Source organism: Anastrepha ludens, chromosome X (assembly GCF_028408465.1).
Source record: "Anastrepha ludens isolate Willacy chromosome X, idAnaLude1.1, whole genome shotgun sequence".
Taxonomy (NCBI): domain Eukaryota; kingdom Metazoa; phylum Arthropoda; class Insecta; order Diptera; family Tephritidae; genus Anastrepha; species Anastrepha ludens.
This window is the reverse complement of record NC_071503.1, coordinates 67,510,941-67,583,029: the sequence shown is the minus strand read 5'-3', so window position 1 is coordinate 67,583,029 and position 72,089 is coordinate 67,510,941.

Here is a 72,089-nt window from a genome sequence, read left to right as displayed (position 1 = left end):
AGAACCGAAGGTTGACAGGTATCCGGAGCACTCTGTTCGTGACTAGGCCCTTTTAAATCTGGGTCCCCAGCCAGTCTGAACCTCGGCCAGGGTCGTATTACACCTTGTTCCAACCCATAGCAGAACTTGGTCATCGTTCAAAAAGTCTGCCTAAACCATAGGAATGGAATGCATTCGCGCAATACTGGAATGTATTTGGTCTTGCCATAAATTCTGTGTTAAATTTTACAATGCATACGGCGAGAACAAATTCGGAGAAAAAAGTTCCGTTATTCTTGCATTTGTTCGTATGCATTGTCTATTCATAAATCATACTCAGTTCCGTGGCAAATTTCGCTTGTTAACAATGGAGTGGGGATCTGAGGATAATTGCATTGCATGAGTGTGGTGAAAGTGCAAGTGAGATTTACGAATTGCTTAAAAACTTAAAGTTTCGAGAATGTGTGCTTACCAAACAATCAATCGTTATTCCCAAACGTCTGAAGCGGCAGACAGAAAAGACATGGTCGTCCTCGCGTGGTTCAAGACTAATGATTGAAATGATCTCCACATGAAACCCTTCCGTCGCTCAACTGGTCATTTTTTGACAACGCGCTTGAAGAAAATTAGACTTAACAGATGCAAGCAGCTTCTTCGGTGGCATGCGGTCAACGGCCACGAAAATATTATTTTCATAGGTTTTCAATGTTATAGAAGTTTTAATAAGCGAAACGACAAAAATCTATGATAAAACTTCTAAGGACGCCAAAAATGTTGTTTCAAGAGCTCAGCGCGGTGCATATTGTTTGTATACGCGTTTCATCTTTTCATTTCTACGAAAAAAGGGTTAAGACCGGGACAACAGTGTACGAGGAGGATGTCCTCACAGAAATTTGGAGAGTCTCAAACAATCTTTAGTTCGAACAGCGAAGTCAGTATCTATGGAAAGCGTCTTGTGTAAAATCAAATGGTTACCATTTCGAAAGAAAATTTTAAATTTTTTATTTTTAATACTTAAATGATTAAATAAAACTAACTTCATTAAAAAAAGTATTATAATTTCATATCTATAACGGACTTAACTTGTAACAGAACTTACAGTAGGATTAAGTAATTAAGCGACCACGCTACCATTCACTGATTAGCGATTCGACTAAGCCACCTTGGTGTTGAGTGGTTGAGTGGCGACTGAAAAGGTATGATCCATGGAGTTGTGAGCGATATTGTGGTGGGAAACTTGTGTTGAGCTTAGAATTGTCGAGTAAGATTGCATTTGGCTTAGGTTGATGGGATTTTGTTGTTTGTATAAGCGTCTTGCTTCAGCATACCTACATTTGTTCTGAGTCTTAATTTTTAATACCTCTTTCTCTTGTAAGTATTTTGGACAGTCTCTGGCAGAGGCGGGGCGAGGCCCAAAACAGTTAGCACACATTGTGCGTTGACATGGCAGTGTGGAATGGGATGGAAAGTTACAAATTTCACACGTGGTATTATTATTGCATCTTTTTATGGTGTGCCCTAGTAGTTGGCATCAGCGGCATCTCATGGGAGTAGGAAAGTATTCCTCAACTCTCACTGAGTACCACGCTATGTCAATAGTGCGGGTAACTTTGTACAAGTTCAACGATAGGACTATTCTGCCTGCAGGAACTTTTACATTATTAATATTTTTAGTAAATTTGAATAAACGCACAACTCCTTGTGAATTTAAAGTCTCCAGAATTTCTTTTTCATCCGTATTTACCAAATTCTTGTCGAAAATTGTACCTTTACAAGTGTTAAGGGCTTCGTGAAGAGTAATAGAGACGGGGCATAGACCGGTAAGAATGCTAAATCGATTCCCGAAGGAATCGTGGGGCTTTTACACATATAAGGCACTCAGTGATATTCTTTTAAATATTTTACAAACCAGGTAATTTGTATAACAATAAGAATGTGAACAAATGGAATTATTAAAAAAGCACGTGGAACTAGCTCAAATGCTTGCGGAGTTTACTAGTTATCACTTGAAACGCACAACCGTACGGCAAGAGAGTTAGTCGGTGACTGTCAATTAAATTAATTTTAAGACAAATAATTATAAACATTTCAATGGCGTAATTTCTCTGGCAGTCCCGCCGGCATCAGCTGTTCAAAATCCCATAATGTGTGAATGCTGCCAAGTTTTGAAACAGGCTCATGGGCGCGCTCTCTCCCTCTCGCAAAATGAAAGAGTTTCGCATCTTATCATCTATGGTACCTGTCTACGCGGAGGAGTGTCTTATAAAATATATGTTTTACAAAAGCTCAAAAACTATCATAAAACTTGAAATAAATCGTACTAAGTCCACTGACCATAGTTTCCCATTTTAAAAAAAGATTTTAGCTTAAAAGGAAAATATACGTTTGATAAAGATGTGTTTGATGCGACAAATTAAATCCTGCCCTTTGCATTCTGAAAAACTCACCATGATTTCTATCTTAAATAACTATGAGAAATTATACGTAGCGCCTTCAGCAAACAACAATTTTTGAGACCTTTTTACAAATCGTCACATCCCATTAATTCAAATTTAATATTATACATTTGCACTAGAACTTTCGAGTTTCTCTCAGACTTGCAAATGTAAAGCACTGCCCAAAGTACTGAAAGGAGAAATTGGGTACGCCTACGAATTATGATTTATGATGGCAAATATATTTTTGTGGCCTCACCTTTACATTAGTATAAGTCGAATCCTCATATCCGTAGCCTTAGCGCTGACTGGCTCCTGTTTTGTAATCCTTAGGCCTCAATGGACTCAACTTTATGGTATTAATGGTGCGGCTAACTAACAAAGCTTACTCAGCTTTGATTCCATTAAAGCACTGGAGTACCACATGTCAAAATTATGCTGCGTATTTGAAAATTTAAACGTTATTTCATGCTACAGAACATAATAAATACCTCCATATATGTACATATAAGTACATATATACCCAAAGCAACTTTACGCTTTCGAGAGCGGATCACCTTTCTTACAACTTTTTTCTGCTGCCTTTTTTTCTCCATAATTGTGATATTATCGGCCTCATCTAATATTAACGCTGCAATAGTTATTAATATACAATTTACCAAAATATACATATGTATGATAAAAATTGTGTAAATGAGACGTCTAATTTCATCATATACAATGTTGTACTTTACGATACTACATAATACATTATCATAATACAATATTATATTATATTTTACGGTAACATTAAAAACAATAGAATATCGACACATAAAAATTCTAATACAAGATATTATTTTATCTTAGCTATAATAATGTTTTTTATTAAGATATATGTGAATTTTAACGTCATTTTTTAGACTTCTTGATACGATTTTCTATGAAATTTAATCATTTTTTATACAGCCATTATATTGTATATAAGAGCGTTCTTAAATTTTTCGATAAGCAACTGAAAGTGTGTTTACTTATGGGCCTGTACAATGCTTAGAACTGAATCCACTTGCGCCTGCACCTCTGCTTATACATGTTCTAAATTCAATAGTGACCATTTGTATAGTTATTAGAAAGAGCAAATCATCCAAAAATATACAAACTGTGTAATTAGTTAACAGTTAGCAACATTTCTCGTTCCCTACGCACCGCTGCCGAAGAAGAAATCGGATTCCGGCGAGCCCGAAAAAACAATTGGTACGACGAGGAATGTCATGCTGCCGCCAAAAGAAAGGATGCCGCCTATAGAGCCAAGCTGCGATCGGGCGCAAAGCGAGCCATGTGGGATCGCTACCGAGAGCTAAAAAAGGAAGAGAGACGTATTATCCGACAGAAGAAACGAGAGACCGGAAAACGTGAGTGCGAGGAACTTGAGATGCTGGCCAACAGGAACAACGCCCAAAAATTCTATCAGAAAGTTCGGCGACTTACAGAAGGTTTTAAGACTGGGGCGTTTTCCTGTAAGAACAAAGACGGCGAACTGGTGACTGATACCCAGAGCAATCTTAAATTATGGAGGGAACACTTCTCGAACCTGTTAAACAGTGACAGCTGCGCATGTCACAGAGAATGTGAAGATCCCGATACCCCAATCGACGACGACGGAATTGACGTTCCGCTACCCGAATATGACGAGGTGAGAATAGCGATAACGCGGCTAAAGAACAACAAAGCCGCAGGCGCCGACGGACTGTCGGCTGAGCTATTCAAACATAGCGGCGAGGAGCTGGTAAGGTGAATGAATAAGCTTCTATGCAAAATATGGTCGGATGAAAACATGCCAGCCGATTGGAATTTAAGTGTGTTCTACCCAATCCATAAGAAGGGTGATCCTGCAATCTTCTAGCGAGCGTATTGTGTAAAAGGCTGAAGCCCACCGTCAACCAACTGATTGGACCTTATCAGTGTGGCTTTAGTCCTGGAAAGTCTACCATCGACCAAATATTTACAATACGCCAAATCTTGGAAAAGACCCACGAAAGGGGAATCTACACACACCATCTTTTCGTCGATTTGAAAGCTACATTCGACAGTACGAAAAGGAGTTATCTGTATGCCGCGATGTCTGAATTTGGTATCCCCACAAAAATAATACGGCTTTGCAAGATGACGTTGCTCAACACCAGCAGCGATGTCAAAATTAAGAAGGATCTCTCCGAGCCGTTTGTTACCAAACGAGGTCTCATACGAGGTGACTCGCTGTCGTGTGACTTCTTTAACCTGATGTTGGAGAGGATCGTACGAGCCGCAGAACTTAATCGCTCAGGTACAATATTTTATAAGAGGTTACAATTGCTGGCGTATGCCGATGATATTGACATCATTGTTAGTTCTGCCTTCTCCAAACTGGATAAAGAGGCAAAGCGAATGTAAAATTGTACTTTAACGATATGCGGCTTTTGTCCCTGTTGTTATCAACACTACTGTATGTGAATATAACTCACAGAATCTTGAGTTATATTAAAAGTTTGGTACTTTCGGCGTCATCTGAAGGCTGCATATAGTACATATGTACACTACAGTTGAATATTAATAACAATATGAAGAAAAGGCAAAGAGAAGCAATAGTTCATTTGGTTGCGTAATTTGCTGCTATATAACAGACAGTTGGAGGAAATCCGTAAATGACTCTACTGAAGACCAAACCGTCTATGGACACACCCTTTTTTCTGTGTCATGAATGCATAATTAATAATTTCTAACAACATTTTTTTTTTTAATTTTGTCTTCTTTTTTATTTTTTTTGAAGTTGATCCACCCTTATCATATCGTAACCCACTTAGAACAAATTGGAAATGGTTCAAATGCAATAGGGAACACGATACGAATGATTTCGATACATCAAATCACTCTCACAGAAAACATTGAGAATAGGATCACAACATTGGAGGAGGTATTTAGTTGGGTCTACAAAACATCGTGTCCAATTAAATATAGCGAAAAATCCTATACTCCTTGGTGGAGCAATGAGCTCTCAAAATTAAGGGAAGAAGCTACTCAACAGGTAATTAGCAGTTGTACAGAGAAAGTCGGAGACAATACAAGAAGGCAATCAGGGCCGCGAAGAAAGAGAGGTGGAGATATTTCTGTTCTTCTATCGAATCTACCAGAGATTCTGCGAGGCTTAGCCGTACTTTGTCCAAAGATCATTCAATACTTCTTGAATGAATTCGTTCATAGAGAAATGCTTCATATAAACACGCACAAAACGAACGCGCGTGCATGAAAACATCAAACACATGCATACAAACTTACACAAATCAAGGTTAGGTATTCACATACAAATATACATTTTGTTCGTGGCTGCTGCACTTGCCAGAGGAAAATACTACGATTCGCAAAAATTCTAAAAAAATGTGGCAAAACTTATGAATCATGAAGGGCCAACAAAATTGTTTCATAATTTACGTATATAACGTCTTAAGTTTTTACTATGAAGTAGTAAGTTATTATTTGATATATGTATGAGTTTTAATATTTAAGATGAAAAGTACGTATTAAGTTTTTGAAATAAAAATTGTAGTTTAACGATATGCGGCTTTTGTCCCTGTTGTTATCAACACTACTGTATGTGAATATAACTCACAGAATCTTGAGTTATATTAAAAGTTTGGTACTTTCGGCGTCATCTGAAGGCTGCATATAGTACATATGTACACTACAGTTGAATATTAATAACAATATGAAGAAAAGGCAAAGAGAAGCAATAGTTCATTTGATTGCGTAATTTGCTGCTATATAACAGACAGTTGGAGGAAATCCGTAAATGACTCTACTGAAGACCAAACCGTCTATGGACACACCCTTTTTTCTGTGTCATGAATGCATAATTAATAATTTCTAACAACATTTTTTTTTTTAATTTTGTCTTCTTTTTTATTTTTTTTGAAGTTGATCCACCCTTATCATATCGTAACCCACTTAGAACAAATTGGAAATGGTTCAAATGCAGTAGGGAACACGATACGAATGATTTCGATACATCAAATCACTCTCACAGAAAACATTGAGAATAGGGTCACAACATTGGAGGAGGTATATATATAGTACACGGTTGCCCAGTAGCCTTATATCACCCGTATACACCTACATATGATAAAAATGAGCGCAAAATACATAAATAAGCTAAAAAGCTTTTATTACCTAAAAATAGTTAAGTATGCTTGCAATATATTTCAAATTCAAATTCAATTCCCTTCACTGTATATCAACAGATAAGAGATGTTGTCTCATCAATCTTCGCATTGAACAAAAAAGTAAGGGAGAAAAGGAAGAAATCAGCAACGAATAGTGAAGCCATATCAGGTGTCTAAAAGTCCACTCAAACGCCGTTAATAGAAAAGACTAAAGCCAATGGGCAAAGATCGAAAAGCCCCCGCTGCCAATAGAAAAGCGTGCAAGTATGCTAGCGTCACATTTGGAGCGAATAAATCCATATCCAATGATAATAAAGGGTGGGTAGAAATACGTCGCGCAACACCAACTAAGCGCCGCACAACACGTACGCAATCATTGGTAGTGGCAGAAAGCAGAAGCAGTACTTTCTCGGAGATTTTTCCGTACGCAGCTCGGCGATATGGTTACAACAATTAGAAAAACTCAAAAAGGGGAAATGTTATTCCAACTGAAAACGAGGGGCGATAGTGACGACGTGCAATAGCAGGGCTTGGCAGAGAAAGTTCTGAGCAATAAAGCTGAAGTTAGACTCCTGACGCATGAGCTAATAATAAAGTGTAGGGATCGCTATGAAGTATCTACAAGGAAAGGTATAGTACAACTATAGTAGATCCATTTAATCTACCAAACGGCGACGTAGCGGCAGTGAACACCTTGCGTAAAGCGTATAGGAATCCTACGAAAGAGCACTATCAAAAGCTTAAACTTAAATCATTGCGAGGTGCCCCAAAATATACTGAAGCAGACGGTGTTAGACATGATGGTTAACGTAGAAATAATCTCAGAGTCTTACATTATTCCTTCGCGCAATTATTGCAGATATGACCCAAAAAATAGCAATATGGGCATGCGGTACCCACCCGTTTAAGAAAGCAGATCTAGTAGATACGAGAAAGCGCTTGGTTTGGGCCCTCATCAAAAGTTGCCATATTGCAGCTGTTATGCGCCCCCCAGCTGGACGATTCAAGAGTTCAAAAAGTCTCTAAACCATATTGTAGAGGCTGCCAATGGCCGTCACCCTGCCATCATAGACGGCGACTTTAACGCGTGGGTAGTAGAATGGGGCTGCTTTATTAGTGCTTTCGCACCGCATAATTTGGTCGTAGGCAACGATGGAAGAACAGTCAACTTTCATACGGATAATAAAGAGTTCATCGTTTATATTACACCTAGAAATAGCTACTTGGCAAGATAATTGAAATGTAAAGTCAGCGCGTACTATACCCACAGTGATCATGAAGCGCTAGTTAGATACATTCCATTATAAAAACGAGACAAAAATTATATCAAGTCAGTCCATAAGTTCGTGCGTATTTTACCCATAATTTCACTTTTGTACGATTTTTGCAAACAAAAAATTATTCGCGGAATATAACGGAATTATTTATATTTTCTTTGATATATTGTGCATTCAACAAGTTATTTTAATCGCGGATAGGAGAAAGTGTTGTTAAAAAATAAAATGGAATCTTCGAACGCGTATTAAAGGCATATTTTGTATTTTTTTTATAAAAGTGGTAAAAATGCAACAACTGATGCTGCAGAAATAAACACTCTTCACGGAGAGAATATCGTGAGTGTAATGATTGCGCAAAAGTGGTTTTCAAAATTCCGAAGTGGTAACTGCGACGTAGAGGATGCCCCGCACGCTGGTTGTCCTGACGTCCTGCTCGAACTCGTGGAAGCTGAGCCAAATTTGACAGTCGATGTGATAGCTCAGAGGTTAAGTTGGGAAAGGTTTCAAAGCTGGGAAAATGGGTTCCGGATAGACTTTGTGTCGCCAATCTTCAGCATAGAGTGAATGTGTGTTCTCTGCTGCTGCAACGCCTTGAAAAGGAAAGTAAAAATGGGTCCTTTACAATAATCCTGTTCGCAAACGCCAAAGGTTAGATAAATATGAAACACCAGAACCGACCCCTAGAGATGGCCCCAAGAAGATTCTCTGGGATATAGCCGGCATTGTTTATTATGAATTTCTGGAACCAAACCAGACGATAACTGCTGATTATTATTTCCATCAGCTATCAAACCCGAATGAGGCACTTAACAAAAATCGACCGTCTTTAGTGAATAGACGGAAAGTTTTGTTTCACCACAACAACGCAAGACCTCATACGCAAGGCAAACATTAGGTAGGCTGAACGAGCTCGGATGGGAGCTAATGCAGCATCCACCATACTCTCCGGATATTGCACCTTGTGATTATCACCTTTTCCGTGGACTTCAATCCCATATGAATAACAAGAACTACTCCTCAAAAGAAGCTACAAAAAGGGATATCGAAGCGTATTTTGACTCCAAGGACAAACCTTTTTTTGAGCAGGGAATTATAAATTTGCCTAAAAGTTGGGAAGACATTGTAAATAATAAAGGGAAACATATTATTGATTAATAAATACTTTAAACATCTTTTTTATTAATTTTAAAACCACCTTTAAAAAACGCACGCACTTATGGACTGACCTGATATTTCCTCTTAGGCTGGCAAGTTTTAAGAATCTTAGAAAGCAGCTAAAAAAGGAGATCCGGCGAAGTAAAACAGACTCATTTAATCAGCTCTGCGACAGGGCAGATAAAAATATATGGGGCAACGCATACAGATTAGTGATATCAAAAATTACCAAAGCACCGCAAGTAAAATGCTCAAACTTGCTAAATAAAATAGTTCAGACACTATTTCCTCCCCGCAAAACAGACAACATGTCATACATGCATCTAGAAATGACATCGAGGATATAATAGCTGAAGAAGTTTTGCAAGCAGCAAACTCGACTCGGATTGTATTTTGAACATAGCGTTAAAAACAGCCATCGTAGAAAATCAAGAGCTATTTGTTAGGCTGATCCAGTTGTGTTTTGAACAAAGTGTGCTCCCGAATCTCTGGAAGAGACAAAGATTTATGCTGCTCCCGAAGTCAGGGAAGCCACCGGGTATACCAGAATCCTTCCATCCGCCATCCGTCCTTGACACGTTGGACAAACTTTTGGAACGGCTTATTAACAATAAAATACATCGATGCAGAACTATGCCCGTACCAGTAGGGTTTCAGAAAACGAAGGTCTATCACAGCCGCAATACCAAAAGTAATCAAAATTGTTGCAGACGCGATTGGAGGAAAACATTGGAGAGGCAGCGATAAATAATACAGTACAGTCGTGACCTTGGATGTGGAAATTGTCACTCGCCTTTATGTCCAGTATGCCACGAAGAGGAAGATTCAAGGCATTTGCTTTTTGTATGCTCTCGTTTCGCGACTATCAGAGGTAATTTAGCTGTACTATCTGAAGATCCAATAATACCAAGAAACATAGTCGACATCAAAGTATGCGTGGCATGCAACTTCATCGGCAATCAGCGATATGCAACATATATTAAAGCACGCAAGCGTATACGGGCTCAGCGTCAGCTAAACAGGCGATGCGTGACAAACAAACGGACTCTGAAGTCGAAGTGTGAAAAGTATGGAGGGAGGAGGTGGACAGTAGGGTGTCCCAAAAAAATTAAAGTGCTTTTTTTTTAACACATACCCTCTTATTTTGTTTGAATGGTCTCAAAACATCTAAAAATAAAGTTTCGTCTATTTAGAATCACGGCAACCCGTGCCGAGTTGCGCGGAAACCTAACGGTACTTGTATAGTACGGCGCGCGCGAACTGTCGGATTGATTGCGTGTAATTACTAGTTTGTTTTATTAGTAATCGCGGGGTTTTCGTGTAGTCAACATGTCAGTGGAGTTACGAAGTTCCAAAAAGGAGATATTGTTAATAGGGGACGTAAAACATCAAATTACCGGCTCTAAACTTCCCTCTAACGGGCATGTACTGGCAGTTTTGATCTATAATATTCGTGAAGTGAACTTAAGTGTCAATGAAAGTGCAAATCTCACAATTCGTGAGTGTATTATTTATTGGGAAAAGGCACGTATACCGACCAGATCAATATCTAACTGTGTTAAGAAACTAACTAACTTATACCAAGTTTGGAGAGAATTGCAAAAAAATGCGAAAAAAACTCAAGAAGTGTTTGAACAGCGTCGACAGGAGTTTGTTTCAAACTTAAACAATTTGTTTGACATCGCACATGCCAATGTTCTTCAATCGATTAAAATAAATGAAGATAAGATCTTCTTGTAGCGCCAAAGAGAACCAGGTCGGCCCGGTCACTTAGCCGGAGTGGACAAAAAAATAACAAAAAAAGAGGAAAGGACGCGCCTTAGAATCATCGAGGAGGAAAAGCGACGTGCTAAAAATTTTTCATCCTTAGCACCATCAACATCAACTTGCGAACCACCACTAGAAAAGTCATCTTCTGATCCTGAAATAATAGAATTAGAAGAAAATAGGCCCAGCGCAAGAGAAGCCTCCTCTCAGCCCGATAAAACTTCTATGCGGAAGAATATCATAACTCCCAAGTTAGTTGCCGCATTGGACAGGTGTCAGTTAAGTGTGAGGGATTCTGTCTTTATAAATGAAGCTACTATTGAGGCTCTGGGGCACAATACGGATGAATTCCCTATAAGCAAGTCCTCTATCCATAGAGTTAGTACGGAAATGCGAAAAGAACGGGCTGAAGCTATAAAAATTGATTTTCAAAACAAGGTCCCGGACACGGTAACTGTCCACTGGGACGGAAAACTGTTGCCAGTTGTAGATTCACGTAAAAGTAAAGAAGAACGCCTACCGGTAGTTATTACGTACGATAATAAAGAACAAATTATTGCTGTTCCTAAATTGGATAGCTCGACAGGAAGGGAACAGGCAGACGCAGTTTGGGATGCTATTACGAACTGGAACCTTGAAGACAAAGCGCAGATTCTCTGTTGTGATACTACTGCTTCTAACACAGGCCGCATAAATGGAGCATGTGTGCTTCTCGAACAAAAACTGGGTAGAGAAGTGCTTATTTTTGCTTGCCGTCGTCACGTTTACGAATTAGTACTTAAAGGCGTGTTTGAAGCGAAAATCAGTCAAGTAACTACAAGCCCAGACATCCCATTATTCAAGAAATTCCGAGAAAACTGGAAAAATATCGATCCCGAGAAAAAACAAAGCTGTACAGAAAAGCTATCTTGTTTTAATGTTTCGGAAATTGACAAGCTGCTAGAATTCTACAAAATTGAATTAACCAAAGAAATCGTTAGAGATGACTATCGCGAATTAATTGAGCTTTCAATTATATTTCTTGGCGGAGATTCAGAGAAGAAATATAAGATTCGGCCTCCAGGTGCTATGCACCAGGCTCGATGGATGGCGAGAGCCATTTATTCATTAAAAATAGCGTTACTTAGTTCTCAATTCAGAATTTCAAACAAGGATAAGGCAGCTCTGTTGGACCCTGGCTCCAATGTATTTTAGCAGTAAAGGCGCCGTATCAGGATTTGTGTTTTTTGAAGGCCATGAAAAATTACAAAACAATAGAAAAAAGCATTTCAAAAGCAGCTTTGCAGAAGTTTTGCCAGCATTTGTGGTATTTGACAGATGAAGTATCCATTCTGGCTTTATTTGATGATGATGTCGATCTAGAAACTAAATTAAAAATGATTGCTAACTTAACTAGAGAAAACCCAACAGCCCACAATAAACGTTACATTGCATCCAAAGAAGAACTCTGTGGCTTGCGTCCAAAGAAGCTGCTAGGACTGAAAGCAGTTAATGATACGGCAGAAAGAGCGGTTAAGTTAATGCAAGACTTCCATGGTTTGATCACTGTTCAAGAGGAGCAAAAACAATTTGTATTACGTTGCGTACAAGAAAATTCGATGATTGATGTCCTTTTATAATAAAAAGAAAATAAATACGAAATATGTGTTTTATTTTTATTTATTTAATTAATCTAAAAATTCAATTAAACTCTTCTCTATTGTGAGCCTATAGCTTTCATACTAACTTTTAAACTTAAAGTTTGACATCAAGTCGGCACGGGTTAATGACATCCGATCTCAATAATATTTTATATTTAAGTTTTTAGAGTCAAATAGAAAAAAAAAAATGGGTATGCGTATTGAAAATCCGAAAAAAAAAATTCCCCCTTGTAGCCTGGGACACCCTAGTGGACAGGTCCCCTTGGTGTAGTTTCCTTCAGAAAGGAACAAAACTGGAGAGAATTAAAGTATACGCAACTTTTTATGGACTGCATGTGAAGAGTAACTAACTGAGAGCCTAGTGCTCAACCGCCTCCCACCGATTTACTTAACGGTAGTACCGGGAGGAGGTCAGTACGTTAACGGTAGAAAGTTTAGTTCGGGGTAAAGTCCCACACTGGTGGGGTAAAGGCTTTCGAGGCTTCCTCCTCGTGAAGATGAGAATAGGTTTTGCTTATGTTAGGTAGGAATTCGATTATGACGCAAATGACCACCACGACCACGCTTACAGGACAATATCCTTTTCATAAAATTTTGCATAACCGAGTTGCAAAGTGGCTGCCCTATGTCCTCGATAGCCTCATGAATTCCATCTTTGAGGTCTTGAATCGACCCTGGGCTGTTAGCGTAGACCTTCTCTTTCTCGTGGCCCCAAAGTCAAAGGTCACAAGGTGCTAAATCACAAGATTTTGGTGGCCAATTGTGATCACCTCTTCGAGAGATAACATGGTCCGGAAACTTTTCCCGTAAAAGATCAATGGTTTCGTTGCTTGTGTGACACGTAGAGCCTTGTTGTTGGAAATAAACGTTGTTCAGATCAATACCATCCAATTCCGGCCAATAAAAATCGTTAATCATCTCTCGATAGCGGAATCCATTCCAAAAGAAAAGCTGTTATTGGAAAACCTTTTAGTACAATTGTATTGACGCTCTGTGAAAAGTGTTCACCGCGCGCTCAGGCCAACTTTTGGTTTTCAGCTACGAGGCTCATTTTCGGTTTAAAGGTTAAGTCAATAAGCAAAATTGCCGTATTTGGCTGAAAAGCAACCCGAAGCCATTCAAGTAAAGCCATTGCATCCATTGGAAACAACCGTTTGGTGTGACGCATTGGCTGGAGAAGTCGTCGGCCCATATTTCTTCTAAGATGAAGTTGGCGCCAAAGTAACGAACGGTATTGTGCCATGATAAACGACTTTTTGATGCCGAAGATTAAAGCCTGTGATCTCTACAATATTTGGTTCCAATCAGATGGTGCTACTTACCATACAGTCCGTGGAAAACGAATTTACTGCATCGTCGTTTCGGTAAGCAATTCATCTCTCCTCATGTTATTGATAATATGCACTATTGTACAGCGAAAACATTCGACATTTTGCTGATTCATCCAGTGTTGATTAATAAAGAATATAACTAGAACTTTCGCACCATTTTGCTAGCATATCGTCGTTACCAACTTATTTAGTGGTTATTTATAACATGACTTTATCTAATCTGTGCGGTTTAAGAACCTTATCAGGTTGTTGTCGTCTAAGCCAGACAGTTGTTTGAGACTATCGAACAGTGGTTTACCAGGGGTTGACATTCTCTCCTTCCATGAGGCAGGTCATTCACCGAGAACGCAAAATCGTTTCTTTTTTCTCTGGGTGTTTACAACTGTCACAGTGTGTTTTGTGAGGGGTGCCAATTTTGACGGCTTGTTTCCCGATAGACCACAAGCCAGTTAGCACCGCCGTGAGTCTTCACCCCATATATATAAGTTAACACCACAGTTAACTCGCTCACCTGCAGCAGAAACACACCCGTGTATTGAAATATGCTGACAGTGCGTCTGCCTAATGCAACGTGATCCACACGCGCATCCGGCAGACAGCAACTTCACATGAAATGAACAACATCGTGGGAACCGCTGTGTCAGCAGAGTTAGGGTAGCAATAAGGCTAGTTTAAGTATAAAAGGTTCAGTGTGTGGCGCGGCGCGAGTAGTCTCGCACCGGTATTGTCCAATCGGGATTCTGTTCAGGAAACATAATAAATTATATTGTCTAATACATAGAATAAAAGGAGGAGAATTAATTATAGCACAAGGCAAGTAAGTATAACGTAACGGGCCAAGTGGTTGGCCCGCAACTTTAATTTTTTGAACGATGTCCTGCGGGACACGTTAACTGGCGCCCGAGCAGGGACCCCTCTTTGTTTTCAAAGATGGGGTACCTAACAAGGATCTCCGCAAAGGAGTCCTTATGGCATAGTGGAAGTGGGAAAAAAGTGAAAATGAAAAGTGAGTGCGCCGTGTCATAAAAAAAAAAAAAAAAAAATGTAAAATAAAATTTAACCTGATAAAATAAAATAAATCAAATTGTAACTAAAATTAAATTAAAATTAGACAAGAAACCAAAATTGGGATCATAGCTAAATTTTTTAATGTAAATTAACACAAAATAAATTAAGTTCAAATGAAATAAAATTTAATAAATAAATTAAAAAACGGAGTTAACCAAATAAACTGAAATTAAATTTGAAATAAATTCAAATCAAATTAAGTGTTTGAAAAAATTCTCGACGGTTCACGGCGCAAAACGAACAATCACTTGAAAATGCCCTTCCACAATGTGAAGCCGCACTTGTGCAAAATAACAGCCGCAATGCGAGCTTCACAAAGAATTCCCTTGTTTAGTAAGGGAATATCCGGCAAAATGGAGCGGAGTGCGACGATAATTTTGTGAGGTGCAGTGAAGAGTGAATGCTCAAATAAAAAAAAAAAAAAAAATTAATTATAAAATGAATATGAATTTCGAAGTAAATTGCTCAGCGATTCACCACCTACGGGGGGACCCTCCTGGCAATTTACTCACGAGGATGAAAGGAAATTTCTAAAATTTGTGAACTAAATAAACTGCACTACTGCAATAAATAAATATAAAACTCGGAGTATATTGCTCAGCGATTCACTACCTACGGGGGGACCCTCCTGGCAATTTACTCACGAGGATGAAAAAAAAAATTCTAAAATTTGTGAATTAAATAAAACATTACTTACAACTGCACTACTGCGATAAGTAAAGATAAAACTCGGAGGATATTGCTCAGCGATTCACCACCTACGGGGGGACCCTCCTGGCAATTTACTCACGAGGATAAAAGAAGATGGCTAAAATTTGTCAAGGAAATAAAACAAAAATGTTACTTGTTACTGCACCACAGCAATTTTTCGTCTGCGCTCGGTGACATTAGAATTGCCACAGGAGGCCGTATGCCTACGCCTACTAGGACGGACTCCTGCGACTATAATGTCGGTCGGTTACAGTCTTGTGTGCCCGCAATAGTAGTCATGCTACACCTTCCACATTGGAGATTGCATGGGGCCAAGTACTTGTTAATTAACTAAATGCCTTATTTTATAAAAAAGGCTGCAAAAAAAAAAAAAAAAAAAATTTTTAAAGATAATTACGCAGAGAATCGTATTAAAATCCCTGACAAATTGGTGGGCACTGTGAAACACTCATAGTGCAAGGTTCGACTCCTCGTCAGAAGGAAAGAATATAAAAAGAATAAAAAAGAATACAAAAAGATGCTTGAGAAAAATTACATATTTTAAATCTGTGGCGAATTGGTGGGTGCCATTGGCACAAGGTTCGACTCCTTGCCCGGATACGTAAATATCAAAAAAAAAAAAGAGGAAAAATGTTAATTGGCTAGTGTAATTACAGCCATGTTAGAATATAAAAAGAATAAAAAAGAATACAAAAAGATGTTTGAGAAAAATTACATATTTTAAATCTGTGGCGAATTGGTGGGTGTCATTGGCACAAGGTTCGACTCCTTGCCCGGATTTGCAAATATCAAAAAAAAAAAAAAAAAAAAAAGAGGAAAAATGTTAATTGGCTAGTGTAATTACAGCCATGTTCATAAGTAAATTGGGTAACGTCAACGATCTCGGCATGATAAAGCAGCTGCAGCCAGTGGACTGGATACGCCCTATCTGGGTGCACGTTGTCGTTCACATGGGAACACGCCAACTATTTCTGGCCTCTGGCAGCTAAATTAGAAGTTGTTTAGGCTTCCGAGAATCGTGTGAAGGAAGCGTCCTAAGTAGGTTGCCTACAATCTGATTGTAGGACGACTAAAAAGGGTTCCCGCGTCCCTTCCGTGACCTTAACCAATAAAATAAAATAAAAAATAAAAAATTATTTTACAAAATACTAAAACTTTCCGCATTTCTAGCTCAACATTTTGGATATCTCGATGCAATCAATCAGCCTGTGAGTTGAATTAAGCAAAGCAACAAGTGCGATAAAAATAAGCGGAAGAGAATAAAGTGACAGAAGCAGCGAAGGAAGAGGAAAAGGTTTGAAAAGGAGTAAAAATAAAAGTCGGTGAGTTAATTTATTTAATTATGGATTCCTTAGCCCAATCGGTTATTGAATTAAATGGCTCTGTGGGTGCGCTCATGGCTGAGCTGAAAAAAGCCGAATACCGCATTCGCCAGCTTGAGGCAGCGTCAGTGGGGGGAGCCGTGGCAGCACCAATTGAAATTCCTCTACAAGGGCCGGTGAATGAGGACGACTTAAGGGAGATTGGTAGATTACCGGATTCAGTTAGGGATCTTCAGGTGTTCGAGGGAAACCCTTCCCAGTACGTGTCCTGGGTGACATCAGTGGAGGGAATCCTTGATGATTATAAAATCATCAAGGCAAGACCTCTATATAGGGCCATCCTTAAAAGTATTAGGGGGAAAGTTAGGGGAAACGCTGACTCTGCTCTAATCTCACACAATATTTCCGAGGTCGACTGGCCAGGGATAAAAAACTGCCTGTCGTTACATTATGCAGATAAAAGGGACATACGCACCTTGGAGCATCAGTTGGGCCAGTTGACGCAAGGTGGTCTCAGGTTAGACGAATTTTATGCCCGCGTAAACCATCAATTTTCTCTAATAATTAACAAATTAAAAACCGAGAATTATTCTGCGGAAACTGTGGGTGCTTTGATGGAAACGTACCGGAATCGAGCGCTGGATGTCTTCATAAGAGGGTTAAATGGCGACCTTTCTCGTATGATAATAGTCCAAAAACCGCGATCGCTGCCTGAAGCGTACACGGCTTGTTTGGACATACAAAATTTGAATTTCAGGAATCAACCTGTGCATGGAGCGGTAATTAGAAATTCGGTGACTGTTCCCATGAATACCATGAGTGGGAATTCTAAGCCTCACCCATCTGTTTCGAAGTTTAGCGGTAACTTTCGACCCACAGGAAATGGTAATAAGTTCGGATTTAGGCCGCAGAGTGGTTCCTTCCAGAACCGCACATTTACCCGAAAACCGGAAATATATCGACCAGTGGAAAAAATGGAAGTGGATCCTTCTGCACAAACTCGTCGGAGTTTCCCGAATAAACCTCAGCAAGGATTCTCGTTAAAAAGGAAATTCGGCTCGGATAATTACCCCCAGAAACAGCAGAGGATGTTCCATATGGAAGCAATTGATGAAGAGTATGCTCAAGTAGTAGAGGATAATGTGGAAGACCAGGTGAATTTTATGACAGGAGCCTATCCAGCTTACCTTACATAGAGTATGTGAGTAACGACGGTACTCCCTTGAAATTTCTTGTAGACACTGGCGCAAATAAAAATTTCATTAATTCAACCCTTTCCCTAAACAGTAAGACACTTAGGAAGCCTTTTTTCGTATGTTCAGCCGGAGGACGCATAAAAATCACTGAGGAAGTTAGTGGCAGATTTTTCCAACGCGCGGGAAACGATACCTTTATAACATTCTACGTACTGCCGGGTCTCGTTTCTTTTGATGGTATTATTGGCGATGATACCCTAAAGGAACTGGAGGCTATAATAGACCGCAAGGAAAATGTGCTAATTTTGAAACCTAATATTAGAATTCCACTTTTAGAAAAACCTTCCGGACAAATTAACCAAATTTCCGATAACAACATTTCAACTAGGGCGCAGGAAAAACTGCAAAAAATTATTAAAAATCATGAAAAACTTTTTGATCCAATAAGTGACAGGGAAATTGTGGATACTACAGTGAGGGCGGAGATTAGAACGACAACGGCAGAGGCAATTTACACCAAGAGTTACCCATATCCTGCCTGCATGAGAGAGGAGGTTGAAAGGCAGGTCGAGGAATTGCTTGAGGAAGGCATTATTCGTCCTTCGAAAAGTCCATACAATTCCCCAATCTGGATTGTCCCCAAAAAGCCAAAACCTTCGGGAGAAAGGCAATATAGAATGGTGGTTGACTTCAAGCGCCTAAACGCCGTAACAATTGCCGACACATACCCCATACCGGATATAAATGCAACTCTTGCCAGCTTAGGTGCTGCAAAATACTTTACAACGATTGATCTAACTTCCGGGTTCCACCAGGTTCCGATGAAAGAGTGTGACGTACCAAAAACTGCGTTCTCAACGATGAATGGAAAATTTGAATTTCTTAGGCTTAAAGAACGCCCCTGCCATTTTTCAACGCATGATAGACGATGTTCTCAAAGAATATATTGGGAAGATCTGCTACGTGTATATTGACGACATCATAGTTTTTGGAAAAAGTGAAGAAGAGCACCTAGAAAATGTTAGCACAATCTTTGCAAGGCTGCTGAGTGCAAACCTAAAAGTTAATCTGGAAAAAACCCATTTCATGAAGACTAGCGTAGAATTCCTTGGTTATGTCATCACTCCTGACGGGATTAAGCCCGATGCAAAAAAAGTAAGAGCCATTCGGGAATTGGATCCTCCCGAAACGTTTAAGGATCTGAAGCGTTTTCTAGGAATGACGTCGTACTACCGAAAATTCATTCGGGACTATGCAAAGGTGGCTAAGCCATTGACGAGTCTAACCCGAGGAGAAAACGCCCAAATAGAAAGGTAAAAATCAAGCTCGAATCCGCTGCGTTGAAGGCGTTTGCTGATCTAAAGGAGCTACTCGTTTCGGCTGATATTTTGGTTTTCCCGGACTTTCAGAAACCTTTTAATTTGACTACGGATGCTTCCAACTTTGCAATAGGCGCTGTCTTGTCCCAAGGTGAGGTTGGAAAGGACAGGCCAATCGCGTACATCTCTCGCTCGCTAAGCAAGACAGAAGAAAACTATGGTACAAATGAGAAGGAAATGCTGGCCATTGTATGGGCATTGGATAACCTGCGTTCCTACTTATATGGCGCAAAGAACATTAAAATTTATACCGATCATCAGCCGCTGACCTTCGCTCTAGGAAACCGAAACCATAACGCGAAGTTAAAAAGATGGAAGGCCCGGATAGAGGAATATAACCACGAGTTAATTTACACACCCGGTAAATCAAACTATGTGGCAGACGCCCTATCCAGGATCAAAGGTCGGAAACAGGACACAACAGAACTTCACGTGTTGGCTAGTGGCTCCGATACAGAAACGGCTAGTGAAGGAGCAACCGATACATCCAGAACAATGACCGCCGCTAGGGGCTCTACCACCGCGACCGCAAGCGAAATAGAAACTGTCCACAGCGCTGAACAAGACGCCTCCGATCTAATAATTCACGTCGAGGCACCCTTGAATGTTTTTAAGAATCAGCTCGTGATAAGAGAGGGACGGGAACTCCTTAGTGTTGAAAACCCACACGAGGGTTACACTCGCCATTATGTGACTCTAGCCGATATTAATCGGGACACTCTAGTAAGTATATTGAAAGAAAGGTTACGTCCAAATATAATCAACGGTGTAAAAATTCCCGAGAACCGGCTACAGCTTCTCCAAGATGTGTACCTCGAACACTTCCTTTATTACAAAATTAGGGTAACGCAAAGATTGGTAGAAGATGTGGCGAATGAGGAAAGAATTTGTAGAATAATAGAGGAGGAGCACAGGCGGGCTCATAGAAACCCGGTGGAGAATAAATAAAAGGTACTACTTCCCCAAAATGGCGAGCCTAATAAGAAGCTTCACTAAAGCTTGCGAAATATGCCGGGTAAATAAATATGACAGACATCCTTTCGTCCCAAAATTAAAAGATACTCCAATACCCAAACATCCGTGCGATATCCTGCACATTGATATTTTCGAAATTAGCGGGGAGAAATTTTTAAGTTGTCTAGATAAATTCTCCAAATTTGCGAAGTTTTTCCACATTAAGGACAAGTCGGCCGTACTTTTGCGAAAAAAATTTGCAAAAGTGATTCACTATTTTACGGTCCCGCGGATGATAGTTACAGACAACGAACGAGGATTCGTCACCCCTCTAGTATCCAATTATGTAAGAAGTTTGGGAATCAGGCTTTACCAGACCCCCATTCAAAAAAGTGAAGTAAATGGGCAGGTCGAGAGGCTTCATTCCACTATTATTGAAATATACCGCTGTTTGCAAAAGGAACTACCCAACACCAGCCCCAAGGAGTTACTATACATAGCCGCTGATCGGTACAACAACTCAATTCATTCCATTACAAGGCATAAACCGAGCGACATATTTTTTAACAGGGTGCAAAGAATAAACTACCAGGGGATAAGAAATTTTCAGGAAAGGGTTTTCAATGAGGTAAGGGGTCAAATAAGGAAAAATCAGGAATCAAGAAATTCGCGAATTAATAGAAAAAGGGACCACCCTAGGGAATATTCGCAGGGCGACGTGGTGTACGTAAGGAATAGGCAAACAAAAGCAAAACAACGGCCACTGTACAAAAAGGAAGTCGTAGGAAAAGATAGTAGGGTCACGGTAACAACGAACAATGGGAAAAGGATCCATAAGACTCAGGTGAAAAATATATGAAACCGATCTTTCCTTTCCTTTTTTTACGGATTTTTTCCTTCGCTGGCTCGTACAAAAAATGGGGTGATAATTAAAACCCTCTAGAAAAAAAAAAGAAAAACAAATATTTCTATATGAAACAATTTTTTATATTTAAGAAAAAAAGAGAGGAAGAAACTGTTAATCAAAAAAGACAGAAAAAAAAAAAAAAACGCCAAATATATTCAAATAATGTAAGGCGTTGTAAATTGTACAAAAAAAAATATTTTTTTGCCAATATTCAAATAATTTAAGGCGTTGTAAATTGTACAAAAAAAAAAAAAATATTTTTTGCCATATATGTAACGCTCCTCTTTTCCCGAAAGCCACTTGTTTTAATATAAACGATGAAATACTTTTTCTCCCTTTTCCTTTCAAGGGATATTCTGATTGGGAGCGGGTTGCTTTCAAGAAAAGAACACGCGCAACTGGCAATATTAGTTTAAGGCTGAAACAAGAAGTTACCGATTTTTGTTATGTTATTTTATTGCCACACTAAGAAAAATTTGTAAATTTTTATTGAAAATTTTATCAAGCTAGATTACTCGTAATCCCCTGCGTTTGCGGATTCAACATCTTCGGCTACGATGCCCCATTGGTAGCGATAAATCAGGGTCAAGGCTGGATAGTAAATGGCCATTTTAAATTGATACATAAGATTGATTTGAATCTCTTCAGTGAAGCATTGGAGAAATTCGAAACGGCTGCAAAGGGCATGAAGAATGATGTCGCAAAATCCTTTGCGGCATACAACTTGAACTACATTAGTCAACGCCTCGCCGAACTTCGGGCCACTAAACCCCGTAAAATCCGGTCAATCAATTGGCTTGGATCGGCCTGGAAATGGGTTGCCGGCTCGCCTGACGCAACAGACTGGGACACAATCCTCAGAAGTCAGGATGATGTAATCGCAAACAGCAAGCACCAATTTAAAATAAATGAGGAACTCTTCAATGCCACTCGGGAATCTATGAACCAGATCAATCAGATGACACGTTACGTGAACACCATTGGGAAAGAAGTTGGCACTACGGCTGCTGAAACCGTACTGCTTAACCGTATACAGATCCTCAAGGAAGAAATAAGTGAGGTAGTACGCGCATGTCAAATGGCAAAGTCGGGCACAGTCAACACCAACCTCTTAAACCCGGTTGAGTTACATCAGCTAATTTCTGAAGAAGAGGCTTTACCCTATCAAAATGCCATTGAGGCAATTGAATATGCGAAGCCCTCCTTATTTTCAAACGGCTCTCTGCTGCTTTATGTACTCGCAATCCCTAAGGTCAGAACAGATGAATTCCGCTTTCTAATGACAAGAGCTGCGGTTCATGCAGATATGAGGGTAGTGGCAACCTACACGAAAATGTTGGTCAGCAAGGAAGAAACGTACGGCATAATAAGTGAATGTCCTTCGATCAAAAATTCAACGATCTGCGAGATGAGCCATCTGCAAAGATTACCCGAAGATGGATGCCTGGCACGTCTAATTAAGGGGGGTGATGCTGAATGCCACATCGAACCTGAAAATGGAGAAACTATCGAATTAATTAGTGAAGGTACATTATTTCTAACCAACTTTCAGGGGATTGTCGTAATGATAATCGGAAGAGCGTCCTTAACGGCACATTCCTCATCCAGTTCAGCAATGAGACAATTTGGGTGAAGAACGAAACCTTTTCCAACAGAGCATCGCAGAGCTCGCAGGTATTGCCAGCGGCGGTTACCAACGTGAAAAGCCAAGGATTTAAACCAAGTCTAGAATACGTTCACGAGTTGAGCATGACGAATATCAACCATCTGGGCAAACTGGGCCAGAGATTCCATGTCTCTTTGGCTGTTGACGCTTTTTTTATTTGCATATTGGCCGTGGTCTCCTACTGGATTTGGAGAAAGATAACAGCAAGCCTTGACCTCCCTCCGATACGTCAACCTACCATTCCGATGCCTGTTGCTACCTACTCAAAGGAGACACCCGACGATTCCCGGAATACGCATATCAATCTGCGGGACGCAGATATTTAGAGGGGGGGCAGTTAACACCACAGTTAACTCGCTCACCTGCAGCAGAAACACACCCGTGTATTGAAATATGCTGACAGTGCGTCTGCCTAATGCAACGTGATCCACACGCGCATCCGGCAGACAGCAACTTCACATGAAATGAACAACATCGTGGGAACCGCTGTGTCAGCAGAGTTAGGGTAGCAATAAGGCTAGTTTAAGTATAAAAGGTTCAGTGTGTGGCGCGGCGCGAGTAGTCTCGCACCGGTATTGTCCAATCGGGATTCTGTTCAGGAAACATAATAAATTATATTGTCTAATACATAGAATAAAAGGAGGAGAATTAATTATAGCACAAGGCAAGTAAGTATAACGTAACGGGCCAAGTGGTTGGCCCGCAACTTTAATTTTTTGAACGATGTCCTGCGGGACACGTTAACTTATATGTCAATATTGACGTTTGTTTGTGGTTGTAGGTGGGCCATAATGTTTTGCAAACTTTGCATGGTCTCTCCATCTGCATCTTCAGATTATGGTTTACACTCAAGATGGTAACACTATTTCTGCTTTGTTCCACCAGTTTAGAGTTTGTTGTAACTGAATTCAATGCTTGGATTGCAGCTTGGCTATCCGAAAGAATAGCGCTAGTCTATCTAAATAAGTAGTATACTATTAGTAACCTAAAAGCTTCCCCTATTGCCAGAAATTTCGCCTGGAAGAAACTGCAAGTATTGGGAAGACGCACGAATTTTTCAATTCTTAGTGTATGAGAATATATACTAGTTCCAACCTGGGACCTGCTTCATATAGCTTAAGTGCAGTCATGTTAGCCATATTCTTGATATGGAGATCTACCGGAATAACATTTGTCCGTGCACTAAGAGCCTCCCTAGGACATCATCTAGATGCACCGACCGTAATTTCTCAGTCTCATCTTTATATTCTGTTTATGTGAAATACCGATCCGTATGATGAAATTGGTAGTATATATATAAGTGCAAGTATAAATACAAGTATGCTTAGGTTGAATACCCCATTTTCTTCGATGCATACGTTTGCAGCCAAATACTCGCCAAATACAGCACTAAATAGACTCGAGGTAGAGAGAGCTATCTGCCATTAGTCATTGTCCTTGCTATGTGGTAGAAACTTAATGCAGTGGCGTTAGGAGCCAGAATTACTAGATTGGTGCGCAGGGCGGTGTCCTCTGGGCTCTCCTTTCGTTAGTAGGAGATTTGGTGCTATATGCAAGGAAATATAAATCTCTACACCTTAGATTTCCTAAATTAAACAGCCACGTTTATCCACTTTCTTCTGAAGTTGGGTATATTGGAGTGATACTTGACTCCAAACTTCATTGGAAGCGAAACATTGAAAATCGTCACAGGTCTTGCTTTGGGTGTACAACGCAGTGGTTGGTTTGATGGCAAGCTTTTCGGAAGGGCTATAATGTCACTAAGCTGGAGAGGGTGCAAAGGACTGCGTGCATTGGTATCACCGAAGCATGTAGAACTTGCTCCAGTGCTGTCCAGAATGTCGTTTTGCACTTACTGCCCATCGACTTTTACGTTATTTCCTTTGCTGCTTAAAGTGCAATCAGGTTAAAGGACGTCGTCTCTGGAGACAATTTCTCAAGGGCATGGCAGCATTTTTGGGCAGTTAGCATCGTATTTGTCTAAATTATGGACAGATCTCTCTACCCACAGACTGGACTTTGAGTGTCGTGCCAGGACAATAGTTCTAAGTAGGCAGAATTGGAACAAGGTCTTCAAGTCTTCAATAACGGCTCCAAGAAGGAATCGGAAGTCAGAGCAGGGGTTTTCTCTAAATCAGCCAATTTATATATTTCCTTTAAATCGTCGAATACTACTAGGGTTTTTCAGGCAGAAGTCTTTGCGATCCTTCAGGCATGGAAATGCTTAGGAAACGCTGGAGCGATGGAGATATTAACTGTTTTTTCCAATAGTCAAGCTGCTCTGACGTCACCATGGTGGAGATCCAAACTAGTCAACTCTTGTAAGGAAGATATCAAATCTCTTGGGACTCGGACGACTCTGAAAGTTCTCAACATACGATTCCCAAACTTGTAGCTATATTTACCGGTCAATGGATGATCGGTTCACACGGGAAACAGCTCGGTTTACCATTTATCCCCCATTGCAGAATTTGTGGGGACCTTGCAGGGAAGAAGACTTTTGGGCATTTTCCCTGTATATGTCCAGGTTTGGAAGCTAGACGATTAAGGTCACTGGGTGATTCTTTCTTCAACAGCCTGGGGTATGCGCCAACCCCCCCATCAATCTTCTCCCTTACAGCTGTGGTTGGCTGTAGATATCTGACTGTTGGAGGTCTCGTAATGGTATCAAAATCTCTCTTTAGTTCTACTTGAGAAGTTCCAGAGTGGTACTTCCACCATTTCACCTACCTACAGTATTGACATTAATTCATTCCTAAAGAAATGAGCAGTCGAGAAGCCATTGATGATGTTATCAACAAATGAAAGCGAGCGGACTTATCTTCTTACTTTCAAAGACTTAAGATTAATTAAAACTAAACGAGGCTGATATATAGGAATTGGTTCAACAAGGCTCAATGAATGTAAGGCGGGCTTAATAAAATTTTTTTGGATCCGTTCAATCCTGTCTATGTAGATTTTATGACTCGGTATTCAGATGAAAGCATATATAAAGCATAGCATATTCCAAATTGGAAAGTACAAAAGACGAACAAATGATGTATAATAATTTAAGAGTGTAATGGTTCGGGAATTTGGAACTATTTCCCTCACAAATCCTAATACCCGGTAACGTTTCGAAATAGTATGACTTATACTTAATCTATTAAATGAAAAGTTACTTGAAAAAAAAAATACGCCATGATCTTTAATTCGATTGAAACTTTGTAACAAAGATTGAGAAATATTTTAGACGGCGGTAAGACATTGTAAGCTTTCGAACAAATGACTTTAAAGTACAAGTGAAAGCCGAGATCTAATACACCATACCTTCAATGCTTTCGAAATGTTTGAATATACTTTTGAATCATCAGCATGGATAAAAAATGGCGGGAAACGAAAGCATTATAAAATAAAGCGGTCAGAAGAGGTGAAGAATGATTCAGAAGAAATGCCGCCAATTCTTCCAAGGCAATTTCTTTCATATAAGTATAACTAAATTCAATTTAGAAACAAAGAATGGAAACCCATATAAGACAACTTAATGCGAAACTTGATCACAAGCTTTAGAGAAATTAGTACAGAAGCAATCAATCTGAAACCCAAAATGTGGATCCATTAAAAACAAATAATACAAATAACACAGTAGATAGCTCAGAGATAGGTCTATAATTACAAACATCATTCTTAATGCCACCTTTGTGAATTGGGCTAATTGAGATAAATTTGCAATAATTTATGAAAATTCCGGAAGATAATGACCAATTCAAAAATTATTTGTAAAGGCACAATTAAATCGGGACAATATTTCAATAAATAACTGAAAGCCCATATCGATTTTCACAGACGCTTTAAGTTTGGTAATGTCAGTAATAATATCATCAATGGAAAGGCTTGAAATCTTTTTCTACAACTGGCTAAGCTTGAATAAAAATAAATTTAATTGTGAACTACTTTAAATCCACTTTTATTTGGCGAATTAAAAAATTTGCTGGGAATCGAATGTCGCAGAAACAAAGACAATTGGAGTGTTCACAGTTTGTTCCAAATTGTGTCTGAAAATATACAGTATGTCAAGAATGAGTTTTGACATAGAAAATAAATTCAATTTTTCGACATCAATAGAGAAAAATATCTCTATTTATTTATCTTTGTCTTCTTTTTTGTACTGATAAAAAAACATGGAATTTTTTGGAAAAACAACAACTAAATCAACTATTTCGACACTGCTTTTTAAATTTATTTAGAATGTGTCGCGCGATTAACTTTGAATTACTGTTATATCTGCTTTGCAATGATCCCTTTGATGCATTCGTTTTATCATTCAGTGAAACATTTTTGCTATATTCGAACTTCAAATTTAAATATTGTGTTTTTAAATGCCTGGCAAAATCCTTCGATATTACGCAATTATTATTATTTTAATTACCACTTGGGTAAAGTGTTGGAATTGTCTGAAATGTTTTCGGTAACACCTCAGATAGTTTATAATATTATTAATCGAGCGGAAACAGAGTGTAGATTAGAATAAAATCGTACACGTAGGCCTAAAACTAAAATTACCGGGCGAGGAGAACGCTTGATGATCTGAAAAATTGATTAAAACCCGAGCATTTCCTTGAGAACACTTGCAAAGGAGCTTAACGAGGAGTGTGGAAAAATAATTCCCTCGGTTAAATCTGCAAAAATTTTCCTTATGGTTTAGGTGAGCATTTCAAGTAAAGACTTGGTGTGTATTGACGGCACAATGGACGCCAAACAATATTTAAATATATTGAAAAAACAAATTTGTCGGCAATGGTAAAAAACTTGGGTTTATCACTGAGAATAAACCAAATTTTAAAGATAACGATCGAAACCATAAAGAGCATTATTTGTAGATGTGGCTTCTCTACAATTACGGTAAAGTTAAAAATACATCAGCCACGAGTCCCGACGTAAACGTGATTGAAAATTTGTGAGCTTTTTTGAAGAAAAGAGTCAGAGTCGCATCCAAAGAATACAGTGGCATTAAAAACTGCAATAATAGAGGAATGACATAATATACAGAACGTATACGACGTAAACAACTTGGTCCATTCCATTAAAAAGCGTCGGCAAAATGTTATTGAAGCTAAAGGTTATCATATTAAATATTCACATTATGTATTTGAAAAAAGCATAAACATATACAATCCGGTCTGACGGATAAATCGTAGTGCTCCAATATGCCAATTGTGAACTACCAGGGAAATAAAAGGCTCCACGATGCTCCTGCGGACGCGGTACTGAAACCTTGAGTTTTCAGTAGTTTTTCTTTGGTAAAGCTTATTCCTTTTTATTTTATTCCAAAAATTTAAATTTCGCAAGATTTTGCCGACAAAACGATACATAAAATCACTCAATTTGATTACACAGCACCAGTTGTTCTGTTTTATCAAAATAGTGGGCGAGTCACCGGCATTGCTTGACTATCCAACAAGGAAAAAAAAATATGATCGCAAGATGCCGCAAAATATGCCACCTCCAGGAGGTGGAAAACATAATGAGATCCACGCACTACTATTTAAAGTGCAAGAGTTGGAAAAATTATGCTCTTTTCTGCAGCGAATTAAATAATATAAACACAACAAATGAAAAAACAATTGTGCCCAACACCACTGGGATCGCAATTTATCTAAAAGAGCAAGTAAGAAAAGAAAGTTGGAATCATCGCCAGAAGCCAACCCGCCATTTTCGAAAGACACTTCAAGATAATACAAGTAAAGATTTTTTATTAAATCAATTGGAAAATATATATATTAAATTAACGTTAAAAATAGTAGTGGTTATAGAAAAATTACAAAATTGTTTACCGATTTAATAGTACCATGGCACTCTTACGAAAACAAGCAAATAGACAAATAAGAGTAGTGGTCAAAGAAGTCCAGCACTCTTACTCGTATCACCCAGAATATATTATTGCAGACTTGAAAAGTCAAGGCTTAAAAGCTGCAAATGCATATAAAAAGCTAAAGTGAAAAACTAAAGAGCCCCTAAACCAGTTTACATTATGCTTTAAACCAGATGAAGATTGCTCAAATCATCCCCTTAATAATGCAAGAGGAAGTAGTGTCATTATCATAAAAAAAAAACAATTGAACAACATCAAGAACAAAATGTTAGCACACCAGAGTTTCAAGCCATATCAGTTGGAATTAAATTTAGTAGTCATGATCTGACAGTTACTGCTCTACATATATAGCCCACCAAGACACAACATAAAGTCCACAGACTACTCTCGGCTATTCAACAAACACAAAGGAAGATTCATTATTGGTGGCGATTTTAACGCGAAACATGTGATCTGGGGATCACGGTTAACAACAACTAAAGGTCGGAAATTTTGGAAAGCGGATGTGAAATATTTTCAACAGGTTATCCTACTTACTGGCCATAAGACCTTAATAAGACTCCAGATCTGATTGGCTTCTTTATGCTAAAGCAAATTTCATCTTCTTTATATATAAACATGAATGTTTGTCTGCATGTCCTCGATGAACTCAAAAACTACTGACCGATTATTATAAAAACTACTTTTGTATATATGTATTTTTCTACGAGGAAGGTTTGTAGAATATGCTCATTGATGCCACGTGCCACCAGGTGGCGCTACAGAGTAGCAACTTCTGCCCCGTATGTATTTTTAACACAGAGGAAACGAATATGACATGTTCATAGACGTAACATAGATTTTGATTGAAGACATATGTTTGACAATCGCCAACAAGGCTCTGGTGCAACTGGGAATGCCTGCTTCAAACCGACCTGCAAACAATCTTTTCGATCGTGATTTGCAACGAGAAACACACTATGATTCTGATGAACTGGCAACATTCGTTCTTCCGCAGTTGATTCCAGAACCACGCATTGCGTTTGACAGAATTATGCGTGCAATCACACATCAAAGCGGTGGACTGTTTTTCATAGATGCGCCCGGTGGTACAGGCAAGACTTTTCTTCTTTCACTCATTTTGGCAACCATACGATCACAAAATAATATTGTACTGGAATTGCGGCAACTCTTTTGGATGGTGGCCAAACAGCGCATTTTGCATTGAAACTGCCGTTGAATTTGCAAAACGCTGAAGCACCAACATGCAACATCAGCAATCAGTTTGAAAACTAACATACATGTACAACTACAACGGGAAGCATCGGCTGGAAATTTTGCAAACCAATTATTGGATATTGGAAATGGGCGAATAGAAATTAATGAATCTACACAATGTATCACCTGCCAGCAAACTTCTGTAAGATCACAGAAAGCATCGACGAATTGGTGCAAAAAGCTTTCCCAAACATTGCACAAAACTACAAAAACCCTCAGTGGCTCAGTACGCGTGCTATATTAGCAGCCAACAACATCGAAGTCAATACCATCAACTTCACCATTCAGCATGGAATACCCAGTGAAACGACAACATATAAGTCCATCGATACTGTTGAGAATCAAGACGAGGTTGTCAACTATCCAACTGAATTCTTGAATTCGCTTGATTTGCCAGGCATGTCGCCGCACGTTCTTACATTGAAAATTGGCGTACCCATAATTCTTATTCGAAACATACATCCACCACGACTTTGCAATGGAACCAGACTCTCAGTCAAGAAAATGATGAACAATTTTGACTGGAAAGTTCAAAGGTGAACACGTACTGTTGCCACGTATCCCAATGATCCCGACAGATATGGCATTCAAATTCAAACTTTTACAATCCCGGTGCGACTCGCTTTCGCAATGACTATTAACAAAGCACAAGGACAATCGTTACAAGTGTGGGAATTAAATTTAGAGAATCCATGCTTCTCACATGGACAGCTCTATGTGACTTGCTCACGTGTCGGAAGCATTCTAATTTATTCGTCTACGCACCAGATGGAAAAACAAGAAATATTGTGTATTCCACAGCACTTCAATAAATATCGAATTGAAACTAAACTTTGTAATGTCACAATTTTTTTGAAATGAACAACATCAATAAAATGGCTTAGGATGAATTGAATATTTGTGGGCAGATTTTATTTTTAAGTTGTTTTTTTTTAATTTATTTTAGTTGTTGGCGTGGCAACGGGTACAGCTAGTACAACATAAGAATTCTTGAAGCATAGACCTTAATTCCGACCATGCGCCAATATTTATGACACTTGATGATAAAACCAGAATCACTGAAAACAACTCAAATCTCTCAAACAAACTCACAGATTGGGAATTTCTTAAAAGCAAACTGGACATCTATATAAGTACTTCAAACAAAATCAGCATTGTCGACGAAATGGAAGACACAACAGCTAAGCTGATAACACAGATTCAACAAGCTACATGGTTGGGTACTCCATTCTTCTTCGTCTTTATTGGCGCGATAACCGCTTACGCGATTTTAGCCGAGTTTAACAAAGCGCGCCAGTCGTTTCTTTCTGGTGCTAACCGGCGCCAATTTGACACACCAAGTGAAGCCAAGTCCTTCTCTACCTGATCTTTCCAACGCAGAGGAGGCCTTCCTCTTCCTCTACTACCACCAGCTGGTACCGCATCGAATACTTTCAAAGCCGGAGCGTTTGTATCCATTCGGACGACATGACCCAGCCAACGTAGCCGCTGGATCTTTATTCGCTGCGCTATGTCTATGTTGTCGTAAAGCTCATCGTTCCATCGCCTACGATATTCGCCGTTGCCAACGTGCAAAGGTCCAAAAATCTTCCCCAGAATTTTTCTCTGAAACACTCCAAGCGTCGCTTAATCGGATGTTGTCATCGTCCAAGCTTCTGCGCCATAGGTTAGGACGGGCATGATGAGAGTCTTGTAGAGTGTTAACAGTGTTCAACAGTGATGTGGGTGCCGACACGCGAGTGCGCCGACTGTTTGTTTGATGACAGGAGGTACTTCGTTTTGTTTAAGTGGCGGGTCTCAAACCCAGCGCACAATCAGCTATCCTGGAATGTTTCGCCTTCTCACGTTAGCACACTCCCGAACGGCTGTTCGAAAGGTACCCAGAGGATACTTGGGCTAATCCCGGAAGTTGTGAGCTGCTTCAACCATATCCAGACGAATCGTCCTGGCCACTCCCAAGTGAGTGGCGATCAGTAACTTTCCCCACTTGCGTGCACTTCTACATATGGAACCATCCTCCATACTCCATTAACTGAGCTTAAAATATATCAGCACACATATCCAGTAGATATAATTGAACTAATACGATAAAAGAAAAGCAAAAAATCAAAAAAAGATGGCGGATAATTAAGTTATCAGCTAAAGCATTAATAAAACTAACTTCAGTAATGAATGCATGCTTGAAATTTAAATATATACCAATGTACTGGAAGATTTCTGAAATTAAAATGATTCCAAAGCCGGGAAAAAATCCCATTGAGGTCACATTCTTCCGCCCAATTGCATTACTTCCGGTAATCGCAAATAGCTTTCCTTTATTTTCCAAACGCCTAAAGCAAATAATAGAATACGAGGAACTAATACGTTCTCACCAATTTGGTTTTCGAGAGAAACATTCCCCGATCGATCAAATACATGGATTAGTATACACCATTGCTGAAGCTATAGAAAATATTCTATAAAGTGTGGCATGACGGCTTGATCTGGAAACTAAAAATGATGCTGCGATACCAATACACCAAGTTACTCCAATCATATATTTCTGATACGTATTTTAGAGTTAAAGTAAAGAGTCAGTCTTACCCAACCATTAAACAAATCGAAGCGGGTGTACCTCAAGGCAGCATTTTTGGACCAGTATTATATTTACTCTACACAGCAGGAAGTTACAAGCATCGGTAAATGAAATTATAATGTGGACTAATACCTAGAATATTAAACTAAACGTGAGCAAATCTGCACACGTTGACTTCACAATCAAGGATATTACTTATATGTATCTCGGTGAAAACATTGAAATATTGCTAAGCACTTGACATTGCACACGAGTCTAAAATGGAAGAAACATGTCAAAATAAAGTGAATGAAATTGATATAACATCAAAAAAGCTTAAATGGTTCATTGGCAGAAAATCTAAACTGTCAATACAAATCAAATTAAAGCCATGAGCAATCGGCGTTCAATTGTGGGGATGTACCGCTGCATCAAACATCGAAGTCAATCAACGCTAATAAAATAAGGTGCTCAGAGGCATAGTCAATGCTCCTATATAAGGAAAACCGATCTGCACAACGATCTGTTGGTGGAAAAAGTTGTCAACATTATACCTTTGCTACAAAACATTAGGGAAGCTTTATAGACAAGAAGACTACGAAGAACCAAGCCTCGAGACTTGGCGGCCAAAAAATCAAAAAAAGATGGCAGATAACACGTCATAGTTATGTTGTACAATTTTAATTGTTTGTATGTTATCAATTAATTATACCGAAAAATATTACTTATGTTGTTTTGCTAGGTGTAGATATTAATATAGTTGTGCTAGGTGTAATACTATAAAATGTTAAGCTATTTTTTTTTACGTTTCAATACAAAACAAAACTGTATTGACACTGTCGAAATAGTGAGTTATTTGTTTTTGTTTCTTTATCTGTTGTTTTTTCAATGAAGTTTCAAGTTTTATTAATTCCCTTTAAATGCTGTGAATAAATACGAATCAGTACAAAAAATAAGTGAAATATAAATAGTTTTTTTCTATTGAAATAGAAAACTTGAATTTATTTTCAATGTCGAAACTCATTCTTGACAAATTGTAGATGTCTACATTTTGAGACATTTTCTAACCATAAAATCTGTAGTGTTGTTCTTTCCCATACGAAATTGGAATACACCGCCGTCTACATGTCACACTTTAACATATGTTTTTTAAGCGTCTGTAAGCATTATGGCAACATCAATCAGATACTTTTATTTTATTGCGGACGTTTTCCAATCCAAATCCGCGGTTGGTAAAACATGCTTACAATCTTTTATTATTTTGAATTAAAACATATAATGAGGACAATAGGACAACAGTGCCCACTGTTTGACGTTGTTTGCTAGACGACGTGTTTGGTTATAAAAAGGCTGATGACATCAACGACACGGAGGACAACAGTGAAATGGACAGGTACTAGCTACCGTTTCATGTAATTGATGATGACGACCTTTTTGATGTTGTGTCAGAAGAATGGTCCACACTGGTAATAACGAGGTAGAAAATGAAGTACCATCACCCCATATTCCAGTGCAAGTGAACGCCGAGTCTCTAAACATTCCCGTAAAAAGTGTGCAGACAGACATATGAACTGAGAGCAGAACAATTTAACTTGAAAAAAATTTAAAAGTGATGAGCGTCTAAAAATTTTGGAGCTCGAAATGCAGAAAGAATAGCAATAAAATACCTGGAAATAAAAGAAATGGAGTTAGAAAAATTAAAATTAAAAATATGTAAAAAAAAATTTATAATATCAAAAATCAAATATTTACATTTAGTAGAACCATTTAGCGTACAGTATTTTTTTACTTCGCAGATGTTTCATGTTATTTATCCATTTTGTATATTTTCTTTAATTTTTTTATTTACATATCGCTCCTGTTATAGCAAAAATCATTTAAATGAAAGTTCTTGATATGAGGTTAAGAAGAGTTCTACTAATTTTCATAAAAATGTGAAACTTTTAAATTATTTTTTTAATCTCTTGAGTATGCAGTTTTATAGTCATTTATAATACGCTTTTAAAACTATTCTTCCGTTTATTGCACGAAAATTAAATGAGTATAAAATTTAATACTCAAATATTTTCAAAACTCAGTAAAAAGTTTCACAGTTGTATCAAAATTTGTACAATTCTTCCAAATCTCGTAACCAGTTTCACACTTTCATTTAAATGGGTTTTACTAACAAGACGTTTTCTTATCCCAGCAAATGGTTCAAAGACGACCTATGTCGCTTGGTTGAGAATTGAAACTTCTGTGGGATAAAACTTTTAGAGAATAGAATAAATATGTAGAAATAAAACCTATATAAACTAGGCTGAGTTTAACATTCTAGAAAACTATAAATTTATCATAATATGAAAGCTTAAGCCTTTTAATAATAACTGTAAGTCAAAATAATAGCGCCACAACATTTTGAACAGGCTTGACGATTTGTTGTTGTTGTTGTATCAGTAATAGTGTATAAATCAGTGCAGTGTATTTCACCGGTCGTCTTCGTCTAGCTCATGTAAAGGTAAGCCTGGCAAACATGCTGTTTCGACAAGTTGGGTCCAGAGGAAAGGTGTTGAAGACGGGATATCAGCAGGCAACCCGTTGCTGTCCGAATGGCAGTGTTTTGGCAAGTCTGGAGCTTTATCCACTGCGTGTCACTGGTTCCAGGCGACCAGACAGGCGCAGCATAGTTCAGAACCGGCCAGACAAATGGCTTAAATGTCGATTGCAACAATTTTTTGTCTTTGCCCCAAGTGCTGCCGGCAAGCGATTTGAGGACCTTGTTGCGATTTTGGACTTTAGTGGTAGTTGTGGTTGTGTGCGCACAGAAGCAGACCAAACTGTTAAAGGTTACACATAAAATTTTGGGATTGTTAACAGTCGGAATTTGTGTGTTATCGACTTTAACCTTGAGTTGCAGTTTGACCTCCTTTGTCCAGGTGTTAAAGAGGGTCGCCGTGCACTTAGTGGGGCAAAGTTGGAGATTCCTCCCAGTGAAAAAGCGAGAAAGGTCGGTGAGGTAGATGTTCACTTTTGTGCACAGGCAATCGATGTCATTGCCCGACGCCATTATCGGGCAGTCGTCAGCGTATCAGACCAGGGAGACTCCCTCTGGTGGTTGGGGGATCTTTGACAGATAGAAGTTGAATAGCAAGGGTGAGAGAACACCACCATGAGGTATGTCGTGCTTGATCTTCCTCTGTTTGGATGTTTGGTCTCGAAAAATCTCTGACGAGTGACGACCGCTCAGATAATTGACGGACCACCTCTTCAGCCCTGGCAGCAGTGGCAGGTTTCCCAGGTTTCAGTAGCGGGACCACTCTCTATGCTTTCCACTTGTCAAGGATAATGAGAGTGGCCAAGGACAAATTGAAAACCCTTGTGAAAAATTCTACCCCCAATGGACCCAGGTGCTTCAGCATCAGTATGTTTAATCCGTCAGGGCCAATAGCTTTAGATGTTTTATTTATGTTGATGGCTCCCTAAACCTCATCACAGGAGAAAGCAAGTGGCGCCCTATTGCTCGTCAGTTTGTGCAGCCGTCTGGTGGCACGACACTTGGATCTGTCGGCCGAAGGGTGCAGTGTGAAAAGTCGGCTAAAATAGCTCGCGCATCTCTTCGGGTCTGACGAAGTGCAACCGTTGAAGGTAATGGCCCCATTGTCGTTGTGCTTCGTCGGGTTCGACAGGGACCTTACGGTGGACCAGAGTTTACACACAGCAGTGGTAAAGTTGCAGGTGTTCAGGTGCTCAACCCATTTGGTCCACTTGTGTTGATTTACCAGTTGATGGGAGGAGCGGCGATGGTGTCCTCGGTGAATTCCGGGAAGCCTGCCCAATTAGCTTTGTTAAAGTTAATATAAGACCGATAACTTAAGGAAACAAAGTAGGCAGGTCTCTCAATCGAGACGATAAAGGGCAAGGGATCTGATACAAGCAATATCATAGGTCGCCAGGTTATGTTATTTATCAGACCAGCACCTATATCAGGGTGATATCCTGCCGGCCAGCAGGTGGCAGGGGTTATATATATTAAAAATTTCGAGCTCGGATTCGGTTGACCGGACATTTATACCTTGACATTCTAAGATGCTGTTTACGAACGCTATGTGTGGTGGACTATGAACGCTAGGCCACCACCGTTGTCTCGCTCGCGATCATGTCTGTGCACGTTATACTCGTAGCCATCCCTGGTTATGAGAGAAGATATGGCATACAGCTTGGTTTCTTGGACCGCAGCTATTGGGATTCCGTATCGGCTCATAAAGTCGACTATCTCGTCTATCTTGCTCGTAAGTTTTGCTTCATGCTTTGTCTTTTATTTGGTTGATGTTCGTTAATTTTTTAGTGTGGGTCATATAACACAAACCATATAAATCCAAATTTCAAATTTAAATAGTACAAAAATGAAAAGAAACCAACAAAGTTTTACCAAAACTTAAAATTTTTAAATTAAAATTTGTAGCAAAATTTTTGGCATGCCTATTAAATTTCATAAATTCCTAGTTTGAATATTTTAAAAAATCTCGTTAATTTTTAATTGCTTGTAAACCTGCACTCTACTAAGTTTTTTATAAATTGTTAACTTTCGCAATTTGGCAGACAAGTGACTCTTTTCGATTATTTTGAAGAGGAACTCGAAAATACCGGGGCAAACATATTAGGCCGGTTGAATGGTCAACCCTCTCAACCTACAGCTAACTTCAGCCCAAATGTGAATTTTCACAAACCGAAGATACAGCAGGATAACTCAAATACTTTTTGCTCTAAAGATATTCCGAATTCAGTAAATAATTCAAATCAAAATTTTCACTTGATAACTTAAGATTGAGTAACATGTCTAATGTTCCCCACTCTGGTAAATTAGCTCAGTTAATATCCAAATTGAATATTAAATTCGATGTTTCTTCAAAATTAGCATTATAATGCTTTTTGTACAATCAAGTGATGGACACGCTAGGGGGAAATTTTAAGTTACTGTGAGAACATGTGCAAAAGTGCAGTTTTTTTATAATGAAGCAAAGGAGATATCGGAGATATCGTCGTTCAGTTGAACGTGTCACCTGGCCTTCACTTTGCCAAGCATTGCGTACCAATTTTCAACAGCATAGAAGCAATTTTGAAATTAAAGAACTAATCCGCAGTAGCGAACAAGGATCAATTGACAATGTTGATGATTTTAGAAATGCAGTTCTTAAAATTGCTATATCGTAATAATTAATCCAATTTACCCGAAATTGAGCTGTTAGAAATTGTGAAACATAATTTAAGACGTCGAATTCGACAACAGTTGTTATGTGTACAAATAAATTCCACAGCAGAAGTGGGCAGACTATGTGTTTAAGGTTAAAGCCTGGTAAATGAAATCAGTTGATCTACCAATTCAGTACCAATGAAAGAATGAATGAAATAAATTTGAAAATGGGGCTCGAGAACATCTAGAATGCGAAATCGATGATATTACAAAGTATCCTAATCATTCTAAATTAATTTGCTGTAACTGCATAGGCGAAATACACAGATACTTTAACTGTCTTCTTGACACAACTGTCTTTTGCTATGGTTGTGGGTCGCCAGTTGTTTAGCGACCAAAATACTCATCGTAAAGTCCGGGAAACTTTAATGGGAGCGAGTTTTTAACAAAGAAACCTCGCAACGATAATAAAAATCAAGTGTGAAGAAAGTGCTCATACGACAGGACAAATCCCAAAACGGTAATTATGGAACGTCACTCATAACCGACAAGTTTGATAAAACTAATCCGCATGAGCATACAAATCTTCATATGACGTTCGACTTAACTGAAATAAAGAGTGATTTTTTAAGAGCTATAGGAAAATTTTTTCAAAAAAACACAGGTACAATTCAAGCAAATTCATGAAATTTTTATTTAAATCGATAGTACAGTCCGTATAATTTAATGTTTGAAGACCGCGACTGCGCTTCAAATGGTCGATCCGCTTAGTCCAATTTTGGCATACTCTTTCCAATATTTCGGCCGCCGTAGCCGAATGGGTTGGTGCGTGATTACCATTCGGAATTCACAGAGAGGTCGTTGGTTCGAATCTCGGTGAAGGCAAAATTAATAAAAACATTTTTCTAATAGCGGTCGCCCCTCGGCAGGCAATGGCAAACCTCCGAGTGTATTTCTGCCATGAAAAAGCTCCTCATAAAAATATCTGCCGTTCGGAGTCGGCTTGAAACTGTAGGTCCCTCCATTTGTGGAACAACATCAAGACGCACACCACAAATAGGAGGAGGAGCTCGGCCAAACACCTAACAGAAGTGTACACGCCAATTATTTATTTTTTTATCTCACACATAAATACTTTAATGTTGTCTTCCAATGCGTTAATTGAAGCAGGCTTGTCTGAATAGACATGAGCTTTAACATAGCCCCACAAAAAATAATCTAAAGGCGTTATGTCGCACGATCTGGGTGGCCAATTGACAGGTCCCGAACGTGAAATAAAATGTTCACCAAACTCGCCTCTCAACAAGTCCATTGTTACCCGTGCTGGGTGGCATGTGGCACCGTCTTGCTGAAACCACATATCGTGCAAGTCAAGCTCTTGCATTTTGGGCAAACAAAAGTTGGATATCATTTCACGGTAGCGCTCACCATTCACAGTTACGTTACGGTTCGCAGCATCTTTGAAGAAGTACGGTCCAATGATACCTCCAGCCCATAAACCGCACCAAACTGTGACCTTTTCTGGATACATTGGTAGCTCTTGCAGTTCTTCTGGCTGATCTTATTTACATACCCATTGATCCAAAAATGAGCTTCGTCGCTGAACACAATTTTTCGATGAAAAAGTGGATCTTCAGCCAGCTTTCCAAGAGCACATTCACCAAAAATTCTGCGTTGCGGTAGGTCGTTCGGCTTCAATTCTTGCACCAGCTGTATTTTGAAAGGATTCACACCTAAATCCTTTCGCAAAATTTTCCACGTTGTTGACAAACAGAGGCCCAATTGCTGCGAACGGCGATGAATCGATAATTGATGGTCATCATTAACACTGGCCGATACAGCTGCGATATTTTTTCCAGTTCGCACTCTACGTAAGCGTGTTGGTGGTTTGATGTCCAATAATGTAAATGTGGTTCTAAATTTAGTCACAATAGCTCGAATACCCGCTTCAGTGGGTCGATTAAACTGACCATAAAATGGAAGATTAACTTTCTTAAGGGAACACGCATTTTATAATGAAATTCAATGATTTGCAAGCGTTGTTCGTTTGTAAAACGATCCATGGTTAAATTATAGACCAAACTGAAGATGTTTGACCGTGAAACAAAGCACGAAACGTGCGTCGCCTGTTTAAACCAACTGTTTAAAAAGATAATAGCTAAAAAATCACCCGTTACTACAATAAATAAATTGATACATTTTGTTTGTAAAGTAACGAATTTCTACGGAAATGCGCAAAACCGTGAGCTTGCATTTTTATAAGTATACATACATACATATGCACACCTGTGTGGATAAACTCCTTTTGTCTCAGTATTATTTTCTTTGCAAGTTACTGGAGGCGGTCTTATTGTTGGTGCTGAATTAAAGGTGACCTTTCCTACTTGATGAAAATAATTAATTCTTGCTATTTCATCCAATCCCTTTTTTTTTGTGATCTCAAAATGTGTTGAAACTTTTCTTTGATTGTTCTCTCTTCTCCTTTCATTGAGTTCATCAGGAACCGGTTTGGTGACTTTTTATATTTCTTGTTGTATGCTCTCTTCAAGTACCGCAAATTATAAACTAGTTTGCAATATTATTTTCATTTTCTCTACAAAGTGACCTCTAAACTAAACTTGTTTTCTTTTTACAGTTTCCCAACAATATTTTATTTAAAAATATTCTCTCCGAATTTCTATTTTTATTAATTTTATCGCTTTTTTTAACAAACTTTCTTTCGGAACTATATTTTTTTGTTCCGAGTATTTACGTTTTAAACGTCTTTGTGTACAATTTCACGTTAATCACAATCAATTTTGTGTTTAAAATAAGTGTTCTTTTCGAACGATTTCATAGTGCGTATTGTGTTCGGTTTGACTGCGCCAGAAATGAAGTTAAACGTCTTCTTATGACAAAGAACTTTATTCAACTTCCAATTGTACAAAAACTCTTCTTAGCTTAAAGCTTAACTAAAATTACTTGTAGATAATACATTTAATGGCACATTAAGTGCACTAGCCTGCCATCCCAGAGGTTGTGGGTTCTAATCCCACGTAAAGCACGGTCCTCGCACTTTTCCAAACTTTCCTACTTTAGTAGTTTCTATTAAAAAAAAAAAAAATATTCCTTAACCCCAACAACCTTATCCTTCCCATCCTTACTCCCGCACAAAAGTCAGCGCTGTTTGTGGCTGCCACAACAAACAAAAAACAAAGAAGAAAAGACACAGTTACACATTGCATCAGTGAGGCCAGCAAGAGGAAGCGGGTAATAGCGCAGACACACCAAGATTTAGAGAAGTCCTCAACCATCTGTGTGATCCTTCTGCCAGAAAAATGTGACACACAGATGGCGCTTCAAGCAGGAAGAAGGCGTTGCTCCTAAGCAACGACAAGTGGGCATTCTCAATACTCAGGACTGGTAGCGGTAGGCTAATCACCTACCCTGTCAGAAAGCAAATAAATTAATGAAACCAAGACTGAGTCTTGTTGAAGCCCTATGCTCCCGAAACAAGGAAAAAAAAATACATTTCAGGAGAATGGGAGAGAGTAAAACTAGTAATGAATGTATGATGAGTGTGGGTGGAATAAAATAGAGTAAGCATAAGAAAATAAATATAAGAGTAAAAATAGTATGAATTAAGAGTATGATTAAAATAAGTTTAAAAGTGTGTAAGATTAAAATGTAACTATACAATTTTTTGTTCATAAAGTTTTTCTGAATTTTCCATAAAACCACTCCTTGGATATGGGGCGTGGCGGCCGCCATAGCAGAATGGGTTGGTTCGTGACGACCACTCGGAATTCAGAGAGAACGTAGGTTCGAATCTCGGTGAAACATCAAAATGAAGAAAATGTTTTTCTAATAGCGGTCGCCTCTCGACAGGCAATGGAAAACCTCCGAGTGTATTTCTGCCATGAAAAAGCTCCTCATGAAAAATGTCTGCTGTTCGGAGTCAGCTTGAAACTGTTGCTCCCTCCATTTGAGGAACAACATCAAGACGCACGCCACAAATAAAAGGAGGAGCACGCCAAACACACAATTAAAAAAAGTGTGTGTTTTGATTTAGTAAAATAAAAACTTGGAGTGCGGGCCTAGAAAATCTCTTTCAAAATCATTTACGAGCAATTAAAAAAAAATTATTAAAATCGATCAAAAGTTGCCTTCTCTAGGATTTTTGAACAAATTTGGTCGAAAAATCTCTATTGCGCAGCGTAACTATTTACCTCAGAAAGTGGTGTTGAGGTTCCATTGGATTTGAGTATTGAACGACCCGGCATATCTAGACATGGGATCATGTGGATCAGAACAGAACTGAATTTATATTTGTGTAGGGCGATGAATTCGGTATCACCAAAGCCAAGTAAAGAAGATTCTTCTCCTCCCAATTATGGTTATGTTTACAAGTTCAGTGACAGTGCGAATGTTAAAGAACAATGATGTGGGGAAAAGATGTCGTTCTTCGACCATCCCATTAACCTGGTATTAACGAAAATGTGCGTATTGATCTTCGTTACTTGAGTGCTCAATGAAAATCAATAACTCACTGCGGCTTATTTTTTGTAATATCCTTATTTTGTATCGCTGCTCATTTCTTGTATAACCTCGATTTTTGTTTAGATCATGATTTTCTGACACTTTTATCCTCAAATTGGGTGAATATGAACTACGTTCGGGGCAATTATGAATGCAGTATTTCATATGCTCCATCAGCATTTACATTTTTTGGCAACCGTGGAGTGTAACTACTCTTGGTTTTGTAGTATCTCATCCGAAGACCAGAATCAATATTCACATTTACCCCATACATACTGAGGTAAATATGAACATATGAGGTAATTATGAACAGGCATTATGTTACCACATTAAATACGGTTGCTTTAATAACAATTTTATTCAGTAAGAAATATTGTTTCTAATCAAGTGAACCGGACTGTACATGGTGAATGGAAGCGAGACATCTTAATGGCAACTTTTCCGGCAGGAGTAGACACCGTGCTATCCATTAAGTTCACGGAGGGCGGGATGTTGCTAAAAAGCCCCATAATTTAAATTTTTCCTAAGCAATGCAAACTTTGCATCATATAGAGTCTAAATATTGTATCATTCAAAACATATTTCGTTAAGTCGGAAATTGAACGAAGCGTTACTGTCTACTTCATTACCTGAAAAGTCTTCGAGGGAATAAAACGAACAAAGAAGGCATTGTTTCATTCTTTCATTAATATAATTTAAATTTAATGCAATAATCCTTTTACTAGATATTAAAACTTTCGGGGATTTAAATACTTATATATGTAGCGAAATTCAGACACATTGGTTGAGAATATATGTGTTCTCTCTGGGTTTCTTTCAATCTTTAGTTGTATTTAGCTAACATAAATATTTATTAAGCCAATAGCAGAAAATAATGTTATTCCGTTTAAAAATAACGCAAAAATGAAAAGCAAAAACAACATTGCGCAGCTTTGCAATGATTAAGCTTGAGCTGTAAGATTTTCATGTTTGCTCGCTTCTCCGCATCTTTTTAGCCAGGACGCATTAGCAACTGCCAGCTGCATCTTTCAAGATGAGCGTCTACACATGCTTCATGGCCTTCATGGCCACATGTTTGGCATAGGCCGGATCTATCTTCTTGGTCCTTGCAATTATGTGACAGATTACCATATTCCCAACACCTAAAGCAGCTTTTCGGAGAGTCAACTACTCCCATCCTGCACGAAACACACCTTATTCGCACCCGCTGTACCTCCAACACCGTTTTCGCATCGCCTGCCGTTAAAGACTTTTCGCAGACTCCTTACTGCGGTTACATCTGGCAGCAACGCCTACTTCGGAAACCTTTTGTGAGTTTGAGATCTGCGTTGTTGACGACATTTTTTGGGTTGTTGGCGTCTCTATTCTCGGTGTTGCCAATCGTTTTTCACTTTCCTGGCTTACCTCATTGCTTTGATGTGTCATCTTTTATTTAATGAGCCGATTTTTTTTAATCTGGTGGAGCACATTGTGACGACCTTTGTAATACGCCAAAAGAAAATCTATTGCTTCTCCAAGTGCCTTCATTGTAATTTTTTATCGCCTGTTGTATCACTTTGTTCTCGTTTTGATATATTTTCTCCGATATGAATAACTGCTGAGGATTGAAGGCTTTGCTGTGGTTCTCCATTTGAGCCGCAGTTGAAGTGTGTAGTTGGCGTATTATTTTGCAACACAATCTTGTCTTGTTTCAGCATTGCCTTGTGTCATAAGCGTGCAATAGAGTTCTGGGTATACTTGCGATGTTCTTCTATTTATTTACGCTAGCTCCTTCTGAAAGCTTCCTTCTCGAGGGTTTTGTGTTTTAAAAAGTTAAGTTTTTTCGTGTTATAAGGGTACTAACTCACGACCGCTATCTCCGTTTCGAGTCAGACTTCAAACCGGAACTAATGGAGAGTCATCTCAACCCAACCTGCGCAGTCACTAAAATGACAGAAAGAATCGAGCGTATAGTAAGACTTGCTAAGTTTTACTAGGGTGGAGGAGAAGTTAATCCTTCTGAATGTCGATTCTCTCCAATTACTAAGATTACAGAGATTCACCACTCCGGCTCAATTACAACATACTTCCAAACCGGTATATCGTTATCAGGATCTTACTGGAATCAATCCGGAAGACCTGAAAACCACGCCGTATTTTAATTTTCAGCCGCTCCTAATATGGAGAACAGACGCTGACCAGGAGGTCGCTCACTATGAGCCAGGCGCCGCTGGTTTTTTTTTCTTTATTACAGGCGATGTCTGTGTGTCTGTCTGTCTTTGTGGGGGGTTGCTTATTTGTTCAAAACTTGTTCGCTACTGCAACCCGTCCGGCTATCCGCAACTTTCCGTCCCCCATAGTTGCTTAGAGCCAAGCTTAGTCGTCCGCTCCCGAAGGACCGAAGACCTCCGATGGAGGTTGTCAGGGTATGTGAGGCCTTTTGAGCCAAGCCTGCTTGCTCTCATACCGGTTTTTAGTCGCCTCTTACGACAGGCCATGCTTACCGCGGATGTATACTTTTCACCGACCCTCTGGCTATTCGATACCTATTGTTTCAGCTCCTTGCTGCTGAGTACTCTCCTTAGAAGTGTACGCAGACGCCTTTCTGGTTGATGATGAGGTTCGGAATTTATTTTGATTCATTACCAGCTGCTCATGGTATGTACGCAGTCATTGAGGGCACACCTGGCATATTGTCGCCATCACATGTGCCTAACCGTAGACCTGCCCAGCCGAGCAGTTATGGCGCCCTTTTTCGATTGTGCCCTCCTCCAGTTGCCTTTAGCTGGGCTGATATCAGCTGCGCCGCATTTCCTCGTGTAGATACCTTTTGGTGTCGACACCACTCATACCAGTCATTTTCTGGTCTCTTCGAAGCTGGAAATTCATTAAAAAGCCAGTTCAATACATGTACTTGGTTTTGGAATAGTCTCCTTGGATATTGAAACATCCTTGGAGTCCAGTTACCTTCCGTGAGTCTGTAACTTTACTGGTTGTAGTTTCTGTCCGCCCCGATCCAAACTTGTTGCTCTCCATTTTGAAGTCTGAGAAGAATGCGTAAGAAGTAAATTTCAAACTTCACGGCCATATTACTTATTTCGTTAATTTTTTATTAACTGGAATGTTCCGTACGTAATGATATAAAGAGGGATCAGATTAAAGATACTTTTACCTATATATTGTAGTTTTTTTGACAGATGACGCGTGACTACCGTCAAACTACATAAATACATAATTTTTTCAGTATTCATTGACATTTCATCATGGAAAGACTTACGCCTCAACAACGTTGACAAATCATACAATTGTATTACGAAAATCGACGCTCTCTGAATAGTGTTCATCGCGCGTTCAGGCCAACTTATGATGTTCATCGATGAGGCCAATATTTGGCTTAATGGCTACGTCAATGAGCGAAATTGCCATATTTGGGCTGAAGAGCAACCCGAAGCTATTCAAGCCGACATTACGGCCAACATTTGAAAGGGGTTATCTTTAAAAAATAAATAATCAATCAATTTGAATTTTCGTTGTTTTATTTTAATTTAAAATCCAATATTAGGAAATTGATCACTCTTTATATTCATTAAATATTTGTCTACATACTATGCGAGAACAAAAAGGAATGGATTCGAAACTTCCATTAACATAGCCGTTTTATAAACTAACGGCGGTCGGTTTTGCAACAAAGTGTATGCATTCGATGCGAGTGTCGCGCACTTTGAAGACATATTTACATGCATACATGGGTGAATATATATATGTACAAACTGCGGGCATTCATGGGCTCGTTTTATGTATAGAATGAGCTTTGCTTTGAGAAATATGCGCTTGAGTTTATGGATGAAATAGTTTTTATTGTATTAATTATTATTTTAGAATGCTTGACGGCATGCTCTTGCTTCGGTGCCCATGAAGGTATTTTGTTTTTGCAACTACAACAATTGGATTTTCGATTCGTGGGCGAAAAATTTATTTATTTATTGGTTTACTCATTTAATAATCTAAAAATGCAATATTTCTTTTATTATTATGAAAAACGGATTAGTGCTAAACAATTCAATTAAAAATAAGTTCAACGTACAATTTCATTTGATGTGGATCAGATAACATTTCTTAAAGTTTGCAAAGAAATAATTTGAGAGAATACTTAAAAATTATATTAGTTAAACAATTCATTTAGTAACACTTTGAAGTAGTACTTTGCGGCAGAAAAATCTAGACCAATATGATTTGAAAACACATTAAATTCTCTCAAGGTTCTAGAAATCGAAGCAATAGAACCACAATTAGTTCTATCCATCCCTAACCAGAAAGTGTCATGATTTCGTAAGCAACGGTGAGGAATATTGAAATTAATTTTCGCAAGTAGCGATGGGGATGAGGGAGTGAATAGTCCTTCTTATATCTAGTGTTTTGAAATTAATAAGCAAACACCAATTTTTAATCGGAATTGGGTCAGTGCAATGCAAAGAACGCAAAGCATTACGGACAAAGACTTTCAGGACACGTTCAGGCCTACTAATAATTCAAGCATTATACAATATGATATCCAAATAGAGACGGCCAATTTCGAACGCACAAGAGATCTATATAGCAGCTTTAGAGTGTATGGACGTCGAAAAAAAGCAAGTATGGAACATGACTTTCAAATGATGTAATTTAAATTTGTTTGAAAATTTAGAATCAAATACTACACCAATTAACACGTGGATTGGATAATCTAAAACCGCCAATGCAGTGGCAAAAGTAAGAGAGTAAGATGAATAATAAGAGATATGAAAACACTTGCTTATTTTAAATTTTACTTATTTCTTGTACACCAACGATATGATCTAGCTCACATTCAATATTTATAGGGTACTAGCGAAATCCCGCCCGTCCCGTCCCGCGAAATCCCGGTCGTCTTTAAAAAAATCTAGATTAATTAATTAAATTAAGCCGAAAAATACTGTGTGTTTTTTATAAAAATTCTCGCTCATGAATAGTAATGAAAGAAGTTTTAAATAGAAGTAGCAATTAAAAAACGTTTGATGTGATTTACTTTATTACTTTTTTTATTGTAATGCTCTTTGGTATACAATATTCTTCGTTTTCCCATGCGTTGTTGAATTAAATGAACCGATGGCTTACCAACTCTTGAGCATGAAACATAAAGTTGGCCATGAGAAAAACATGGGAATTCTGAATCAATACCACAAATTGATAAAGTTTGGCCTTGTGACTTATTAATAGTAATCGCGAATGCAAGGCGAACAGGAAATTGAAGACGTTTAAATTCAAACGGCATATCCGAGGGTATCATTGGTATTCGTGGTATTAAAACGTCTTCACCAGAGTATTTTCCATTCAAAATTGTTGCTTCAATGACGTTAATCATCAATCTCTTAGCTGTTAATCGAGTGCCATTACATAGTCGTGGTTGATTTATGTTTCTCAACATAATAATCGGTGCTCCTATTTTCAAGTTTAGCATGTGTGGCGGTAATCCAGGTAAATCAAGGGAATTCAAAAATTCAGTGGGATAATTTAAAATGTCGTCTTGATTTGTAACAGTGTCAACGGGTCGATATATTTGTTCTGGACTTGGTATGTTAGCCAAAATAGCCGCATTCATTTCATTCACATCTTTATTTTTGCCAGCCATGATGGCTCGTTCACTAAGCCAATCATGATTTTTGTAATTTTGAGGCAAATTTGGGAAAATACTTTGAATTAACTGTTCTTTCGTTTGACTTATTTGACAAAAGTTAGGTTGTAAAGTTATTAAGCCAGTTAAATTATCGACAGGAACTTTGCCATTTCCAATATCCAATAATTGCTGTGAAAATTCAGCAGTTGATGGATCATTTTGCATTAGAACACGTACATTTGTAGTTAGTTTGAATGTTTGAACATGTCTCCACAAATATGATGATTTCAAACATGCAGCCAATTCATCTGCTACAGTTGCTCGAGGAATAACAGGCAGTGTTTGTCTAAAATCACCTGCCATCAGCACTAAGGCACGACCAAACATTTCATTTTTACTATGTAAATCTCGTACTGTCCTATCAAGCGCTTCCAGTGACTTTTTATGTGCCATCGTGCACTCATCCTTGATACAATGAATTTTTCACTATAAATGACTTCAGATTAACGTTTATATAATAAGTGTATATGTAACATTTTAAAATTTTTTTAGAATTCTTTTTTAATTTTTAGTAATAAGTGGTCTTCCTCTTCCTCTTTCTGTAGCTATTTCTTTTTCTCTTCCATCTGCAGCTCCATCTCCTTTCTTTATCTAAAAATTACTTCACTTAAAAGCTTTCATCAACAGCTTCCATCTGATACCCATATTGTACAAACACATTCAAGGGTACCTTGGTCCTCCTTTTCGGCTATATCTCGAGACCCTGGTCACTCAGAGATCTAAAAAATGCTCTGTATTAAAGCACTCATCAGTAGCTTTGATTTGATACCCACAATGTAAAAACACATCCTAGGATCCTACCCGGGTCCTCGTTTTGGCCTTCGCCAGCGCCACCTGGTGGCGAGTGGAATCAATAAGCATATTATAATAGGACTATGAATAAGTTCGTGCGGTTTTACAACAGATGGCGTAACTTGATTATTATTCCATCGATCCACATTTCCAAACATTCATTGGAGAGCTACTGTCGTAAGGCACAAACGTCAGTATAAGATTTTTATTTGAAGCGTAAACAACAATATTTTTGCCACACTTGAAAATGTCGAATTTCGTGCCAAATAATGTGTTTTTGCGGGGAATTCTTCTTCATTATTTTAATATGAAGAAAAAAGCAGCCGAAAGTCATCGTATCTTGGTGGAAGTTTATGGTGAGCATGCTCTATCTGAGCGAACGTGCCAGAAGTGGTTTGCACGCTTTAAAAGTGGTGATTTTGGCTTGGAAGACGAAGAACGCGAGGGTGCGCCGCCAAAGTTCATGGATACCGAATTGGAGGAATTGCTCGATCAAGATCCGGCTCAAACGCAAGAAGAGGTTGCAAAAACTTTGGGAGTTGATCAATCAACCATTTCCAAACGTTTAAAAGCCATGGGAATGATCCGAAAGGTAGGCCATTGGGTGCCGTATGAATTGAAGCCAAGAGACGTTGAACGCCGTTTTATGGCATGCGAACAACTGCTTCAACGGCACAAAAGAAAGGGTTTTTTGCATCGAATTGTGACTGGCGATGAAAAGTGGGTCCATTACGACAATCCAAAACGTCGGGCAACGTATGGATACCCTGGCCATGCTTCAACATCGACGTCGGCGCAGAATATTCATGGCCTGAAGGTTATGCTGTGTATCTGGTGGGACCAGCTGGGTGTTGTGTATTATGAGCTACTGAAACCGAATGAAACGATTACGGGGGATGTCTACCGACGACAATTGATGCGTTTGAGCCGAGCACTGCGAGAAAAACGGCCGCAATACGCCGATAGACACGACAAAGTTATTTTGCAACATGACAATGCTCGGCCACATGTTACACAAGTGGTCAAAACATACTTAGAAACGCTCAAATGGGATGTCCTAGCCCACCCGCCGTATAGTCCAGACCTTGCGCCATCCGATTACTATCTCTTCCGATCGATGCAACATGGCCTGGCTGACCAGCACTTCCGTAATTACGATGAAGTCAAAAAATGGATCGATTCGTGGATTGCGGCAAAACCGACCGAATTTTTCACAAAGGGAATCCGTGAATTGCCAGAAAGATGGGAAAAAGTAGTAGTAAGCGATGGACAATATTTTGAATATTAAATTTGTAACCATTTTACGTCAATAAAGTTTCAAATTTCGAAAAAAAACCGCACGAACTTATTCATATTCCTAACCTTCACCGTGGAAAAATATATATATATACCAAATTTCATAATAATCGGCTCAGATACACACGACCAAAATGTATTAAAATCTAATGAATGCCATGTGCGATACAAAAAATACGTGCGGCAAATAGCAAAAACAGACTCACTTCACCGACACACCGCACACACACGCGTTATCGGATTTCAACCAAACTTCACAGAAACCTTTGCCAAAGAAACACCAACAATGTGTGAGACTTTCATTGTTTTCCTTACACGCGTTGCTGAGATTACCCCGGACAAATGCACACTTTTTTCGGCTTAATTTTTATATATATAGATATTGTATTTGCAATCAACAAGTATATCGTTAAATCATCAGCATACAAATTTGCAAGAAAAGTTGCGTTATTAAAACCACTGGAAATGCCATTAACAAAAATTGTAAAAAGTAGAGGTCCAAGTAAACTTCCCTGGGGTACCCCAGAGGACTCAATAAAAAAATAGATGACACACCATCAACATTAACAGCACATTCCCGAGAGGCGAGATAGGATTTAATTCATTTTAAAATAGTGGAATGAAATCCTATAGCCCTCAATTTTGAATTACAATATTCTTCGGAGATTAAACGATTAACTGCAAAATAAACTTTATCTTTCACAGACAGTTGAAATTATTTGAAACCGTGGAAAATTTGGAGATTTGTCTATGAGTATCAATATTATTCTTATTACCACTTTTGAAACCACTTTTAGGTTAAGGTTAACGAATCAAAATTAATTGAGGAATTCATGTTCAAGTGACATTCATGCATCATACCCGACGAGTCTACTTCAAAATTTGAGCGGAAGAAATCTGCAAATAGGGTAGCTGCATCAAGAGAAGATGTGCTTGATTTTCATTATATAATAGTAAACAACATAACATACACGGGAGAAAGAGCTAGGATTTAGTTTTATGTCCGATTCGAACTTAAAAATATAATTTCGCTATAAATTCCCATCCAGAGATTTAAGCTCCTACAAAAATGAGTTTGTTAGCTTTTTGAAATATTTGCTTCTCAAGTCTTTGAGTTTCCTCAGTTCCTTAGTATGCCAAGGTACTCTTTGACTTCTTTGTTTTAATTATAGGTATATTTTTTCTTTTTCTTCAATTTTTTTTATCACAGGTTTATTTTCGGCCGGTTTTTTCTAATTAAAAAAACTAGAGTAATAATGTAGGTAAGTAACTATACAAGAGGATGGGAGAGGGTAGTTGAGGAAGTATTAGAAGATTAGTGGGTAGTGTGAGTTTGGTCGGAGTATACTTTTATATATAGTTTTCGCAAAGAGTTAAAGTTTTAATTTAGTTAGTTTAATAAATTTACAAATTAAGTTAATGCTATTGCCATCTGTGCTGTTGAGTAGATTCGAAAGTTCAAGGTTAGGATGAATTGCATTTCTAGTGTATTTCAATCCTGGGTAGATATCGAGGAGGTGTGAAGTCGTGTAGTCGTTTGAGTTGCAAAAAGGGCAGTCTGGTTTGACTGTGCCGCTTAGGATGTGAACATGGGTGGCTATAGTGTGACCGACTCGAAGGCGTGTAAATACTTTGAGGTTCTGAGAAGTCATGTGTGTAGGATATATGGGCTTGATGCCAGTAGGATTGTACTTTTTGTAGTGGTATTGATAATTAAACCATTGATCCGAATATCTTTGATAGTAAAATGTGCACTGAAGTGAAGAGGTTCTTGGGCGGCTTCTTTGGCTAGGGTATCACCGCACTCGTTGCCTTGTACTCCGGCTTGATTCGGAACCCACATGATCCTTATGGCATTTTCATTTAATAAAATATTATTTGGAATTTCGGTGATTATTGGAGTTTCGCTAGAATGGTTCAATAGAGCGTCCATTACAGATTTACTATCGCTGCAAATAATGAATTTGCCGCCATTGTCGGAGCCATAAACTACCGCTTCACGCGATGCAGCTGCTTCCGCTGTGAATACTGAGCAGTAGGAAGGTAAAGCACCGACTGAGATTGTGACACCAAGCTGGTTTGTGACTGCAAACGATGTACTGGTGTCTGTTTTAGATCCATCTATATCAACGAACTCCTATTCGTTTTTTAAAGTAGCCCAGTCATATTAGGGGTTTCACCTCGTAATGAAAGATAATGAGCTGGAAATTGGTAAAAACCTTTCTTTTGTCGCCCTAAATATTGTCTCAAAAGTCACAAATGCTATTGTGTCCGCGTCTTAAGATATTGAAGGTCAAAGGTCACAAAAAACGATTTTTCGCGAATATCTCGGTTCCTATTGCTTAAAGGATATTTTCACCTATCATGAAAGTTGTAGAGTGTAAAATTCTCTACAACTTTTGTCGAAATTTTTTTTTTATACGATCAACCGTTTTTGAGGTAGAGCGCGAAGAGTGCGCAGCGTACAGTCATATATGAGCTAATGCTCAAGCGTGAGTTACGGTTATCAGTACGTTGTATAAAGTCAATTATTGACAAAAAAATTATAATTATTAAGCAATGCTTATTATTTCTGTACTTATTATTAATTATTTATATTTAATTATTAAACTATAGTATATTATTAATTCTGGATTATCTATTTTAATTATATTTTAAAATAAAAAGACAGTAAGGAAATATATTTTAGATATACCTTTAATAGTATTTATCATTAAATATGGCATGTTATACATTTAATAAAATGTGAGTTTAAATATTAAAATAATTTGTGAATCGAATGAAATTGCGAATGGAAGCTAGTTATCTTCTTCTTCGTCGTCTTTTTCTTATTGTCGCTCTAAAATATTCAATTCATTGTCATCATGCTTCAACAGCGATCAAATCATACTCGTAAAGTATACGTTCCTTAATTTGTTCTCCAAAGGAATCGTTTCGTTCTTCTGCTTTCTTAATTACGTTGTCTTTGAATGCAAGAGTACTTACATTACTTATTGTCCGTCTATACTTATGTTTTTTTTTCCCTTTCTGCTGCTTCCTTAGCCTCATGGCTACTAAATAAGCACAAATTTTTAAAATCAAACGGTTCATTTCTTTTTTTACGAGGTGCACTTGACATTGAAGGTTCACCCTCTTCTGTGCGTCGTTTCGATGCAGCAATAACATTTTTGCTAGTGTACACTTTTCGAAACTCGGAATGCACATTTACAGAACTTAAAATATTTAAATAGTTTATATGTCCATCATTCCTTTCAATACTCGCAGTTCTTAAAGTTTGTAAATCACGTACGACATTCACAGAAACCCCTTCTGAAAGTGACTTATCACATACAGTTAGCAACAGAAGTAAGTATACACCGGACACGTTTTCAATTTTCCCCCAATCGATTCCTTCAAACAACCTAAGTTATAACAAAATTGTGTTTTATTTACGTGGATGAAATACAAAAATCATATTTAATCCAAATAATCACAAAGTTTTAAAAAGCTACAAAATTATAGCTTTTTATATTAAACTTTATAAAAATTCATATATCAAAAGTAAGTACTCAGTTTATCATATTATTAATTTGTGAGATCAAAAACATAATTAAAATCAAATCCTAGTATTTGGTAGGTTAACTATTAGACTTTACAATCGCTTTAAGTCGTGATGGCATTGATTTCACCAAGTTTTCAGTATTTTATTCCATTCCTCTTGAAGTTGTTCCTTATTTCTAATCGGATGTTTACGTATTTGCCGCCTTAAATGTTCGACTGGGTTGGTGTCCGGGGACTGTGGCGGTGTTTTTAGCTGTTTTCGCACATTGTATAACAGCCACTCTCGTACAATGTTGGATCTGTGCTTGGAGTCATTATCCTGCTGGAAGATAAACGTTCCTCCAAGGCCTAATTTCGTAGCGGTTTCTTTTAAATTATTTTTGAAAATATTTAAATATCGGTCCATAATATTTTCGATAAATACCGAGTTTCCAACCCTGTTTGCAGCCATACATCCCCAAACTATCATAGAGCCCCCTACATGCTTCACAGTGCCGGTCATATTGTTTGGAACCAATTCCGCGTTAACTTTTCTCCAAACTTTTTCATGGCCACCAGATCCACAGATACTTAACTTACACTCATCAGAAAATATGACTTGGTTCCAAAACGTTTGGTCATATTTTTCATGATCTTTTGCGAATGAAATCCGTTTACTCCGATTGACACTACTCACGAAGGGTTTTTCCTAACATTGCTCCCATGATAACTAGAACAATGCAAAACCCGGCAAATAGTTTGGCTGCTAATTTGTTTTCCAGGTTCATTTTTAACTTCAAACTTGATTTTCCGTACGACTAAGCTTTTTTCTCTGGGACGCTCTTTATTAGTGGTGCTTCCCGCACTTTTATATTTATTCACAATATTTTGAACTGTAGCAAAACTCCTATCTATCAAACGACCGATTTCTCGCAATGATTTATGTTCCTTGTGATATTTTATAATCTTTTTTTTTTTAAATCATCAGAAAGCTCTTTTCCTCTTGATGCCATTACTAAAAATGTCGCAAAAATTATTACCAAACGTACTTCCATAAATTTTTATACTCCCTTTAATTATTTCCTTTTAATAGTTTTAACTTTTTTAATCAATGCGTAAAAATAAATGTTATGCTAACTGAACAATCGTTTTCTGTATACTTACTTTTGTGATATAAATATCGCTGGCATCAAAGACAAAGCAAAACGTGGATAACAGTACCTAAAATTTACAGCTAAATTAAGGCGCATATGAAAGCTTATCCCAGTACACAATTACCATGTCTAAAATATTTTGACTACATATTAAGGAAAGCGTTAGCGTCAAACAATTCCATAAATTAGGCTCCTGTAAACTTATTTATGTTACTAACTGATGCTTTCCATTTCAATTCAACCGGGCTATTCGGGTCATGTTCTTCGATTTCATTGTAACTCAAATATGTTGCTCTCTAGTCAAAATAATGAGACATGTATTTTTTTGTTCGCCCGAAAAACATTTTTTTATTTAGCAAAAAAGAAAAAAATTGAAATTTTTTCGAAATTCAATATTTCAAAAAGTGTATTTTTTTTTTTTTTATAACTTCTTCCAAATCAAGAGGACACCTCAAACTTCAATTGAGCTGAATGCTCAGTAGCTAAAATGAGTTGTTTTTGAGTAATGAATTTTTGAGTAAAAAACCTGTTTCGCACTTTTTGTTTTTTGGAAAATAAAAAATTTTCAACTACTTTTTTGCAATTATTTCTACATGAAGTCGTTCGTGTAAGTAATGACGATCATTTTGAATCCAGAATCATTAAAATCGGTTCATTTGTGACTAAGTTATGAGCATTTAAAAAAAAAATTCTTATGTAATAAAAAAAAAACGATTTTGAGCCGAAGAACAAATCAAATTAACGAATAATCTAGACTATACTAAACACAATATCTCACTGCACACGAAACCATAAAACGTGCGAGTACATACCGCGTTCACTCGCACATAGGGATCTTACAATACGTAGGGCTCTTATAAAACAAAGTGGTCCCTTAAAAGAGAAAGTGACCTTGAATACAATAGAACATCCTTCCCGGCTATAAATAGAAATGATCATAGGGTAGGGACTGGTATTTCCAGTTATATAAGTATTTAAAAATTTACACGTTTTAAAGGAACCATATGTACATATATAATGTCGTTTTAACTTAAAATATAACTAAAATAGATAATCCAGAATTAATAATATACTATAGTTGAATAATTAAATATAAATAATTGATAATAAGTACAGAAATAATGGGCATTGCTTAATAATTATAATTTTTTTGTCAATAATTGACTTTATACAACGTACTGATGACCGTAACTCACGCTTGACCCTGCATTAGCTCATATATAAAAAAAAAAAGTTTTGACAAAAGTTGTAGAGAATTTTATACCTAATAGGTGAAAATATCATTTAAGCAATAGGAACCGAGATATTCACGAAAAATCGTTGTTTGTGACCTTTGACCTTTAATATCTTAAGACGCGGACACGCTAGCATTTGTGACTTTTGAGACTATATTTAGGGCGACAAAACAAAGGTTTTTACCAATTTCCAGCTTATTATCTTTCATTCCGAGGTTGATCCCTTTTTTTACCTAATTTCACTGGGCTAAAGGAGCCACGATTTCATTGATATGTTAGACGTATTCATTAGAGGAGGTGGACTCTTTGGGAAATTTTAGCAAATCCGCGATAAAAGCTTTGGATTCAAGCCTGGTAAGAAAGCTGGAATTGGTGGCAAAATCGCGTCTGATGTCACATTCAGTTTATGCATTAGTTCAACACAACGTTGTATGGTGGACGGTTTGCGACTGTTTTTATATTGTTGCTTCGCTGAGTTTACCAGTCCAAGTAATATTTTATTTCTGCAGTGAAGAAGCTTGGGTAGGAGTATTATAGTGTTGCGGTTGATTCCGTGGGATATATCCGGTAATTCGGCTTCTTCAAGAACAGCTTTTGTTGGTGATGTTGGAAACGCGGGGATACTCTTTCTAGCTGCCGCATGGTAAGGAGCATTTAATAGTTTGATGTTTTTTTTGGCACAATGCCCGTATATACAACGTCCAAAATCGATTTTGGACAACAGTAGGGCCTTTGCTACGTTAGCAAGTGTGTGTGGATGAACATGGCAATGCTTAGAAGATAAAAACTTAATTATGTTAAGTCTTAAAAACAAGCTTATTCTAGCGTTCCTTATATGTACGTTTTTTGTCGAGTTAAGCCTAAAATCCTAAGTGTGTTGGAATGTGGGATTAGTACATTGGAAAAGGACAAACTGGGGAAGCAACATTTACGCTTTCTACATACATATATGAGATGTTGGCGCCTGATATTTCCGACCATTTGCTTATACTGTTTAAAATGTTCAGGAAAGTATAAATGACTTCGTTAAGGTTTTTTAATTTCGAAAATATTTACTAAAACATCATCAGAATATATTTCTGACCATTTGCTTATACTGTTTAAAATGTTTAAACATCATCAGCATATATAACATGTTCCACCTTGGCATTAGAGGCGATAATTCAAGTAATTTTATTGAATGCTATAGTGAACAATGTCACTGAGAGAGGTGAACCTTGTGGTATACCATTAAAGAGGCTATGAACCTGTGATTTACAATTATTAACGCTGACTGAAAACTTGCGATTACTTAAAAAGGATTTAACGAATTTATATATTTTGTTTCCGATTTTCCAACGCTTGAGTTGGTTAAGAACAACACGAATGCCGATTCTATCGAATGCTTCCTCGAAGCCTAAACTTAATATAGAAACGTGATTACCTGACGCTAATGCCGAGGATGCGAAATGTTCAAAGTATAAAAGCGACTCGGTCACTCCTTTGCCTTTTTGGAAACCAAATTGGTTAGGACTAAGAAGTCCCTTTGCTTTAGCGAACCACAGAATTCGACGGAAATGGGGTCATGGGAGTAGGTCGACCAGGATTTAGCAAATTCTTCAGCGATATCTGGTGGAGCGTAGATTGGCCCTTGTTCATTATAAATAAATGGTATGTTAGATCGACGCGAGCTGCCTGTCAGCATTCTAATATCTGACCAATATGTTTAGGGCTTGAAGAGGGATTTATATTTGCTGTGAGTTTTTCCAAGGAGTGCCTTTTACCTGATTTAAGCCCTTTTTTGAAAACAGCGTTCGCAAAATGCAGAAATAGCTATTATATTTATTAGGTGCGTATGCTGTTTTCTTGGATTGAATATGTGTTTCTTGCAGTGCGACAATTGCCGGGTTGAATTCATTGATTAGTATATTTAAATCTATGTAGTTATTAAGTAGTCCATTAATATTCCATTGTATTATTTGTATCATCTATTCTTCTTTTTGGGGTGGTCTTTCTGTAATAACAGGTGAAAAAAGGTGGGTGGGAAGCTGGGTAGAAGTAAGCTGAATTATAACACTAGTTTACGAATTTGCACTTTCAAAAATGGTCCTCGACCAAAACGCGTTCTTAGACTAATTTGAGGTCGCTGAAACCAAAAATGAAATTTTTTGTTTTTTTTCAAAGAACGGTTTCCGAGATATTCCCAAAAAACAGGTTTTTATTACAAAGCAATAGTGCAGTTATTACCTGCAATCTCGAAAACAGTGCGCGCCATTTCTTTGAAGTGCATAAATTTCGAAAGGCACACATATAAGCTACATAGCAATATATAAATCGTGTCAATGGAAGTCGTAGTTTTCACAAAACAGCTGTTGAAAGTAAAAAAAAGGCATTTTTGACGTTTTTTACTAAATTATCAAAGTTTATTAACTTTTTTCTGGAACAAAAAATTTTTTTATATCGACATAAGATAGGTTTTCTGAAAGACAATTTTGTCACCTACATTTTAAGCCTAAGTTTGTCTGAATCGACGAAAAATTGTAGAAGTTATAACGTATTATGTGAATGAAGACAATTTTATCGTCTGTCGTATATCCTTTTGATGTATACAATACGGTTTCGAACAAAAGTAAATCATGCCAGCCTGCGTATTGAGTCACGCAAAATAACTGTTCTTAGGCTCACTATAATTAAAAACAGTATTTATTTCATACAAATAAATATATATGTATATATATATATATATGTCGCAGAATAGGCTTATTTGCCCATTGTACCAATTCCAGCTAATTCCCCATTCTACCAATTCCAGCTAAATAAGAGCTAGGTATGATCATTGTACGTCTGTGTATATTTTTCGGTGGCGCCATATTTCTGCAAGTATAAATTTGTGCACGACGACAGAGGGCTAATGAAGAATTTTGTGAAAGCTTTGGCAAAAAAACCGGAAAACACAGCCCTTAAATACTTGAAAACCAAGTTCCCAAGATTATTAACAGAGAAAATCAAATCAGGTATATTCGTCGGCCCACAGATAAAGAAATTGTTTACGGACACAGAATTTCAACAATGCCTTGACAGCTCCGAAGCTAAATCTTTCCAAAAAGTTGTTCATGGATTCTTGGGAAACAACAGGAGCAACAACGACCGTCAATTGATTCATACAATGATGAAATACTTTAAAACTATTGGTTAGTATTGTAAAACGTACATACTCCAAAATATATTTATCATATAAATTGATTAGAAAATTATTGGAAAATTTGCAATTAACTTTGTTTTTGTTAACCGCATGTCGTTAAAAATGCACCTACTTCACAGTCATTTGGATTTTTTTCCTCCGAATTTGGGGGCTGAAAGTGATGAACAAGGCGAGCGATTTCATCAAGATATTGCTACGATTGAAAAGCGTTATGAGGGCTTTTGGGATCAAGGAATGATGAGCGACTACTGCTAGATGCAACTTCGTGAAGATTCCGTGCAACATAAAAGAAGAAGTTTGAGAGTAAAAGCGTATTTTTGACCTCAAACATAGCCAAGTTAAAAGTTGCAAAATCACACGTGTTGACTCTATGGGCCATAACTTCTACAATTTTTCGTCGATTCAGACAAACTTAGGCTTAAAATGTAGGTGACAAAAATTCTTTTAGAAAACCGATCTTATCAAAAATGCCTCTTTTTTAACTTTCAACAGCTGTTTTGCGAAAATTACGACTTCCATTGACACGAATTATGTATTGCCATGTAGGTTATATGTGTGCCTTTCGAAATTTATACACTTCAAAGAAATGGCGCGCACTGTTTTCGAGATTGCAGGTAGTAACCGCACTATAGCCCAAAAAACAGGTTTTTTGGGAATATCTCGGAAACCGTTCTTTGAAAAAAAAAAAAATTAACTTTTGGTTTCAGCGACTTCAAATTAGTCTAAAAAACGCCTTTTGGTCGAGGACCATTTTTGGGTGTATACTAGTGTTATGTGCGTAGTAAACATTGCCATCGGTATTCGCGTTATATTCATTTATGTTTGCTGTGTTTGCTGTGTTAGCATTGTTGCTGTTAGAAAATATTTGCTTGGTTTGTGGGTTACTATTGTTATTATTGCTGGTGGAGGGTAGAAGAGTGTCAACAGTGGGAGTAGGTGATGCTGGCTTGGATGATGTATTTGTTGTATTTTTGTTACTTCCTTTTGTGGTATTATTTGTTTTATCTGGAGGTTTGTTCTGCTTGGTGATTAGTTATATGTGTTGTGTTTATATTGTTTTGTGGATTACTGCAGACCTTTTTTGTTACATTAGAGAAAGAGGGTGAAGATTCATTAAGAGTGGGGGGAATTTGCATTTTATGTATTGTAATAGCTTCGCGCATGCTGCATTTCTTTTCAGTTTTTATTGTAATGATTTGCATCATTTGAATGAATTTTGGGCATGATTTACTGGAGATAGCATGATCGCCTGAGCAATTTGCGCAAAAAGTACGTGAGCATGGAGTTGGCGTGTGAGGTGGAGGTGCACATGAGTCGCATACTGGCGTTTTGCTGCAAAGTTTAGTTGTGTGTCCACGGATTTGACAACTTTTACATCCATCGGTTTCGGGATGAAAGGTCTGACTTTAGTGGTGTACCATGAGACGTTTAGTTTTCTAGGAGCTGATACAAGTCGAATGTGAACAACACGACTCCACTAGCAACAGTTTGCCCATCATAACGTTTAAGGAATTTGTATGCTGAGACAACACCTTGATCACTTAAATTCTCCACTATTTCTGTTTCTGGCACATCATTTAGACAAGGCGCCTAAAAAAGTCCCTTAGAGTGGTTACGATTTTTGTGCATTTCGATTTTCACATCGCAAACTCCAATTAGTTTAGTTGTGGCGAGAAATTTTTTTCCAACTAAATCGTTTTTAACAAACAGCAGAAGGCTGCTGTCTCTGAGACTTGAAATTTCTATTTTCTCCGCTGAGCCTTGTGTATGGCAAAACATGGATATTTATTTAGTTGTTTATTGGTGGTTATTCCGCTAGCCACAAGGTATTTTGGGTTGACATTTTTAATTGAAGGGAGAAAAGGGAATATTTCTCTGGTGATTGATTGCCTTTTTTTCTCTTTGCTTTTGGGCTTGCTGATAACAGGGCGAACCTGTTATCTCCAAGAGGAGGTCCCTGGAGGGGCAGTTAATTTTTTTTACCACAGAAAGCACTTATAATAAAATTTACTTACCAAAATAAAAGAAAAGTCGCTGGAAAAAAACACTCACGAATATAACGCAAAAAAAAAACACCGATACCACTGCAGAGCACAACCGTACGCTTTAAGTGTCAGTCAAATATATATGTATATGTACTATGTAGTTTTGTGGAGGCACCACACTTACACAGCGGCTCGATGAAGCGCTAGATAACGGCAAAATCCATTCCCAATCGCGTTATAGAAAACCAGCCGGGCATCGAAAATCAAAGAGTAGTTCTGATGACGTGTGTTGATATCATACAAAATTTGGTCAAGAAGTTAAAATCTGTAGGCTACCACGTAAGTTCACTTGCTCACCACCATCAAATGTTTCACAGTAGGGTTGCTCTGTCATTGGCTTTTCAGCGATTGGGAGACAGTCTCGAGGTATATACGATTATTATTATTTTCCCTCGCCACTTTCCCCCCCGCATACCACGTGAGGCGGGGTCCATTTCACCAAACACGACGGCATTTAACGAATGCAAGTCGTTTTGGCACTGTTTTTTGGTTAAGTTTTATTGCTGGTTTAAAAATTTTCGCGTTATGTTGCATGTTTTTATAATAAGATAATAGCTTTTTGAATTTTGTGATGTATATCGGCTTTAATGTTAAAAAATTTGAGGTTATTGACAAAACTTTTGTGAACTATCCAAGTTGCAGACATAATAAAAGGTAGGGTTTTTACTGTATTTTGTTTCCAGATTCTTTTCACTTCTATTGTTAAATCATTGTATTTCTCTAATTTTTCGATATATAATATTTTCTGTGTGTATTCGTATCACTGGGTGTGCTTATTTCAATGAAAATGGTGGTTTTTGTTTATTAGCGTTATATCCGGTCTATTGTGGGTGATTTTTCTGTCTGTTCTTATGGCGATGCCGCAGTATATCGTGTACTCCTCATTTTCCAATATATTCTCGGGATTGTATTCGTAATAGGGTGAAGTATTTGTACTTAAGCGCAGATTATTTGCTATTTCTTGGTGTAGTATTTTTGCCACATTGTTATGTCTTTCCGTGTATTCACTTCCTACCAAAAAACGACATCCTGAAATAATATTATTATTATCCCACGCCACTCTCCCCTCCGCATACCGCGCGAGGCGGGGTCCATTTTCACCGAGCACAACGGCAGTTTCGGACTGCAAGTCGTGTGGGCTTTTATATATATATGTATACTTTTATATATTTTGTTAGTTTTGGTTTAAAAATTTTCGAGTTATCCGTGTCGTTTGCATGATTGTCGCTCTTTGAATTGTATGGTGGATGTTTTGTTCTAGTTCTATATGTTTTTGTGGTTTGTGAATTTAGTTGCGGTTAAGCCAGTTGCAGATATTATTATTAGTACTATATTAACTTTTCGTTGCTTCCATAATTGTTTTATTTCAATTGCGATTAGAATATATTTAGAAATTTTTTCTTGTTCTTTTTGCATTAAATTATTATCATTAGGGACTGCAACATCAATCAGATATGTTTCTTTTTGTTTCTTGTTTATTAGCGTGATGTCTGGTCTATTGCTTGTGATTGTTAAATTCGTAAGGACCGCTCTGTCCCAGTAAAGCTTTACTTCTTCGTTCATTGGTGTTGTTTGTTAACTCATATTTGATGGCCAGTTGTTGGTGGATTTTTTTGGCTGTTTGGTATTGTGTCTCTCAGTGTAATCGATTCCTACAAGTATTGAGCATCCACTTATGATATGTTTTATTGTCACTCTTTGCTGATAGCATTTTCTGCAAAGATCGGAATCTAAGCTCACTTTGAGGATATATTTTCTGTAGTTCGTCGTTGCAACTATCCCGTCTTGAATTGCTAGCAGAAACCCTTAAGTTTCCGGAAACAGACCACCTTGTGTTAACCATTTGTAAGATAGTTCTGTGTTTATTCTATTATTAAGCATTATGTTGATATGTTTTCTATGTATTGGTTTTTATTTCCACGTTTGTTTCTTTGACACAGTTGTTATTATTTGTGTGGTGATGTCTTCCTGTTTTAAGTTTAGAGGGGTGAAATCATCATCTGCCTTGGCTATTACTTTGTGTAGTTGTGTTTGTTGGTTGTGAAAGTATACTCTTAGATTTTTTATTTCTGTATTGTGTAATGCATGTATAGTATATCAATAAGTCCTCTTCTACTTTCCTTCCGTTACTTTAAAACTATTGGTTAGTATTGTAAAACGTACATACTCCAAAATATATTTATCATATAAATTGATTAGAAAATTATTGGAAAATTTGCAATTAACTTTGTTTTTGTTAACCGTATGTCGTTAAAAATGCACCTACTTCACAGTCATTTGGATTTTTTTCCTCCGAATTTGGGGGCTGAAAGTGATGAACAAGGCGAGCGATTTCATCAAGATATTGCTACGATTGAAAAGCGTTATGAGGGCTTTTGGGATCAAGGAATGATGAGCGACTACTGCTAGATGCAACTTCGTGAAGATTCCGTGCAACATAAAAGAAGAAGTTTGAGAGTAAAAGCGTATTTTTGACCTCAAACATAGCCAAGTTAAAAGTTGCAAAATCACACGTGTTGACTCTATGGGCCATAACTTCTACAATTTTTCGTCGATTCAGACAAACTTAGGCTTAAAATGTAGGTGACAAAAATTCTTTTAGAAAACCGATCTTATCAAAAATGCCTCTTTTTTAACTTTCAACAGCTGTTTTGCGAAAATTACGACTTCCATTGACACGAATTATGTATTGCCATGTAGGTTATATGTGTGCCTTTCGAAATTTATACACTTCAAAGAAATGGCGCGCACTGTTTTCGAGATTGCAGGTAGTAACCGCACTATAGCCCAAAAAACAGGTTTTTTGGGAATATCTCGGAAACCGTTCTTTGAAAAAAAAAAAAAATTAACTTTTGGTTTCAGCGACTTCAAATTAGTCTAAAAAACGCCTTTTGGTCGAGGACCATTTTTGGGTGTATACTAGTGTTATGTGCGTAGTCAACATTGCCATCGGTATTCGCGTTATATTCATTTATGTTTGCTGTGTTTGCTGTGTTAGCATTGTTGCTGTTAGAAAATATTTGCTTGGTTTGTGGGTTACTATTGTTATTATTGCTGGTGGAGGGTAGAAGAGTGTCAACAGTGGGAGTAGGTGATGCTGGCTTGGATGATGTATTTGTTGTATTTTTGTTACTTCCTTTTGTGGTATTATTTGTTTTATCTGGAGGTTTGTTCTGCTTGGTGATTAGTTATATGTGTTGTGTTTATATTGTTTTGTGGATTACTGCAGACCTTTTTTGTTACATTAGAGAAAGAGGGTGAAGATTCATTAAGAGTGGGGGGAATTTGCATTTTATGTATTGTAATAGCTTCGCGCATGCTGCATTTCTTTTCAGTTTTTATTGTAATGATTTGCATCATTTGAATGAATTTTGGGCATGATTTACTGGAGATAGCATGATCGCCTGAGCAATTTGCGCAAAAAGTACGTGAGCATGGAGTTGGCGTGTGAGGTGGAGGTGCACATGAGTCGCATACTGGCGTTTTGCTGCAAAGTTTAGTTGTGTGTCCACGGATTTGACAACTTTTACATCCATCGGTTTCGGGATGAAAGGTCTGACTTTAGTGGTGTACCATGAGACGTTTAGTTTTCTAGGAGCTGATACAAGTCGAATGTGAACAACACGACTCCACTAGCAACAGTTTGCCCATCATAACGTTTAAGGAATTTGTATGCTGAGACAACACCTTGATCACTTAAATTCTCCACTATTTCTGTTTCTGGCACATCATTTAGACAAGGCGCCTAAAAAAGTCCCTTAGAGTGGTTACGATTTTTGTGCATTTCGATTTTCACATCGCAAACTCCAATTAGTTTAGTTGTGGCGAGAAATTTTTTTCCAACTAAATCGTTTTTAACAAACAGCAGAAGGCTGCTGTCTCTGAGACTTGAAATTTCTATTTTCTCCGCTGAGCCTTGTGTATGGCAAAACATGGATATTTATTTAGTTGTTTATTGGTGGTTATTCCGCTAGCCACAAGGTATTTTGGGTTGACATTTTTAATTGAAGGGAGAAAAGGGAATATTTCTCTGGTGATTGATTGCCTTTTTTTCTCTTTGCTTTTGGGCTTGCTGATAACAGGGCGAACCTGTTATCTCCAAGAGGAGGTCCCTGGAGGGGCAGTTAATTTTTTTTACCACAGAAAGCACTTATAATAAAATTTACTTACCAAAATAAAAGAAAAGTCGCTGGAAAAAAACACTCACGAATATAACGCAAAAAAAAAACACCGATACCACTGCAGAGCACAACCGTACGCTTTAAGTGTCAGTCAAATATATATGTATATGTACTATGTAGTTTTGTGGAGGCACCACACTTACACAGCGGCTCGATGAAGCGCTAGATAACGGCAAAATCCATTCCCAATCGCGTTATAGAAAACCAGCCGGGCATCGAAAATCAAAGAGTAGTTCTGATGACGTGTGTTGATATCATACAAAATTTGGTCAAGAAGTTAAAATCTGTAGGCTACCACGTAAGTTCACTTGCTCACCACCATCAAATGTTTCACAGTAGGGTTGCTCTGTCATTGGCTTTTCAGCGATTGGGAGACAGTCTCGAGGTATATACGATTATTATTATTTTCCCTCGCCACTTTCCCCCCCGCATACCACGTGAGGCGGGGTCCATTTCACCAAACACGACGGCATTTAACGAATGCAAGTCGTTTTGGCACTGTTTTTTGGTTAAGTTTTATTGCTGGTTTAAAAATTTTCGCGTTATGTTGCATGTTTTTATAATAAGATAATAGCTTTTTGAATTTTGTGATGTATATCGGCTTTAATGTTAAAAAATTTGAGGTTATTGACAAAACTTTTGTGAACTATCCAAGTTGCAGACATAATAAAAGGTAGGGTTTTTACTGTATTTTGTTTCCAGATTCTTTTCACTTCTATTGTTAAATCATTGTATTTCTCTAATTTTTCGATATATAATATTTTCTGTGTGTATTCGTATCACTGGGTGTGCTTATTTCAATGAAAATGGTGGTTTTTGTTTATTAGCGTTATATCCGGTCTATTGTGGGTGATTTTTCTGTCTGTTCTTATGGCGATGCCGCAGTATATCGTGTACTCCTCATTTTCCAATATATTCTCGGGATTGTATTCGTAATAGGGTGAAGTATTTGTACTTAAGCGCAGATTATTTGCTATTTCTTGGTGTAGTATTTTTGCCACATTGTTATGTCTTTCCGTGTATTCACTTCCTACCAAAAAACGACATCCTGAAATAATATTATTATTATCCCACGCCACTCTCCCCTCCGCATACCGCGCGAGGCGGGGTCCATTTTCACCGAGCACAACGGCAGTTTCGGACTGCAAGTCGTGTGGGCTTTTATATATATATGTATACTTTTATATATTTTGTTAGTTTTGGTTTAAAAATTTTCGAGTTATCCGTGTCGTTTGCATGATTGTCGCTCTTTGAATTGTATGGTGGATGTTTTGTTCTAGTTCTATATGTTTTTGTGGTTTGTGAATTTAGTTGCGGTTAAGCCAGTTGCAGATATTATTATTAGTACTATATTAACTTTTCGTTGCTTCCATAATTGTTTTATTTCAATTGCGATTAGAATATATTTAGAAATTTTTTCTTGTTCTTTTTGCATTAAATTATTATCATTAGGGACTGCAACATCAATCAGATATGTTTCTTTTTGTTTCTTGTTTATTAGCGTGATGTCTGGTCTATTGCTTGTGATTGTTAAATTCGTAAGGACCGCTCTGTCCCAGTAAAGCTTTACTTCTTCGTTCATTGGTGTTGTTTGTTAACTCATATTTGATGGCCAGTTGTTGGTGGATTTTTTTGGCTGTTTGGTATTGTGTCTCTCAGTGTAATCGATTCCTACAAGTATTGAGCATCCACTTATGATATGTTTTATTGTCACTCTTTGCTGATAGCATTTTCTGCAAAGATCGGAATCTAAGCTCACTTTGAGGATATATTTTCTGTAGTTCGTCGTTGCAACTATCCCGTCTTGAATTGCTAGCAGAAACCCTTAAGTTTCCGGAAACAGACCACCTTGTGTTAACCATTTGTAAGATAGTTCTGTGTTTATTCTATTATTAAGCATTATGTTGATATGTTTTCTATGTATTGGTTTTTATTTCCACGTTTGTTTCTTTGACACAGTTGTTATTATTTGTGTGGTGATGTCTTCCTGTTTTAAGTTTAGAGGGGTGAAATCATCATCTGCCTTGGCTATTACTTTGTGTAGTTGTGTTTGTTGGTTGTGAAAGTATACTCTTAGATTTTTTATTTCTGTATTGTGTAATGCATGTATAGTATATCAATAAGTCCTCTTCTACTTTCCTTCCGTTACTTTAAAACTATTGGTTAGTATTGTAAAACGTACATACTCCAAAATATATTTATCATATAAATTGATAATCTATTGAGACCTTCGAGATCCATATCTGTCCATTGAATTATACCGAATGAATATGAGTATGATAGTATCGCGAATGTGTTTATAACTTTAAATGTATTAAGTGTGTTTAGCTGGTTTATGAGTATACGTTTGAACCTGTGTCTGTATGGATTTTTTAAATTGATTTTTAATCACTCCTTTGTTAATTTTCGTGTTTTGTTCAAAACCAAGGTATTTGTATGTTTCGTCAGCCTTCATATTACTGAGGATTTCACCATCCAGCGTCTCGTTCTGTTGTTGAAGCGATAATTTTCCACGTTCTATGTGTACAAGTTTGCATTTTTCAATTCCGAATTCCATACCAATGTTTGCCGTGGTTTTTTCAACTATTTTCAGAATACTTTACATTTGTGTTAAATTAGGTGCATAAATTTTTATGTCATCCATGTAAAGTAAATGATTTATTTTGTGTAGTGTTTGCTTACTGGGTTTAATTTGGAAATCATACTGTGTGTTATTTAATGTATTTGAGATGGGGTTTAATTCGAGACAGAACCAAAGCGCACTTAAAGAATCCCCTTGAAAAATACAATACATGTGTTTATTTTTATTTCGTTTGTTTTAATTTTATTCGTTCCTTTACTGAAATAAATCGTAGCTCTCCAAGATTGCATTGCACTTTTAAGGAAGTTTTGTATTTGTAAGTCAATTTTATATATCAAGGACTTTTTGTAACCATATGTGGGGTATTAAGTCAAATGCTTTTTTATAATCGATATAACCTGTTACAAGATTTCTTTCAGACTTTTCGGTTTGTTTCATTATTACACTATCAATAATAAGTTGCTCTTTACACCCTTGACTATTCTACCTGCATCCTTTTTGTTCTCCTGTAAGGATGTTATGTTGTTTGATATGTTTCTCCATTTTCGTGGCAATTACTGATGCTATAATTTTATATAGTGTTGGTAAACAAGTTATAGGTCTGTAGTTTTTTGGATTTAGGGTGTCTGAGTTTTTAGGTAATATAAATGTTTTTCCATGTGTGAGAAATTTCGGTGGCTCCTCTGGTTTAGTTAAAATACAATTTATTTGTGTTGTCAATGTGCTATGAACTGCCGTAAACTGCTTGTACCAGAAATTGTGAATATGGTCGGTTCCGGGTGCTTTCCAGTTATGCGTTTTTTTGATAATATTTGTAAGCTGATTTGTGGTTATTTGCTCTTCTGTTTTAATCCAGATAGCATCTTCTTGTATTGTCTTCTATCTGGTCCTTGCTGGGAGGTATCATGTTAATGCAATTGTCTCATGTCAAATTCTTGAAAAATTGCGTTTGATTATTATTGATTTGGTTATTATGTGTGTGTCTATCATTTGATTCTTTATATCGTTTCAGTCTCTTTGCATACACTGAGAGTTGTTGTTTCATTTTGTCCATTGCTTCGCATATATTTTCGTTGCAATTTGCTATAATGTGCTTAATGTTGGTGATAAGCTTTTTTGATCTTAAACCTGATACTTATATATTGCGTTAATCTACCCAGGTTTTTTTCTGAATGCGTTGATTTTGTTTTCAAGTCTAATTTCCCATTTCGGTTTGTTATTGAGTTTTTTGTTCTTAATAATTTTATCGGTACAAGATTTTGATTGTTATTTAATATGATTACTGTAGCTGCAGCATATATTAGTAGATGTGTTTCTGAGATGGTTTGTAGGTTTAAAGCGTGATGTTCCAGCACAGAGTTTATATTGGAAATAAGGTGCATGGTGTTTTTATTAAATTAAAGTTTTGGTAGTTGGTATCTATTTTCGGGTTCGATGTCTTGCCATTTTATTAATTGTTCTTGTAATTCTTTTTCATATTCATTTATTGCTTTATTTTCTTCGTTGTTATTTTTATTATTATTACAATTTTCGTATAGGGGGTTATTTGGATTTAGGATTGTTAAAGTAGTTCGTAGAATTGGGGTATTATTATCATTTGTGTTATTGTTTTGAAGTTTTATATGGTCACTGCGTTGTGCAGTATCATTTGAGTTATTGGTTTGCAGTTGTGATTATATTGCCGAGTTGTTGTTGTTACCCTGACTGCTACTTTGTAATTCTTTTGCAATTTCCTCTTTTATATTTTGTAGTTCTACAAAAGTTAGACGAGTGTTTGTTATAGTAGTGCGTTTCTGCTCTACTGCTCTGTGTTGTGTTATGTTTGCATATTGAGGGTATATTTCAATGAACAATCTATGCAAATATTCACGGTATCCAATCTTATTTGTTTCTATGTTGGTGCTATTGTAATAACATCGCATGACATTTATATTAATTTTTTGTGTCCAAGTCATACGTTGTCGTGGTTTTCCAGCTTTGGTGGTTGCTTCTTCAGAACGCAAAACACTTCCAACTTGTTGTTGTTCGCGGTTATCCGTGGAGTTCGGGTTCGTTCCGACATCTTGGTCGAGCAATATGTTCCCGCACCGTCCTCGACCCTGGCGACGCTCGTCCGAGGCTACATTTCTATTACCAGAAACTATTTTTCACATTGTTGGGTGATTAGCCTATACCCACGGCCAACTGAAGAGTGCGCGATTGTCACACCCGTATCATATTGGATTCCTCTGCACATTTTTGTTTACAGTTTTCATCTGCGATCAGTGTTTTCCTTCAGACATATATTTTACTAGCCAACATGTTAGGCGGTTTGCGAAAATTTTTCCATCGCTCAGACTCAGGTTTCGTGGGTTCTTCACATCCATAGTTTCCTTGTAAGGGACTTTCTTGCGGGTTTTTGACTAGAGTCCGCGGGCTTGTCATAGCCGTAATCTCTCTGTGAGCTGTGCCCTTGCGGCACTATTATTATTATTCCCACGCCACTGTCCCCCCCGCATACCGTGCGAGACGGGGTCCATTTTCACACATTTGGGATGCAAGTCGTGTCGATACTATTTGTTTTTTGTATTATGTTTTGGGTTATTTAATTGTTATTTATGTCAAAGTGTTTTCGTTTTTTATTAGTATGTACGCGTTTAAAAAGGACCTAACTATATTGCATGATTTTATTATCACTGCTTTTCGAGTATTATCGTGTATTTTGTTTTTTTTCAATGCTTATTAATTTTAAATTTTCTATAAAAGTTTTATGCAGTGTTCCTGTATTTGAGATTGTGAGTGGTATGATACTCACTTCGTTTTGTTTCCATATCTGTTTTATTTGCTCTGCTAAATCTTTGTATTTTTCTATTTTTTCAATGTATTTGCTGTGTATGTTGGTATCATTTGGTATGCTTATTTCAAGTAATTGGGTGTTATTGTCTTTTTTATTGATTATTGTAATATCTGCTCTATTGCATGCTAATGTTTTGTCAGAGTAAATCGTTCTATCCCAGTAGATTTTGTATGTATCGTTTTGAACTATTGTGTCTGGCGTGTATTTATAGTATGGCAGAGTGTTTTCTTGAATATTTAGATTTTTAAGTATTTCTTTGTGAATAAGTTTAGCTACTATGTTATGCCACTCCATGTATTTTGTTGCAGCCAATATTGGGCAACCTGATGTTATATGGTCTATTGCTTCAACATGTATATTGCATGTTCGGCACTTATCGGATATAACATTCGGATCTTTTATTATATATCTACGATAATTTCTGGTAGATATTATTTGATCTTGTATTGCTAAAATAAACCCTTCTGTTTCTGGTTGCAAATCACCTTGGGTTAGCCAAGTATAGGGGTTTTCAGTAAGAGCGCTTCAACTTTGGCACTTTTTTGAATAAAACACAAACGGTTTGACTTTTTTAACAAATTTTTTTTTTATTATCGAGTTTGAACATATACATTTAAGTATGAAATTCGATTTATTTTGCATGACCACCGCGTGCACGTTTTACGAAGTCCAATCGTTGAACCCAATTTTCGACCACTCTTTTGCATAAATCGGCCGAAATTCCAGCAATTTCGCTTTCAATATTGGCTCTGAGCTCACAAATCGTCGCCGGCTTGTTACTGTAGACCAATGACTTCACATAACCCCAAAACGGGACGGCTTGTTAAATGGACCGTAAAATGGCCGTAATGCTCTTAAAGTAGCAGCAACAGAACGATTATTTTCATAAAAAATTTGCACGATTTGCAATCGTTGCTCAAGTGTGTAGCGTTCCATGATGAAATGTACACTAATGAAGTTTACAAATGACAAGCGAAAAATAAAAAATATTGCGTCGTTCGCCCTCCCTATCGGAAAAAAGTTGAAGCGCACCTATTGAACAACCCTATATAACTATTGGGTTTGCCAATATTGCTGTTTTGAATTGTGTGTGGGTGTTTTCCATGGAGTTGTTTTTGTATACATATTTCTTTAACGTCTTCTATTGTCGGTGTACGTCTGTATTGTATTACTAAAATAAACCCTTCTGTTTCTGGTTGCAATTCACCTTGGGTTAGCCAAGTAAAACTATTGGGTTTGCCAATATTGCTGTTTTCAATTGCGTGTGGGTGTTTTCCATGGAGTTGTTT